The sequence below is a fragment of the Salvelinus fontinalis genome, chromosome 5 (assembly GCF_029448725.1).
Source record: "Salvelinus fontinalis isolate EN_2023a chromosome 5, ASM2944872v1, whole genome shotgun sequence".
In the NCBI taxonomy this organism is placed as follows: Eukaryota; Metazoa; Chordata; class Actinopteri; order Salmoniformes; family Salmonidae; genus Salvelinus; species Salvelinus fontinalis.
Genome location: NC_074669.1, coordinates 55,711,386 through 55,779,211, shown reverse-complemented (window position 1 = coordinate 55,779,211; position 67,826 = coordinate 55,711,386). Strand labels below are relative to the sequence as shown.

The following is a 67,826-nucleotide window of genomic DNA, read 5'->3' as shown; positions in this document are numbered from 1 at the left end:
ACTCCATCTGTATCTTAGAGGTTGTAAAGCTCTAAGTTTTGTCCCATCATACATAGGTTCAATACTTTATTCAGAGAGCGCTCTGCCCCCAAAAGCAGAGCCAGTCTTTTATACACACATAAATCCTTATCTTAGGCTACTCCCTGTTCAAACAAACAGTATTTTCCCACTGACCACAGAATAGAGAAAAAACGATTTATCTTGTCACGTTCTTCAAGTCTTTCACTTCTCCTCCCCCGTTGGTTGAAAAACCTCTAATGGTTTTCTGTTTTACAACTGCACCCTGCCTGCATATCTATAAAATAATATAATGCCCTAGTTCTAGAATTCTAACAGAGCTACACACATTCTCAGATTATATTCTTATGATTCTAACACATTTCACACAGTTATACATTTTTGGGTGGAATCCTTTAGTCATTACCATTAAACATTCAAATGATTATATCAGTCCCATGCCTCAGATGGAAGAGGCGTTCACCCGCAGCTCTACCCTCAGGGCGGGTGGTCGAAGACTGCCCGGAAGCAGCGGGTGAACACCTCAAACTGGTCCAACGCCGCATCTCCCTCTCTCCAAACAGAGTTGGCCCATTCCAGGGCTTTCCCGGTGAGGCACGAGATGAGGGCGGACACCCTTTCACGGCCCGAAGGAGCCGGGTGGACGGTGGAAAGGTATAGGTCCAGCTGCAAAAGAAACCCCTGGCAGTTCGCAGCCTACCCATCGTATTCCTGGGGCAGGGAGAGACGAATCCCTCTGGAACCAGGAGAAGGGGGGGCGCTTAGTCGAGACCCCGGTTGTGCTGGTGGAGGCGATGGGAGAACTCCCTATCTCTCCCAGCAGTCCATTGTCTGGACAATGCGGTCCATGGCGGTGCCAAGATGGTGGAGCATTGCTGCGTGCTCCCGGACACACTCCTCCACCCCTATACCCGGGACACCTGCTCCTGCTGACTCCATAGAGTGGTCCGGAATTCTGGAATGGGGTGCGTACTAGCGGTAGAGAAGTCAGGCGCATGAGAGCAAAAACTGACTTACAATGGTGTCTTTTAACCTGTTTGGGCTGCAGGGGCAGTATTGAGTAGCTGGATAAAAGGTGCCCATTTCAAATGGCCTCGTACTCAATTCTTGCTCGTACAATATGCATATTATTATTACTATTGGATAGAAAACACTCTCTAGTTTCTAAAACCGTTTGAATTATATCTGTGAGTAAAACAGAACTCCTTTTGCAGCAAACTTCCTGACAGGAAGTGGAAAATCTGAAATCGATGCTCTCTTCTAGGGGCTGCCTATTAAAGTCCTTGATATTTATTCGTTTAGATGCACTTCATACGTCTTCCACTAGATGTCGACAAGGAGTGAGAGAAGAAATTGAGTGTGTAACTTGATCTGAACTCGTATAATAGCTCTTTGTATGACGTGTCACCAGTTTCCTGTTTTCTGGAGAGCGCGTCAAGGGACCTGGATTTGCCTTCTGATAAGCTGTCGTTATGGACGACTAATATCTCCGGCTTTGATTTTATTTGATACATGTGACAATATCATCGTAAAGTATGTTTTTTCAATATAGTTTAATCAGATTATTGAAATTTTGTTCGGGAGTTTTGCCGTGTTCCGTTCTCTTCCGTTTGTTGACATGGAGAGATTCGCGCCACTTGGCAAGTGTGCTTGCTAAATCGAGAGGGAAAAAGGCCGTTCTAAATCCAAACAACGATTGTTCCCGACAAAGGACCCCTTGTAAAACATTCTGATGAAAGATCAGCAAAAGTAGGACCCATTTTATGATGCTATTTCATATATCTGTCGAACATGTTGTGCTAGTCTTTTGCGCCCAGCTTTTGGGTACTCTCTCGCTATACCTAAGCTGGATGTCGTAATGAAGTTATTTTTAGAATTCTAACACGGCGATTGCATTAAGAACTAGTGTATCTATCATTTCCTATACAACATGTATTTTTTAGTTATGTTTATGAATAGCTATTTGGTTAGAATATGTGTGTCAGAAAAAGTGTCAGAAAAATATCCGAACGTTGTGGGAAAAAGATGCTACGTTAGCACAATGTATAACCACTGATTTCAGCTCTAAATATGCACATTTTCGAACAAAACATAAGTGTATGTATAACCTGATGTTATAGGACTGTCATCTGATGAAGCTTATCAAGGTTAGTCAAAAATTATATATCTTTTGCTGGTTTGTTACGATCGCTAACTTTTGCTACTGGGGAAGGGCTTGTGTTTCTGGCTATTGTGGTAAGCTAATATAATGCTATATTGTGTTTTCGCTGTAAAACACTTAAAAAAATCGGAAATATTGGCTGGATTCACAAGATGTTTATCTTTCATTTGCTGTATACCATGTATTTTTCATAAATGTTTTATCCTGTTGAGGATGGGGGCGCTGTTGTGACTATTTATGCTAATCGTGTAATTTTTGAAACGGCTTCCCACAAAATCCTTGATCGTACAATATGCATATTATTATTATTATTGGATAGAAAACAGTCTATAGTTTCTATAGGAGTTGAAATTTTGTCTCTAAGTGGAACAGAGCCCATTCTACAGCAATTTCCCTGACATGGAGTCAGATTTCAGAAATTTTGGCCACTGTTCTGGAGTCAGTTAAAAGGGCACTGTTATTGCTATGACTATACGGACACTGCTTACGTCTTCCACTGGATGCCTTTACGTGATGACGATTTCAATGGGGTCGATTGCGCGTTCACAGGCACTATAAATTAAAAAAACCTGTAGCTAGCAAGTCTTTTCTTGGTGCGTAACGCGCGTGGAGGACACCGACCCGCTCCTGTTCCAAGCGTTAGTTTAGCCTGTTATATTTCTCCGGTCATCTTTTTACTCGTTATAGGAGTTAAAAACATCATAAGGTAGTTAATTTAAAGCGTTTTATAGCAATTTATATCCGTTTAGTGCGATTTTGGGACATTTATTTCTGAAACGCTGTGAATCGCTGGGCACGCTTCCAGTTCATCCCGAATGCAGTTGGCATGTCCACATGGCAAGAGGACAGCTTTCCACCAAAAGACGATTAGACCCAAGAAAGGATCCTTTGCCCAAGATACTGATGGAAGAACAGCTCAAAGTAGGACATTTTTATTATGATAAATCGTGTTTCTGTCGAAAAATGTTAGTGGCTTAGGACGCCATGTTTTTTGACGTAGCTTCGCTTGGCGCAAACTGTATTGAAAAGTAAGGATAATTTAAAAAATGTAATTCCGCAATTGTATTAAGAATTAAATTGTCTATCAATCCCTGTCCACCCTATATTTTTTAGTCACGTTTATGAGTATTTATGTATAAGAGTAGATCACTGTCTAATATGGCGCACGGACATTTTCTCACCAGCTGGGCTACATTTCACATTGTCTAACCATGATTTTGGTGGCTAAATATGCACATTTTCGATCAAACTCTATATGGATTGTGTAATATGATGTTACAGGAGTGTCATCTGAAGAATTCTGAGAAGGTTAGTGAAAAAATTAATATATTTTGGCGATGTTGACGTTATCGCTCACTTTGGCTAGAATCAATGCTGGGCTGCTATGTGCTATGTGCTATGCTAATATAACGATTTATTGTGTTTTCGCTGTAAGACACTTAGAAAATCTGAAATATTGTCTGTATTCACAGGATCTGTGTCTTTCGATTAGTGTATGCTGTGTATTTTTACGAAATGTTTGATGATTAGTAAGTAGGTAAACACGTTGCTCTATGTAGTTATTCTAGTCCATTTGTGACGGTGGGTGCAATTGTAACCTATGTCATCTACCTGAAATATGCACATTTTTCTAACAAAACCTATCCCATACCATAAATATGTTATCAGACTGTCATCTGATGAGTTTTTTTCTTGGTTAGGGGCTATAAATATCTTAGTTTAGCCGAATTGGTGATAGCTACTGGTGTTGGTGGACAAATAAAAGATGGTGGATTATGCTAATGTGTTTTTAGCTAATAGATTTACATCTTTACATATTGTGTCTTCCCTGTAAAACATTTTAAAAATCGGACATGTTGGCTGGATTCACAAGATCTGTGTCTTTCATTAGCTGTATTGGACTTTAATGTGTGAAAGTTAAATATTTAAAAAAAAAAATTTTTTTGAATTTCGCGGCTCTGCCTTTTCAGTGGGGGTGGGGGGGGAGTGCCGCTAGCGGCACCCTCAGCCTAGACAGGTTAAACCTGGATTGTTTCCTTATTGTAGGTTACTACCACTTTTAGTCTCAATCTTTACTACACTACTCACTGTTTAGCACATGATCTCATGTGAATCCTTCAAGAGATGGGTGGGGCTGGCTTAAGAGTGATACCCATCCCGGATCCGGGATCCTCCTCATCAAAAGAGCTGACTAGCATAGCCTAGCCTAACGGGACAGGGATATCATATAATATAATTTTCATGAAATACAAGTCCAATACAGCAAATGAAAGATGAACATCTTGTGAATCCAGCCATCATTTCCGATTTTTTAAATGTTTTACAGCGAAAACACAATATGTATTTCTATTAGCTAACCACAATAGCCAAACACACAACCGCATATTTTCACCATGTTTCTACCGCATATGTAGCTTTCACAAAACCGACAAAATAGAGATAAAATTAGTCACTAACCAAAGAAACAACTTCATCAGATGACAGTCTTATAACATTTTATTCAATAAATCTATGTTTTGTTAGAAAATGTGCATATTTGAGGAATAAATCATAGTTTTACATTGCAGCTACCATCAGAAATTGCACCGGAAGCAGCCAGAATAAATACAGACACCAATGTCAAATACCTAAATACTCATCTTAACAGAAAGTGTCCAGATAAAAAATATTTTATAAATTTTAGATGACACTTACCCAGACACACTTGTCTAAATTGATGGGTCATGTGAAAGAAATGCTAAAACCCCCAGCCACATCTTGCCAAGTGGATGGGTCTCTACAGAAGGTGGAAACGGTATAGCCAAATGGTTACTTGCATAGTAGCAATATCAGAAAAAGATAGTGTCAATATACGTAAAAGAATATACAGTATGTACAAGAACAATATCAATGATGATATAAATCAGGGGTAAAGTGGCTGAGCAGCAGGATAAAAAAATTTGTAGCAGCAACGTGTGTTAAGAGAGAGTCATTTGAATAGAGGCACTGCAGATAGTGCTGATGCCTGGTCCATCCGAAACACGCATGAACAAGGGAATCTGTATTTGGAGAGCCTGTTTCTGTCTTGCCCTTGACTTTGGTGCAGGGCAAGTGATGTCCATACCCTCTTCGTCGTAAAACTCCCTGATCTTCTCAAAAATATATGTTTGTCTAGCTGTGTCCAGTCAAGGTGGTGCTCGTACAGGCAGACCATCTATGGGAGGAAGGATGTCAGCGTTGCGCAGCAAAAACCTGGTCCCGACAGTCCGAATGCTCCTTGGCGACAACAACACCAGGCTCCAGAGCATCGAAGCTGTAAAACAGGGAACAACAACAAAAAAATAATCAGAAGACATTACAACCCTGCACAACATCACCTCCCAAATTTAGATAAGAATAACCTTATACAATGAAAATTATTTTCACCTGAAGTGCTGGTACTGCATGATCGGTCAGGTGTTGTTGCCAGCCATAGCTTTCCACCAGCACCGTACCATCCTCCAGTCCAACCAGCTGTGGGATGTTGACCCCTGTCACAGTGCTGTCCTTCACAACACCAGCAATCTCAGACAAAGTGTTCACTCTGGTCTTTCTGAAGCGCTGCTTGATGAGGCCCAAGCACCAGTCGGGGGTGTGGCCTGTGATCAGGAAGTGAAGGTCCATACTGTGGTGGAGCTTGTGCATGGTCCGCCAGGCACAATACCTGAGCACAAACTTGTTCTTGTTTTGGCCACTGCAGTTATCACAATTCAGGTCCACAGGTGTTTCCCCAACTCTGTAGTTGTTGAAGAAATGGTGCATTTAGTTGATGACTGCGCTGCTGCCTTTGCTTGCTTGGACCAGCTCTCTTTTTGATGGGAGTCATTAGACCATTGTCCTCGTATGACTGATGGAGGAGTGTCAGGCGTGTTCTACTGATGCTGAATCGCAAATTCCAGATACAAATATGTTAGCGTTATTATACAATAGATGCGAAATGGCATTCTGAGATAACATCACTACACACATTTCATACACGTAATGTTAGCTAGCTATCTAACAGCAAGCTTGAATAATATGCAGCATGTAACCTAATGCACACCTGATCTACTTTGATTGGCGTCTGTGCTATTGATTAACACTAGAAAAGTCTGGCCTTGTTGGACCTCCCTTCGGACCAATGACGTGTCTGTTGAAATTCAACATTCTAGCAGTCTAATAAATACATTTAATTTATGCTATCGTAAAAATTATAATTTGGTTGTGTTTATTAAGGTCTTAGGTAACCGTCATGCCCTGACCATAGTAAGCTGTTTATTCTCTATGTTGGTTGGGGCGTGATAGTGACTAGGGTGGGTCATCTAGGTTTTTTGTATGTCTATGTTGGACTGATATGTTTCCCAATTAGAGACAGCTGTTTATCGTTGTCTCTGATTGGGGATCATATTTAGGTAGCCATTTCCTCATTTATGTTTGTGGGATCTTGTCTACGGATAGTTGCCTGTGTGCACCAGTAGCTTCACGTTGTGTTTGTTTTGTTTTGCTGAGTTTCGATTTATTAAAAATATGTGGAACTCTACTCACGCTGCGCCTGTGTCTACTCATTATGACGAACGTGACTGTCACGATCGTCTTCTAGTGAAAGAGAGGACCAAGTCGCAGCGTGATATGAATACATCTTCCCTTTTATTTATAACGAAGATGAACACGAAACAAAACACTTTTACAAACTATACAAAACAACAAACGTGAAGCTACAAAACGAAAGTGCACACACAAGCTACTAACGTTTAGACATAGACAATTACCCACAATCACCTAAAGCCTATGGCTGCCTTAAATATGGCTCCCAATCAGAGACAACAATAAACAGCTGTCTCTGATTGAGAACCAAACCAGGCAACCATAGACTTTCCTAAACCTCTATACTGAACACAACCCCATACACTATACACAACCCCCTAAACAATACACACACCCTAAACTAGACAAAACACACAAACATCCCCCATGTCACACCCTGACCTAACTAAACTAATAAAGAAAATCAATATAACAGAGGCCAGGGTGTGACAGTGACAGTAACATTATAATACGAAAGAAAATGTATTTCAAAGAACACAATAGCATTCCCATTAGTTTATGTAACTGTAGGATGTACGTACAAAGTAAAAACCACTACAACACCACAACTCAAGTGCGAGAATCCATTAAATAAACACCATAACAAATATAATTAATTATTCATTTGTTAAGAGCAGGTCTTAAGAAAAGTATTTTCAAAACAACAGAATGGCATATTTTGAGTTTAAATGACTGTGCTTTGAGTGTTGCAAGTGCATGTGGCGAGCATGTGTAACACACTAATTCTGCCCAGAATGTTGAAATAGAGCTCAAGGGGTCAGATTCTGATCTGTCTGATACTATATAGACATCAAAACATCTTATCTGCTTGCAACTCTGTAGAGGAATGTAGAGGAAATTCACTTTTTGGCACTCCATTTAATTTCTCTGCCTTTGTGTCAATTCCAAGCTGCACTGTTAATCAGATTCTTCATATACATTTTAACAATTGATAATATTATCATCCATCAGACTATTGTCAATTTAATATTGTCTTTAGGCTGACTATTATTATATGTGAGAAATTAAATTAGTTTCAATGTAGTTTCGATGGGGCATCACCCCCCCCCCAAAAAAGAAATTTCCTCGTAAAACTGTTCGTAACATAAGTTCTGTTTGTGATATTAAGATTCTAACCATGATAGTGTGTTAGATAGACTAAATTTAGGAAAGGTCAAGAACGAGGTGGACAAAATGCTAAGTAATTAAAAAAGTTAATGTATTTATGACACTCTCAGCAAGTATAGCCTAGTCCGCTTTGCCCCCTTGCCTAGGCCGCTTAGCCTAGCCTGCCATCTCTTGGTTGCTGAGCCTAGTCTACTATATCTTGGTTGCTGAGTCTAGCCTAGCCTATTATCTCCTGGTCCCTGAGCCTAGCCTACTATCTCTGTTATACCTCTGAAAGGAGGGAAATATGAGAAATGATTCACACTGACACGTAGCATCAGCGGCGTATTACATAGAGCCCCGACCCCAAGTTTGGGAACCAATGTACTAACTTCTCTCTGCTAACTTCCTCTCTCTCTCTCTGTGTCCTCTGCTTCCTCCTGCATGCATTGTAGCCTGCCTCAGCCTCACCACTGAGCGCTACATCAATGTTTGTCTCAGTATTCTACTCTCTGTAAAGCAAAGTTATTAAAACTTAGTAGAGTATATTTTTGCTCCTGCTGAGGTAGCCTCAGTTTAATGTTAGCTTCTTACTTCATCCTCCTGGCTGGCAAAGTAATACTAGCCAGAGCCCTTCAACATTACTGCAATACAAGTATCTGGAAGCAGCTAGCCACCTGACTGACTGACATCTATATGCGACTATTTACCAGTTGTGCACTCCAAAGGAAGTTTTGGGAGGAGCTATAAGAGGACGGGCTCATTGTAAAGGCTGGAATGGAATTAGTGGAACAGAGTCAAACACGTTGTTTCCATGTGCTTGGTGTGTTTGGTACCATTCCATTTCATGGGCCCCTCCTCCTACAGCTCTTTCCACCAGCCTCCTCTGGAGCATTCATTTTCCGAGAGTCGTTTTTTTGATTATTTGGGGGATGTCTGTGGACACGGCAGGAGTTGCGGGACGGTTTTAAAATGGCCTTTGGTCCTTTGAAGAACACTGCAAAGATTCCTGGGTACACCACAAAGGCTGCTGGGATAAGAGTATAGTATTTTCTACCATGCCTCTCATCTTTGTTGTGCGGTGTTTTGTGGGTGAAAAACAAATACAATACATTACATACTTAGTGTACCTCACATAATACAACACAGAAGCATACAAGGTAATGTAAACTGCAAACAGTTGAAGAAGCAGCAGTTATTCTTCCTGGGGTCCACAAGTTCAAGTATATAATTGTATAAGTTCACAGTGAAATTCTAAATTTTCTCCAATAGAAGGTGCTCTTGACCAATCTAAGCTCAGGTTCATCACAATACAACAAGTCTACTAAGCCCTCGTCTCAAGAGAGATTTATACAATAGTGTATTGAGCTCAGAGCTGATGGCAATAAAGGATAATGATTTATCTTATCTTGCTCATCTCCCGGGTCTCCATCTTCACAGAGTGTAGTGATGTTGACTGTGATGGTCTGGTTACTAACAGGGTTGGCAGCTACACAGCTGTACATTGAGTTGTAATGTTCTCTCTCTACCTCCAGAGGGAGGGAGAGGTTAGGTTAGTGGTGAGATCAGGTCTGTTGAGATCTCACCTGCACCTGTAAGGTCCTAACCGTTAGGACATGGAGGGCTCAACTTAGGTTCAGGCTGTTATGTCTTGTTAGCATGTTGCCCTATTTTTACATTTATTTACTTAAATGATGTGCATTTGGTTTATTGATTGCAGCCTAACATGGTGGGAATTATGTTAGAGCAACTATTTGTACTGAACATACCAGCAGCCTATTTTACAGCTACACCTAAACCTTAAGTGTAATCCTGTATGTCCTAATAATATAATTTAAATGAAAGGACATTGCATAGGCCTACGGTATGGATGATTTATAGGTTGGGTTGTTGTATTGAAACAATGTGTTTTATTTATCTCACTGCAAACCATTCCACTCTTTACTTCTGTTGGAGAGAGAGAGAGAGAGGTAAATAGGGTAGTAAATTGAGCTTTTTCATGGGAGAAGGAAGCTCTTACAGGTTGTGGTCTGCACAATATCTCTAACATGGTCTCAGGGGAATTCGTAAGACTACTATATAAATATGTTCCCCACCATTTAGCATGATACATTACTTTAGGTTAGGTTACATTATGAATGGAATAGCGGTCGTACAATATCACACAAATTAGAGGACGGCATCACAGTCCTTACGAATTGGATGACGTAACCACATCTTGGAGGATGTGTCGTATTACACGTGTTTCTCTGCGACCAGGATGCTTGTTGTGTTGTAACAACAATTAGAATTATGGGGAGAATTTACGTTAGTGGTTCGGAGAACTAACGACAAAGGTTAGGATAATTTACATAAAAAGTTAGGTGAATTGGGTTAAGGTTAGAATAATGGTTAGGGGAAGGGGAAGCTAAAATGCTACAGTTGACCCTGATGATACTTAAACACATAACATTTGGATTGCTAGACGGTCGTGATATATGTCCTACCCATCCTCACTGACCAACCTCCCTCCTATAATTTCTGTCTTAATTAAGTAAACTTCTGTCTTTATAATCAATACTACTTATTGGAGGGGCAAAGATTTACGTAAAATACCAAACGTCTGTCCACTGAGTCCAATCTGGCTCAATAACTGCAGAGTAGGTGAAAGAGATCGTGGGAAAGTCTTTATTTTTTCCAGAGCAGGTGTTGGAAGTGGGCAGTATAATGTATCAATGGCAATATTGCACAGGTGTAGCCTGCTAAACAAAGCATTATCAACCTTGATAAGAGATTAGAAAACCACCTACACTGGGACAATGTTACAGGATACTTAACTATGTCAGACTTTCAGATAGAAGATTCTGGGGTTTATACTGTGGAGAATACAGATGGAGAGAGGAGAAGCCGTAAATTTGAGCGTGTGTGTTTTGACCACTTTATCGAAAAGGTTTTTTTACATACAAATTACAAATTATTTACACTGTACCTTCATTCAATTAATCAATATTAAGATGAAATATTTACATTTTAGTACTGGACAATCATTCTGCCAACTATCCTATATTAGGCCTATAGAATGTCTCCCAATCTGAATCTTGTCTAGTCTGTGATGATGATGATTATAAGTTCTTCACAACATATAGGCTCTACTTCATTTGGTTTTCAAGTTGTTCACTACATATTTTTTGTACCGATAGTTATACATATAGGCTGGTTTCTAGTGAAAAAGTTAAACACAGAGACCACTGCACCAGAAAATCTGAAAGAGGGTATGGCTCTTTCAGGGTATATACTCATTTCCTGTAACAAAGCACTGCCGTCACCATATTGCGCAATCTGAACTTTGTGGAAAAATACACAGAATGATAAATGAGGCACTCATATTTTCTGACCAAATGTGATTAAAAATATAATTGGCATGGCATAATTTACAAGACATGTTTTTAAATAAAATATAAATTGGCACAATAATGCATGGCCACAGTCCAAACGTAAAAGCAAAGAAAGGTTTAATAACTGTATTTTTCATCATTTTACCCATAATGCAGTGCAATCTACAGCATTAATGCTGTAAAACACATGCATGTTATTATACTGTGCATCCTACAGTGTTTTACTATTGAAATTACAGAAAAGTCTTACAGTGTAACTAAATAGTTAGTTTACAAATAAATGTTAAAAACTTTACCTCATAGCAGTTTGTCGGACAGAGAACTCTCGCGAGAGGTCATCACCAGCTGTCTGCTTCCTTAGATACTGATAATGTGATTGGCAGACATGATCAGCAGCGATAGTACCATGGACAGTACACAATCTTTGATTGATTTACAGTTTAGTACTCGACGGCGTTTGCCTGTCCAGCTAGCGAATATAAAATTAAGTATTTGGAAAAAAAAGCAAGAATTGACATTGCCAACAAAAGTAAATGCCAACAAAAGTAAATATACACCGCATGTAAAAACCAGCCCCTCACTCCTTGTGATGCATGCTGACTACATGCATGCTGTCTTTGGTTGCCAGCTGTTCAGTGTTTCCTCCGAACACATTGGTGCGGCTGGCTTACGGGTTAAGCAAGCATTGTGTCAAGAAGCAATGCGGCTTGGCGGGGTCGTGTTTCGGTGGACCCACGGCTCTTGTTCTTCTCTTCTCCCGAGTCCGTACGGGAGTTGCAGCGATGAGACAAGACTGTAACTACCAATTGGATATCTCGAAATTGGGCAGGAAAAGGGTAAAACAATATATATATTGTATATTGCAAAAAAAAAACAGCTCCTCCCTCGATAGAGATCGATCATCTCAAAAACTAAAGCAGGTACTGCATCTTGGTTTGTTCCACCACCTATGCCGGTTAGTGTGCGTCAGACACGGATCTACTATAACAGTGATTTTGGCAGACAGCATAGGCAGAAGCTCTATAGAGATGAGATGAAATCATAACGTCATCAAATCAAATAAATGTAATATACGCAACTAAAATATAAAACAGAAACCACAATAAGAATTTCCAAATAAAATGTTTAGAGGTGGAGAAATTTATGTTTTCTCTAATGCAAGTCCTATGGGGTGAAAACTCTTGAAGTTTTAGTGAAGTATAATTCATTTAAAATCAACTATATTCTAGTGGAAAATGCTAGTGGGTAAATCAAGTGAATAGGATCCTAAACCATTTTAGATGAACATGAGTTTTGGTATGTGAGTTTGTGTGGGTGAGACATAAACACAGAAAGATATTAGGCTTATACTATTCTCAAGTGCCTGGAGTTGTAACGGTCCTGACCTGTTTTATGTTTGTTTTTATGTGTTTATGGTCAGGGCATGTGTTTTGGGTGGGCAGTCTATGTTATCTGTTTCTATGTTGGTTTTGGGTTGCCTGGTATGGCTCTTGATTAGAGGCAGGTGGTTTGCGTTTTCCTCTAATTAAGAGTCATATTTAGGTAGGGCGTTCTCACTGTTTGTTTGTGGGTGATTGTCTCCTGTGTCTGTATGGATGTTCGTACCACACTGGACTGTAGCGTTTGTTTGTTTCGTTTCGATGTCGTCTGTTTCCTGTACGTAAGTTTATGTTTAGTTATGTAAGTTTATGTTCAGGTTTCGTCAACGTCGTTTTCTTGTTTTGTAGTTTGGAAAGTGTTTTGTTTCGTTTCGTGTGGTCATCGTATTCATAATAAAGATGGCTTATTTCCCTGAACCCGCATTTTGGTCTGAAGATCCTTCTCTCCTCACCTCATCTGAGGATGAGGAGAGCACCAGCCGTTACAGAATCACCCACCACGCTAAGACCAAGCGGCAAGGGAAAAATAAACGGAGTAAGGGACAGGAGAAAAACAAGGATTTCTGGACATGGGAGCAGATAAAGAATGGAGAAGGTCCCTGGGCTAAGGCAGGAGAAAATCGCCGTTCTCAGGAAGAGAGGGAGGCAGCTAAAGCCCAGGAGCGGTGGTTTGAGGAGGCAGCTAGGAGACGTGGCTGGAAGCCCGAAAAGCCGTGGGAGCAGCTGGAGGCACTGGGGAGTGCAGAGGCTACCGGAGAGAGGAACCGGAGCTATGAGGGAACGCGTCTGGCACGGAAGCCCGAAAAGCCCGTAAGTAATTCCCAAAAATTTCTTGGGGGGAGGCTAGGAGGTAGTGGGCCAAGGGCAGGTAGGAGACCTGCGCCCACTTCCCAGGCTAACCGTGGAGAGCGGGAGTACGGGCAGGCGCCGTGTTACGCAGTAGAGCGCACGGTGTCTCCTGTACGAGTGCATAGCCCAGTGCGGGTTATTCCACCTCCCCGCACTGGGAGGGCTAGATTGGGTATTGAGCCAGGTGTCATAAGGCCGGCTCAACGCGTCTGGTCTCCAGTGCGTCTCCTCGGGCCGGCATACATGGCACCTGCCTTACGCATGGTTTCCCCGGTTCGCCTACATAGGCCGGTGCGGGTTATTCCACCTCCCCGCACTGGTCGGGCAACCGGGAGCATTCAACCAGGTAAGGTTGGGCAGGCTCAATGCTCAAGAGTGCCAGTACGTCTCCACGGTCCGGTATTTCCGGCGCCACCTCCCCGCCCCAGCCTAGTACCTACAGTGCCTACACTACGCACTAGGCTACCAGTGCGTATCCTGAGCCCTGTTCCTCCTCCACGCACTCTCCCTGTAGTGCGTGTATCTAGCCCGGTGCCTCCAGTTCCGGCCCCACGCACTAAGCTACCAGTGCGTCTCCAGAGCCCTGTACACATTGTATCTTCTCCCCCTACTAATCCTGATGTGCTTGTCCTCAGCCCGGCGTCACCAGTGCCGGTACCACGCATCAGTTATAGAGTGGGCTTTGAGAATACAGTGTGCCCTGTCCCTGCTCCCCGCACTAGTAGGAAGGTGCTTATCCTTAGCCCGGTGCCTCCAGTTCCGGCACCACGCACCAGGTCTACAGTGCGCCGTGTCCGGCCAGAGCCATCCGTCTCACCAGCGCCATCTGAGCCATCCGTCTCCCCAGCGCCATCTGAGCCATCCGTCTCCCCAGCGCCATCTGAGCCATCCGTCTCCCCAGCGCCATCTGAGCCACCCGTCTGCCAGGAGCCTGCAAAGCCGCCCGTCTGCCATGAGCCTGCAAAGCCGCCCGTCTGCCATGAGCCTACAGAGCCATCCGCCAGACAGGAGCCGCTAGAGCCGTCAGCCAGACAGGAGCCGCTAGAGCCGTCAGCCAGACAGGAGCCGCTAGAGCCGCCCGCCAGACAGGATCTGCCAGAGCCGCCCGCCAGACAGGATCTGCCAGAGCCGCCAATCAGACAGGATCTGCCAGAGCCGCCAACCAGACAGGATCTGCCAGAGCCGCCAGCGAGCCATGAGCGTCGAGAGCCGTCAGCCTGCCATGAGCGTCGAGAGCCGTCAGCCTGCCATGAGCGTCGAGAGCCGTCAGCCTGCCATGAGCGTCGAGAGCCGTCAGCCTGCCATGAGCGTCGAGAGCCGTCAGCCTGCATAGACCTGCCAGAGTCCCTCAGCCAGGATCTGCCAGAGTATATCAGCCGGGACCTGCCCCTTGTCCCGGTGTTGCCCCTTGTCCCGGTGTTGCCCCTTGTCCCGGTGCTGCCCCTTATCCCGGTGCTGCCCCTTGTCCCGGTGCTGCCCCTTATCCTGGTGCTGCCCCTTGTCCCGGTGCTGCCCCTTGTCCCGGTGCTGCCCCTTGTCCCGGTGCTGCCCCTTGTCCCGGTGCTGCCCCTTGTCCCGGTGCTGCCCCTTGTCCCGGTGCTGCCCCTTGTCCCGGTGCTGCCCCTTGTCTCGGTGCTGCCCCTTCTCCTGGTGCTGGCCGTTTATTTAGGGGATGCGAGTTTTAGGGTGGTCATTGGGAGGGGAAGACAGAAGCGGGGAGTGACTATGGTAGTGTGGGGACAGCGTCCTGAGCCGGAGCCACCACCGTGGTCAACTGCCCACCCAGACCCTCCCCTGGACTTTGTGCTGGTGCGCCCGGCGTTCGCACCTTGAGGGGGGGGTTCTGTAACGGTCCTGACCTGTTTTATGTTTGTTTTTATGTGTTTATGGTCAGGGCATGTGTTTTGGGTGGGCAGTCTATGTTATCTGTTTCTATGTTGGTTTTGGGTTGCCTGGTATGGCTCTTGATTAGAGGCAGGTGGTTTGCGTTTTCCTCTAATTAAGAGTCATATTTAGGTAGGGCGTTCTCACTGTTTGTTTGTGGGTGATTGTCTCCTGTGTCTGTATGGATGTTCGTACCACACTGGACTGTAGCGTTTGTTTGTTTCGTTTCGATGTCGTCTGTTTCCTGTACGTAAGTTTATGTTTAGTTATGTAAGTTTATGTTCAGGTTTCGTCAACGTCGTTTTCTTGTTTTGTAGTTTGGAAAGTGTTTTGTTTCGTTTCGTGTGGTCATCGTATTCATAATAAAGATGGCTTATTTCCCTGAACCCGCATTTTGGTCTGAAGATCCTTCTCTCCTCACCTCATCTGAGGATGAGGAGAGCACCAGCCGTTACAGGAGTATGTATGCTGGAATCATCACCGATTTGCATACCTCGTTCACTTAGATAATGTCAAAACAATGCTGTAGAGAAGCACTGTAAAGTTACACTCCCAGACCTACCTACCCATGCAGAATATCCCCCCTGTTTCCAGTGTAACACTTTCACTTTTAGAAATCCTAAGGCCTACATGGATCCAACAAAAACTGGTGAGTAGACCTTTAGTATTATTGAGAACTATTTTGTTCGCTGCAGTGGAATGTATTCAGAGCAGTGGTATTTTACCACATAGGCCTGCGTGTCAGACGGGACTCCTGTACGCAGAGAAGACTGTGTGGGGCTGCTTCTCAGTGGGGTCAAACCACTAGTAACATGGGACAGAAAAGCGCTGACCACACAATGTGACAGACTGATGGGAAAGGAGTCTGTGGTCACAAGCAGAGACACAGTCGCATTTGTACAAAGTGGGGTCCGCGATTATTGGATGCCTTGATAAAGGTTAGCAAAAAATATGAATAATTCACACCATTGGTGTGCGTGGTCAAAGACCTCTATTTTCATGACATCTGACCATATCCCTGCCTGGAGTTTGATAAATGGCATTGGCACATGGATTGGAACCAGTACAATGGTCATATGACCTGAAGTTAGAGCTTGTTGGCCACACCCGCCAGCGGTGGGTTCTGCCTATGACAGAACAATGCATATGCAGAAAATACCTCTTCCCTACTGTAAAATATGTTCGTGGATCTTTGATGTTATGGGGCTATTTTGCTTCAACTGGTCCTGGGGCCCTTATTAAGGTCAACGGCATTGTGAACTTTACAGTACCAGGACATTTTAGCCAAAAAAACTCAGACACGTTCGGACACAGGATGCAGGTAAAATATAGTGGCACTTCCTCTGCTTGGTCAGGCAGTTGCATTTTTTTTAACCTGTCTGATTCACTTCTCTAATTGTTGAAAAAGCAGAAGTAACACACAAACACACACACACACACACTCTCTAACAATGATTACTTGAATAGCTGGACTGCAAGCATAGACACAGTTAGTACGCATAGTAACAAATTACTCCTCAGTGTTGCAGAACCTTTCCTGGAGGTGAGCATCTGTGTATCTCTGTCAGTTAGTCACACCCTCCCTAGCCATATATTTACTTTCCTTTATTTGTACTTCATCTAAAGAGTGCAAGTTGACATTTACTACATGGCCCTCATGGCTACAACTGTAGCAACACAATGAGAAGCCACACAGCTCATGTAGTATATAGTAATGCTTTGTTATTTTCATATAGTTGTTTACAGTATTTGCAAAGTCTGTAGACATTTGAAGCTTGGCTTCGTGGTTCCTCCCACTACCTTTAGGAATGGTTCTAGATGTGTGTTGTGTTAACTGTTGAGGTACCTACTGCAGAACAATGAAAGTAGACAAGAGAGAGTGTCTTGTTTCTTTCCTCTGGCACAAAGTATCTAATAATGAAACATATTACTATTTTATTATTTAAACTTTTCGTTGCTTTTCTACCCCTTTTCTCTCCCCTCTCTCTGCCCCTCTTTCCCTGTCCTTTTAACCTGTCCCTCTCCCTCTCCTCCATGTCGAGGAGGAGCAAAAAGGTATTCCAGAACTAGTCGCGTAGAGACAACATAAATCAATTGTCACGAATCCTGCCGAAGATGGTGCCTCTTCCCGTTTGGGCGGCGCTCGGCGGTCGTCGTCTCCGGTCTACCAGCTGCCACCGATCCCCTTTTCTGTTTTCATTTAGTTGTGTCTGATTTGTTGCACCTGTTTTGTGTTTAGGTTCATTGTGGGCTATTTAAACCCAGTTGGCCCGCCGACTTTTGTGCGGGCTTGTTTTCCTGTTTGTGGTGTTCGTTATTTCGTGTGGTGTTTGTTCCAAGTAGATTTTGTCCTGTTTGTTTTGGACTGTTTTTGACGCGCCCTTGTAATTATGGCGTAGCCATCTCGCTGTATCTTTTTGGAATATTTAATCCACTTGCCTTTGAACTGCCCTGCTCTCTGCGCCTGACTCCTTCATCACCACTTTTGGAACTGTGACATCAATTTATGATTACACTCCACTTACATCGCATGGCTGCCTGCAGGGATGTTGATACAGCATGAAGGAGCAAAACTAGGCGTCAATTGAGGCCAACGTGATAATTCACATCCTGGAGAGGACAGTCCTTTAAAATAAGACGTTGAAACAATATGAACACATGTTAAGGGTATTATGGGAGAAATACATGTTGGGCTGATGTCATCATTTCAGGCTTCCTGTGTTGGTCATTTCCACAGTCTTTCTCATGGGGTGGCAGGTAGCCTAGTGGTTAGAGCATTGGACTAATAACTGAAAAGTTGCCAGATCAAATCCCTGAGCTGACATGGTAAACATCTACAGTTCTGCCCCTGAACAAGGCAGTCAGTTACGAACAAATTCTTCTTTTCAATGACATTGTCATCTACTGATACGGACCAGTTCAATAGCTATGCATTGAGTTAGTATCAGGATAATCTTTCTTTTTAGATGCCTTTTGTCCCAAATCCCAATGTATAGGTTAAAACAAATGGAACGTATCTTTTAAACCAATTCACTAGTGTGTTTGCTATGCTACTGCTGGGCCAAAGCCTCTTTAGTATTGACTGTTTCTGTTGTTTAAATGTCCGTTTTAGGTGCCTCCCCTGCCTGTAGTTGTTATAGCTGTTAATTGTTAAGCTTGTCAGTGGATAGCAGCTGTGTATAATAAAAATAGCAGGTGTTTGAGATAAACCCACCTACTCCTTCGAAGCAGTGGTTTTTAGGCTACGTTAGAAACAAACGGTCCATAGGTTTAGTTTTCCTTTCACCATGTAGATTCTGTTGAAACATTTCTGAGGGGTAGATATTGATTTCCATTTCGACTTAGAAAGTGATCTCGGGTGACATTTTACTCTTCGCAAAATGCACACGTGATAAAGCATAGTTCAGGTCTGGCTCCAAACCCATATTCATTATCCCCAGCACCATGACACCAGTGACTACATATGTGAAATGGCACGTTTCACCTGTGTTCTCTGTTTGTCTGTGTTCTCTGTTTGTCTCTATATTATCATTAATTGTATCAATAATTGAATTGAGAATGAGAACAGCTGTAAATATTTTTGATTGTCCCTTCACTGTACAATGCATTCCGAAAGTATTCAGACCCCTTCCTATTTTCCACATTTTGTTACGTTACAGCCTTATTCTAAAATGGATTAAATGCATTTTTCCCTCATGCATCTACATCAATCCACACCCCATAATGACGGAGCAAAAACTGTTTGTTAGAAATGTTTGCAAAAAACGGAAATATCACATTTACATAAGTATTCTAACCCTTTCTTACGAGACTCGAAATTGAGCTCAGGTGTATCCTGCTTCCATTGATCGTCCTTGAGATGTTTCTACAATTTGATTGTAAATTCAATTGATTGGACATGATTTGGAAAGACACATACTGTACCTGTCTGTTTAAGGTCCCACAGTTGACAGTTCATGTCAGAGCAAAAACCAAGCCATGATATCAAAAGAATTGTCCGTAAAGGTTCCGAGACAGAACTGTGTTGAGGCACAGATCTGGGAAAGGGTACCACAACATTTCTGCAGCATTGAAGGTCCCCAAGAATACAGGGGCCTCCATCATTCTTAAATGGAAGAAGTTGGGAACCACCAACCAAACTGACCAATCAAGGTAGAAGGGCCTTGGTCAGGGAGGTGACCAAGAACCCAATGGCCACTCTGACAGAGCTCCAGAGTTCCTCTGTGGAGATGGGAGAACCTTCCAGAAGGACAACCATCTCTGCAGCACTCCACCAATCAGGCCTTTATGGTAGAGTGGCCAGACGGAAGCCACTCCTCAGTAAAATGCATTTGACAGCCCACTTGGAGTTTGGCAAAGGCACCTAAAGGACTCTCAGACCATGAAAAACAAGGTTCTCTGGTCTGATGAAACCAAGATTGAACTCTTTGGCCTGGCTGCAAAGCGTCACAACTGGAGGAAACCTGGCACCATCCTTACGGTGAAGCATGGTTGTGGCTGTGGGGATGTTTTCCAGCAGCAGGGAGACTAGTCTGGATCGAAGAAAGAAAATGAACGGAGCAAAGTACAGAGAGATCCTTGATGAAAATCTGCTCTAGAGCGCTCAGGAACTGGGGTGAAGGATCACCTTCCAACAGAACAATGACCCAAATCAAATCAAATCAAATTTTATTTGTCACATACACATGGTTAGCAGATGTTAATGCGAGTGTAGCGAAATGCTTGTGCTTCTAGTTCTGACAATGCAATAATAACCAACGAGTAATCTAACCTAACAATTCCACAACTACTACCTTATACACACAAGTGTAAAGGGATAAAGAATATGTACATAAAGATATATGAATGAGTGATGGTACAGAACGGCATAGGCAAGATGGTATCGAGTAAGGTTTTTACATATGAGATGAGTAATGTAGGGTATGTAAAAATAAAAGTGCATAGTTTAAAGTGGCTAGTGATACATGTATTACATAAAGATGGCAAGATGCAGTAGATGATATAGAGTACAGTATATACATTATATTAAGTGGCATTGTATAAAGTGGCTAGTGATACATTTTTTATCAATTCCCATTATTAAAGTGGCTGGAGTTGAGTCAGTATGTTGGCAGCAGCCACTCTATGTTAGTGGTGGCTGTTAAACAGTCTGATGGCCTTGAGATAGAAGCTGTTTTTCAGTCTCTCGGTCCCTGCTTTGATGCACCTGTACTGACCTCGCCTTCTGGATGATAGCGGGGTGAACAGGCAGTGGCTCGGGTGGTTGTTGTCCTTGATGATCTTTATGGCCTTCCTGTGACATCGGGTGGTGTAGGTGTCCTGGAGGTGTCCACACAGCCAAGACAACGCAGGAGTGGCTTCGGGACTGAATGTCCTTGAGTTGCCCAACCATTGCCAGGACTTGAACCCAACTGAACATCTCTAGAGATACCTGAACATCGCTGTGCAGTGATGCTCCCCAGCCAACCTGACAGAGCTTGAGAGGATCTGCAGAGAAGAATAGGAGAAAATCCCCCAAATTAAGAATGCAAGCCTGTAGCATCATACCAAAGAAGAAGGCTGTAATCGCTGGCCAAGGAACTTCAACAAAGTACTGAGTAAAGGGTCAGAATACTTATGTAAATGTGATATTTCATTTTTTACTTTGTCATTATGTGGTATTGTGTGTAGATTGATGAGGGGAAAAAAACGGTTTAATCAATTTTAGAATAAGGCTGTTGCAGGTAATGTTTCAATTAGGGGACAGAGTGGGGCAGCGGTCTAATGCACTGCATCGCAGTGTTAGTGGTGTCACTACAGACCCGGGTTCGAACTGGCTTGTCTAGTTAATTTTTTTAATTTTTTTAATTTATTAAGATGCTGTTGTTCAGCTTGTTGTTGTCTATTTCTCAGCAAATGAAAGACTTAACACATTTGAAAACTTAACACATCTCTCTGCCCCGTTAGTGCATGCCAACCACCCCTAATTCACACTTTCAAATTGCGGTCAAGCCCTGCCCATCATTACCACATGGTGCCAGGCAACACATAAAGCACTTTGAAGGCTAATGCTTTTTTATTGATCCAATATGGTGTGTCCCCTTATAACCCAAGACAGCAAGATAATAAATTCCATATAAGACACTATTAGTAAAATATCAACCATATTGTGCATACAGTATTCCTGTAGTGACACAGTCTTATTTGACTTTGCATACATGTTTTATTATATTCTCCTTTGACAGAGAACAGAGGGATGTTTTATCAGGTGAGGTTAGCTACAGGTAAACCTAGTGTGACACAGGCACAGCAAAGCCAAGATGGAGGTGAAAATACACTGTGACCAATTACTCTTAGTCTGAGAAAGTCACATCCAGACCTGAAATAGAAATGAGGAGTTGAGGGTAAAGGAGATTGAGAGCATGGTTTGTGGTGTGAGCTGTACTGTAAACCTAGTGTGACACAGGCACAGCAAAGCCAAGACGGTGAAAATACACTGTGACCAATTACTCTTAGTCTGAGAAAGTCACATCCAGACCTGAAATAGAAATGAGGAGTTGAGGGTAAAGGAGATTGAGAGCATGGTTTGTGGTGTGAGCTGTATTGCGTAAGAAGCTGTACAGTGCTGGAGGAAGGTACCACATAGCTCCTATAAGCAAGTGAGAATGAGAGTGACTGACCCATATAGGCTACTGACTACAGTGAGAACAGACAGAAAAGCGATAACCACACGCTATGGTGAGAAAGAAGCTCATTTCTACATAGCATGCAATGCAATCGCACAAGTACACATGTATATTCACGCAACCACCATACTCTGGGGATGATGAAGGGGTTGATGGAATCCATGTGGGTTGACATGTTCATTTTGATACATGTGTATTTGTAGTCTTAATTGAGCAACCAGAAGCATCTACCACACTCCATTTGTGGGTTTTGTTATTAGACTAACGTCAGGGGCTTATTCAAAGAACCTTGCAAATAGAACAGTGATGTACAGAAGATCAGAAGTCGTCTGTGTAGGCCTATATTCTGTAGAACACATTCATTTCAGCTATGCTTCTGATCATATGTAAATAAAATAACTACACCAAAGTCATAGAAAGAGACATGCAACTCTGATGGTAGCTGCAGAATCCTGGATAACTTTCAAATATAGTATTTTTAAATCGTGCATAGCTTTGAAAATATATAGCATCTGACAACTCAAACATTCTACAAATGCAATTTGTTTTTCAGTTATTTTCAAAATGCAGTTCTGGACGTATTTATTCCATTTTCTTTTGTACTGCGCTGTTTTCTCTTGACACATTTACGACCATTTTCCATTCTCTCACAATGGACATTAACATTCAGTAACCTTCATTGTAAATGTACACAATACCACAATACATCTGTTGTGGTTGAAGGATCGAAACCATGCGTCTTCTTCAGTCCGGCCAGAGTCCGTCATAGAACAGGAAGTTACCAAAACACAGAAGTAGATAAAAATCTGTGGTTTTCGACAATGGGTTTATGGGATAGCTAGCAACTTGTAAATAATTACCCATTCCTATAAGTGGGTACTATTTTTATGACTGTTACCTCCCATTTTACTTTATTGTAAATGTACTGATGTTTGTTTTTGATGATAATTAAAAGCAGGTCGCAAGCTAGAATTTAGCGTAGCTTTTAGCTAGCTAGTTAGATGCTCTGTACGCTAGCATGACTTGCTAGAAAGTTACAGAAATAAGTTGATGAAAAAGTAACAAAACAAACATGTTTATTATCAACTGAAACAATATTTTTCTACTGCATTGAATGAAAAGGTCGTATTTTGCAATCGCCCAATATAAATGAAATCCCTGACGAGAGACTATGCTATATTTTGTCTTGCGTGTTGTGAAACCCTCCCAGAGCTGTATTGCAGTATTGCAGTAGGTTTGTAATAACTGCAATATATACATTCCTACTGCACTGCAATATATTTGTAGCTAAGGGATGGCTTATTCGAAGATGGCTCAGCCTACTCTCTGAATAGCCATCAATATTTCAAGATCAATGCATGTGTTGTCAATTTAAGACTTCAAAATGTATGTCTTTTCAGATAGGCCTAACAAGATTCAGGTGTTACAATTATACAGCAGTCCCGACGACGCTCCGTGTAAACTTTAATAATCCTCAGTTGCAATACGGTTTTGGAAACCTTTGAAACGTTACTTTCAAATCATCGAGAAATCATTTTTAAAAACAAAAAGGATCCCACGGCCATATTTCCATATTACACCAACTCTGTGTGTGCTTGTTCATGGAACAGAAAGAGCTATCCAGCATCTCAGAACACCTGTGTGTAACAGAAGAGGGAAGCCAGAAAAGTATTGAACTGAAAATATAAATGTATTAATCAAGACTCGCTGACTGTATTGGCTGCAAGAGCCAGTTCAATTCTGGACATAAAATATAAAGATCTTGGACGGTAATGGAGTAGGCTACCGGTTGCTTGCCTATCAGCAGATTAATTTCTCTTTCCACTGCTGTTATAGAGACATCCTCTTGTTTATCCTATCTGAGCATAGGCCTGTCTATGGCATTTTATTACACAAATATTTACAGAGGAGGGAGAGACGGCAGGTGAGAGAGAGCATGGATGGTGGTGTGTGAGTGCAAGTGTGTGTGTGTGGTTATTTAGAGGCCCCAGCCAGAGGCCATGTCTGAGGCACCCGCCCATGTCTATTTAACACAATCATGGTTGCTGAATGAAGGGAAGTTCGGAGCCGGCTCTTTTAGGTGAATGAATCAGAATGAAAACGCTAGCTGATAATACTTTTCCTGACAGATTTGTTCTTCAAAAGCTGTTTGCAGTCCAGAAAAAGGACAGTTATTTTAAAATATATAGGTCCATTATCATTTCTACATATTTTCTATCTGTTCTCTTTCAGTCGGTCACTCGGTATAACATACTATGCGGAGTTAACGACCAATCATATTTACCTGAAGAAATCAGGCCCAACAGGTCAATGGATGCCTAGCCCGCACTCGAAAGCCCGTCTTCCTGGTGCTAATACCGGGGCACACGTTCATTTCTTCAATTCTTTGCTCTTCAGATCACCTGAAGGAAGAATATGCCAAGGAATTTACAAAATGTTCAATCACACAAAGACTACAAAATTCAGCTGTGACTTAGGTCTATGATAGTGGGTTGAGAGTACTCGTGCCCCTAGATTTTGTCAGTTTTGGGTCTTGGTATCGGTCTTTGTATTTGCTAAAAGCCAACTATTTTCTGCTCTGCCTGTGTAGCTAATTCTTCCTTGCTTGAGTAAGATGGCCAGTGGTAAGATTAAGTTCACAAAGGCTAACCAGCCGAGTTTAAACTTCCGGCCATACCCTAGGGCATGTAGTTTCTGCTTGGGTAGGATTTGTGTCTGCTAAAAACCCACTACTTTCTGCTCTGCTTGTGTAGCCAGTGCTTCCTTGCTTGAGTAAGATGGCCAGTGGTAAGATTAAGTTCACAAAGGCTAACCAGCCGAGTTTTAACTTCCGGCCATACCCTAGGGCATGTAGTTTCACAATGCAAATGAAAGATACTCAGGAGTGCTGTCCTGTTTGTCTGGGGTAGAAACACACTCAGGAGGCTTTGGATCGTACCAGTTTGTGTGACCATTGTCTCTGGCTGTGTTCAACTTCCATTGAGTGTTGGGCTGACTTTGTGAGAGAAATTGGGGCCCCAAAGGGTCTTCCGGTGAAGCGACCTCAGGAATGGGGAAGTCTGAAGCCTGAAGAGAGCAGAGCCGATTTCTCTGGCAGTGTTTAGAGTACAGATTCTGGGATGATATACTATCCCTGGTTGGCTCTGGAGGATTTTCAGAGTTTGAATAGGATTAACTCAGTCTGGTGGAGCCTAAAGCCCCGGCTTTGGATTTCGGCGGGGGAGAGTGAACTATTGGTCTTCTCCACTGCAGTGGAGTTCCACCAGCTTTGGGGGAATGTATTTATCTCCTGTCCCTGCAGTGGTAAAGCGTCGCTTACCCCTCTTTAAAGATTTTGCCGATGAGCTAAAGGCGAGCTGTGATACCCCTCTTTCGACCAAGCTGGTGAAGTGATGTGCCCTTTGGGACTCCCAATCACGGCCAGATATGATACAGTCTGGATTCAAACCAGGGACTGAGATGCAGTGCCTTAGACTGCTGTGGCACTCAGGAGCCCAGTAGAGGGTATGGGAGGAGGCTGGGCGATCTGCACACTGCTGATGGATGGAAAGCTGGCGAGTTACTTTGCTCCAGATGCTAAAAAGGGGGATAATCCTAGCTCGGTGCTTCCGAATAAACAGTGCCGATTCTCAGAGCATCAGCTGGACAGAGAGTACCAAGCTGCGGGTGTCGCGGACCGGTTGTTGAAAGTGGTTGCAATGCTATAGAAGTATCATATCGATTTGCTGCAAGAGTTTAAAACCTCTACCGCTTCTCTCGCCCGGATCCGGGATCCTCCTCATCAAAAAAGCTGACTAGCATAGCCTAGCCTAACGCGACAGGGATATCATATAATATAATTTTCATGAAATCATAAGTCCAATACAGCAAATGAAAGATAAACATCTTGTGAATCCAGCCATCATTTCAGATTTTTAAAATGTTTTACAGCGAAAACACAATATGTATTTCTATTAGCTAACCACAATAGCAAAAGACTCAACCGCATATTTTCACAATTTTTCTACCGCATAGGTAGCTATCACAAAACCGACCAAATAGAGATATAATTAGTCACTAACCAAGAAACAACTTCATCAGATGACAGTCTTATAACATGTTATACAATAAATGTATGTTTTGTTCGAAAATGTGCATATTTGAGGTATAAATCATAGTTTTACATTGCAGCCACCATAAAAAATAGCACCAAAACAGCCAGAATAATTACAGAGAGCAACGTGAAATACATAAATACTCATCATAAAACATTTATGAAAAATACATGGTGTACAGCAAATGAAAGATAAACATCTTGTGAATCCAGCCAATATTTCCGATTTTTTAAGTGTTTTACAGCGAAAACACAATATAGCATTATATTAGCTTACCACAATAGCCAAACACACAAATGCATTTATTAGCAGCAAAAGGTAGCGATCGCAAAAACCAGCAAAAGATATAAAATTAATCACTAACCTTGACCAACTACATCAGATGACAGTCTTATAACATCATGTTATACAATACACTTATGTTTTGTTCGAAAATGTGCATATTTAGAGCTGCAAACCGTGGTTATACATTGTGAATATGTAGCATCGATTCACCAAATTGTCCGGAGCTATTTTGGACACTCACCTAATCTGACCAAAGAACTCATCATAAACTTCACTAAAAATACATGTTGGACAGCAAATGAAAGATACACTAGTTCTTAACCTGTTTGGCGTACAAGCCCGACGTCGGTACACTTATGACAACAGCCAGCTCAAAGTGCAGGGCGCGAAATTCAAAAGATATATTTTTTAAATATTTAACTTTCACACATTAACAAGTCCAATACAGCATATGAAAGGTACACATCTTGTGAATCCAGCCAACATGTCCGATTTTTTAAATGTTTTACAGGGAAGACAAAATATGTAAATCTATTAGCTAACCACGTTAGCAAAAGACACCACTTTTTTTACTACAACAGTTTTTTACTCCATCAGTAGCTATCACAAATTCGACCAAATAAAGATATAAATAGCCACTAACCAAGAAACAACCTCATCAGATGACAGTCTGATAACATATTTATTGTATAGCATATGTTTTGTTTGAAAAATTTGCATATTTCAGGTATAAATCATAGTTTACATTTCAGCTACAATCAGAAATTGCACCGAAAGCAGCCATAATATTTACAGACACCAACGTCAAATACCTAATAACTCATCATAAAACATTTCTGAAAAATACATAGTGTACAGCAATTGAAAGACAGGCATCTTGTGATTCCAGACAATATTTCCGATTTATTAAATGTTTTACAGCGAAAACAAAATGTAGCGTTATATTAGCGTAGCCACAATAGCCAGAAACACTTGGACGCCGACGACCAGTTCACATGCATGACAGATATTAGAAATAGCATCATAAAATGTTTCTTACTTTTGGTGATCTTCCGTCAGAATGTTGGACAAGGTGTCCTTTGTCCAGAACAGTCGTTGTTTAGATCTGGAACGGCAAATTTCCCTCTTCATTTAGCATGGGCACTTGCCAGGTGGCACGGATCTCTCCAACGTCAACAAAGTCAGAGAACAGAACACGGCAAAACTCCCGAAAAAATTTCAATAATCTGATTAAACTATATTGAAAAAACATACTTTACGATGATATGGTCACATGTATCAAATAAAATCCGAGCCGGAGATAGTTGTCGTCCATTACGGCAGCTAAACAGAAGGCAATCCCACTGTCCAACTGGCGCTCCCAAGAGTACCGGAAATGAGGGACACGTCATACAAAGAGCTTGTATTCCAATTCAGATGAAGATAAACACAAAATTTCTTCTTTCACAGCCTCTTGACATCCAGAGGAAGGTCTATGAAGTGTACGTAGACTCTTACGTATCATGCCCATGTATAGGCAGGAAGTTGAACAGAGCATCGATTTCAGACATTCCACTTCCTGGTCAGGAAATGTGCTGCAGAATGAGTTCTGTTTCACTCAGAGAAATAATTCAAACGGTTTTAGAAACTAGAGAGTTTTTTCTATCCAATAGTAATAATAATATGCATATTGTACGAGCAAGAATTGAGTACGAGGCCGTTTGAAATGGGCATCTTTTAGCTGGCTACTCAATACTGCCCCTTGCAGCCATAAGAAGTTAATGCAACCGCCGTGTTAGATTTAAAAAAATAACTTTACCATAACAAACAGCTTACGTTTTAGCGAGACAGCGCCCGCAAAAAGGGCGGATAATAGGACTAAACATTTTCCACAGAAATACGAAATAACATCATAAATTCTTACTTTTGCTAAGCTTCCATCAGAATCTTGTACAAGGAGTCCTAGGTCCAGAATAAATCGTTGTTTGGTTTTAGAATGTCCTTCTCTCCTGTCGAATTCGCTCCACAAGGCTAGCCATGTGGCGCGAACATGCCCATCTTCTCTTGACGCATAGAACGGAAAACTCCAAAAGTCCCATTAAACGTTGAATAAACTGATGAAACTCGGTTGAAAAAACCTACTTTATGATGTTTTTCTAATATGTATCAAATAAAAACAAAGCTGGAGATATTAGCCGTGTATACCGAACGCTTATCATAAGACAATAGGGAGGTGCTTCCCGCGCCTAGGTAGAGAAAGGAAATTGTGGACACGTCATTCCAAGAGCTCTTGTTCGACCTCAGATCAAGCTAGACACCCCATTCCACCTTCCACTGCCTGTTGACATCTAGTGGAAGGCGTATGCAGTGCATGCATATCCATAAATATAAGGCAATTCAATAGGCAGGCCCTAGAACAGAGCATCGTTTTCAGATTTTTCACTTCCTGTCTGGAAGTTTGCTGCAAAATGAGTTCTGTTTTACTCACAGATATAATTCAAACAGTTTTAGAAACTTGAGAGTGTTTTCTATCCAATAGTAATAATAATATGCATATTGTACGATCTACGAGGCAGTTTAATTTGGGCACGATTTTTTCCAAAGTGGAAACAGCGCCCCCATATTGACAAGAAGTTCAAGAACATGGAGGTGGGGTTCTCATGTGCCGGGTAGTGACTGCAGGGTCATCATGACCGAAGCATCCTTACTGGGATATGGAGCGCTACTCAGAAAGAGGGATTTGGTAAACAGCGCAAAGGATGCTGCATATTAATTCCCTAGAGCTACAGACAGTTTTGCTATAGCTGAGGTTTTTTGTTCAGATGTTGGAGGGCCAGTATGTGCTGGTAAGGTCTATCAACAGGCGGGGGGGGGGGATGTGGTCTCTCTCTCTCCTAAACCTGGCACGTTATCTGTTCTTAAGGAGCAGTGCGAATTTCCTGTCGCTCAGGGCAATGTATCTTCCCAGATATCTCCACGGAGTGGAGACTGCACCGCTCGGTGGTTGAGTTTCTCCTTTTCAGAACTCTTTGGTGGACATTTTGACGTTCTTGCAATAACTTTTTGTGTAGGGCCTTTCTTTTTCCACATTGAAGGTTTAAATGGCAGCCATTTTGGCGTGTCATGTAGGGATTGAAGGCTCTACCATCAAACACACAGCGTACGTGTGTGTTTCACCAAGTCACGACAGGTGTTCTAATGTTGTGGACTTGAGGTTCTGTCATTTTAGACTCGCAAGGTGAGTATTGTTTTTGAAATCATGGAGTCTATGGAATTGGTCTACATGTGCCTCTGACAGTGCAGACTTCTTGGGTAAGTATTAGAGAAAAAGGTGGCTTCTGTAACTAGGGCTGCACGATATAGGCAAAAAATCATATAGCGTTTTTTTTTTAACCAAATATTTCAATTGCAATTTGACTTGCAATATACATCAAAACACTTGCGTGAACTGTTGGAATAATAGAAGTAGGATGATGTATATTTAGAAGCAAAGTGGAAAGCAGCATCATTCTTGTTTGCAACCATCTGTTGACTGCATTTGACCTAACAGAACAGCATGCAAACTTATAGTAAATACTACAGTGAGGAGGAGGAATTGTGCTGGTTGAGTGGCGGGGCCGGACTTGTTGTGTGTGAAAAGCAGCCGCAAGAGGGGAAAAAACGGAGTAAAAGAAAGAAAGGACGCGATACACGGCTGGATGTAATTTCAAGATATTGCATGCCATATGGATCTCTTGTGGTATGGATATCTGAATTCAATTAGTTGTGCAGCTTTATGGAGCCGGTGGAACCTGTGTGTGCTTGGACTGCCGTGGGCCTCCTAGTTTGGTACCCTCTAAACCGGCTTGGGGTGTGACCATTATCCCAGAAACCCTTGACCCAATCCAATTTGCATACCTTCCCAACAGATACAGAGGATGCAATCTCTATTGCACCCCACACTTCCCTTTCCCATCTGGACAAAAGGAACACCTACTTGAGAATGCTATTCATTTACTACAGCTCAGCGTTCAACACCATAGTGCCCTCAAAGCTCATCACTCATCATGTGCTTGGCCCTCCTATGTTGAACATAATAAACGGCTCTCTATCCACCGGATGTGTACCAAACTCACTAAAAGTGGCAGTAATAAAGCCTCTCTGGAAAAAGCCAAACCTTGACCCAGAAAATATAAAAAACTATCGGCCTATATCGAATCTTCCATTCCTCTCAAAAAATTTTGAAAAAGCTGTTGCGCAGCAACTCACTGCCTCCCTGAAGACAAACAATGTATACGAAATGCTTCAGTCTGGTTTTAGACCCCATCATAGCACTGAGACTGCACTTGTGAAGGTGGTAAATGACCTTTTAATGGCGTCAGACCGAGGCTCTGCATCTGTCCTCGTGCTACTAGACCTTAGTGCTGCCTTTGATACCATCGATCACCACATTCTTTTGGAGAGATTGGAAACCCAAATTGGTCTACACGGACAAGTTCTGGCCTGGTTTAGATCTTATCTGTTGGAAAGATATCAGTTTGTCTCTGTGAATGGTTTATCCTCTGACAAATCAACTGTACATTTCGGTGTTCCTCAAGGTTCCATTTTAGGACCACTATTGTTTTCACTATATATTTTACCTCTTGGGGATGTCATTCGAAAACCTAATGTTAACTTTCACTGCTATGCGGATGACACACAGCTGACATTTCAATGAAACATGGTGAAGCCCCAAAATTGCCCTCCCTAGAAGCCTGTGTTTCAGACATAAGGAAGTGGATGGATGAAAACTTTCTACTTTTAAACTCGGACAAAACAGAGATGCTTGTTCTAGGTCCCAAGAAACAAAGGGATCTTCTGTTGAATCTGACAATTAATCTTGATGGTTGTAAAGTCGTCTCAAATAAAACTGTGAAGGACCCCTGGCGTTACTCTGGACCCTGATCTCTCTTTTGACGAACATATCAAGACTGTTTCAAGGACAGCTTTTTTCCATCTACGTAACATTGCAAAAATCTAAAATTTTCTGTCCAAAAATGATGCAGAAAAATTAATCCATGCTTTTGTTACTTCTAGGTTAGCCTGTCTAGGACGGGGGTGCCGCTAGCGGCACTCCTCCCACATTCCACTGAAAAGGCAGAGCGCGAAATTCAAAAAAAATATTTTTTTAAAATATTTAACTTTCACACATTAACAAGTCCAATACAGCTAATGAAAGACACAAATCGTGTGAATCCAGCCAACATGTCCGATTTTTAAAATGTTTTACAGGGAAGACACAATATGTAAATCTATTAGCTAAACACCTTAGCAAAAGACACCATCTTTTCTTTGTCCACCAACACCACTAGCTATCACCAATTCGGCTAAACTAAGATATTGATAGCCACTAACCAAGAAAAAACCTCATCAGATGACAGTCTGATAACATATTTATGGTATAGGATAGGTTTTGTTAGAAAAATGTGCATATTTCAGGTAGAAATCATAGTTTACAATTGCACCCACCGTCACAACTAGACTAGAATAAATACATAGAGCAACGTGTATTACCTAATTACTAATCATCAAACATTTCGTAAAAATACACAGCATACACTAATCGAACGACACAGATCCTGTGAATACAGACAATATTTCAGATTTTCTAAGTGTCTTACAGCGAAAACACAATAAATCGTTATATTAGCATACCACATGTGCAAACATTACCAGAGCATTGATTCTAGCCAAAGAGAGCGATAACGTCAACATCGCCAAAATATATTAATTTTTTCACTAACCTTCTCAGAATTCTTCAGATGACACTCCTGTAACATCATATTACAACATACATATAGAGTTTGTTCGAAAATGTGCATATTTAGCCACCAAAATCATGGTTAGACAATGACAAAAGTTGCCCAGCTGGTCAGAAAATGTCGTGCGCCATATTAGACAGTGATCTAGTCGTATACATAAATACTCATAAACGTGACTAAAAAATATAGGGTGGACAGCGATTGATAGACAATTTAATTCTTAATACAATCGCTGATTTACATTATTTAAATTATCCTTACTTTTCAATACAGTTTGCGCCAAGCGAAGCTACGTCTAACAAAATGGCGTCATAAGCGATTAACATTTTTCGACAGAAACACGATTTATCATAATAAATTGTTCTTACTTTGAGCTGTTCTTCCATCAGAATCTTGGGCAAAGAATCCTTTCTTGGGTCTAATCATCTTTTGGTCGAAAGCTGTCCTCTTGCCATATGGAAATGCCCACTGCGTTCGGCATGAACTGGAAACGTGCCCAGAGATTCAAAGTGTCTCAGAAATAAATGTCCCAAAATCGCACTAAACGGATATAAATTGCTATAAAACGGTTTAAATTAACTACCTTATGATGTCTTTAACACCTATTACAAGTAAAAACATGACCGGAGAAATATTACTGGCTACACTAATGCTTGGAAAAAGAGCAGGTCGGTGTCCACCGCGCGTCCGGCGCAGCTGGAAAAGAGTTACTACCTACACGTTGATCTGTTTTATAGAGGCTGTGATTGCGCAATCGACACCATTCAAAGCGTCATCACGTAAAGACATCCAGGGGAAGACGTAAGCAGTGTCTGTATCCTCATAGCATTCACGGGGACCTTTAAACTGACTCCAGATCAGGGGCCAAGATGTGTGAAATCTGACTCCATGTCAGGGAAATTGCTGTAGAATGAGTTCTGTTCCACTCAGAGACAAAATTTCAACGGCTATAGAAACTAGAGACTGTTTTCTATCCAATAATAATAATAATATGCATATTGTACGAGCAAGAATTGAGTAGGAGGCCTTTTTGAAATGGGCACCTTTTTCTCTGGCTACTCAATACTGCCCCTTGAGCCCAAAGAGGTTAAACTACTGCAATGCTCTACTTTCCGGCTACCCGGATAAAGCACTAAATAAACTTCAGTTAGTGCTAAATACGGCTGCTAGATTCCTGACTTGAACCCCAAAATTTGATCATATTACTCCAGTGCTAGCTTCCCTACACTGGCTTCCTGCTAAGGCAAGGGCTGATTTTAAGGTTTTACTGTTAACCTACAAAGCGTTACATGGGCTTGCTCCTACCTATCTTTCCGAGTTGGTCCTGCCGTACATACCTACACGTACGCTACGGTCACAAGATGCAGGCCTCCTAATTGTCCCTAGAATTTGGAGGCAGGGCTTTCTCCTATAGATCTCAATTTTTATGGAATGGTCTGCCTACCCATGTGAGAGACGCAGACTCGGTCTCAACCTTTAAGTCTTTACTGAAGACTTATCTCTTCAGTAGGTCATATGATTGAGTGTAGTCTGGCCCAGGAGTGTGAAGGTGAACGGAAAGGCTCTGGAGCAACGAACCACCCTTGCTGTCTCTGCCTGGCCGGTTCCCCTCTCTCCACTGGGATTCTCTACCTCTAACCCTATTACAGGGGCTGAGTCACTGGCTTACTGGTGCTCTTTCATGCCGTCCCTAGGAGGGGTGCGTAACTTGAGTGGGTTGAGTCACTAACGTGATCTTCCTGCCCCCCCCTTGGTTTGTGCCGTGGCGGAGATCTTTGTGGGCTATACTCGGCCTTGTCTCAGGATTGTAAGTTGAGGGTTGAAGATATCCCTCTAGTGGTGCGGGGGCTGTGCTTTGGCAAAGTGGGTGGGGTTATATCCTTCCTGTTTTGCCCTGTCCGGGGGTATCATCGGATGGGGCCACAGTGTCTCCTGACCCCTCCTGTCTCAGCCTCCAGTATTTATGCTGCAGTAGTTTATGTGTCGGGGGGCTAGGGTCAGTTTGTTATATCTGGAGTACTTCTCCTGTCTTATCCGGTGTCCTGTGTGAATTTAAGTATGCTCTCTCTAATTCTCTCTTTCTCTCTTTCTTTCTCTCTCTCGGAGGACCTGAGCCCTAGGACCATGCCTCAGGACGACCTGGCATGTTGACTCCTTGCTGTCCCCAGTCCACCTGGCCATGCTGCTGCTCCAGTTTCAACTGTTCTGCCTGCGGCTATGGAACACTGACCTGTTCACCGGACGTCCTACCTGTCCCAGACCTGCTGTTTTCAACTCTCTAGAGACTGCAGGAGCGTTAGAGATACTCTTAATGATCGGCTATGAAAAGCCAACTGACATTTACTCCTGAGGTGCTGACTTGCTACACCCTCGATAACTACTGTGATTATTATTATTTGACCATGCTGGTCATTTATGAACATTTGAACATCGTGGCCATGTTCTGTTATAATCTTCACCCGGCACAGCCAGAAGAGGACTGGCCACCCCTCATAGCCTGGTTCCTCTCTAGGTTTCTTCCTAGGTTTTGGCCTTTCTAGGGAGTTTTTCCTAGTCACCGTGCTTCTACACCTGCATTGCTTGCTGTTTGGGGTTTTAGGCTGGGTTTCTGTACAGCACTTCGAGATATTCGCTGATGTACGAAGGGCTATATAAATACATTGGATTTGATTTGATTTGATCACTAAGCTAAGGACCCTGGAACTAAACACCTCTCTCTGCAACTGAATCCTGGACTTCCTGATGGGCCGCCCCCAGGGGGTAAGGGTAGGTAACATAACATCTGCCACGCTGATCCTCAACACTGGGGCCCCTCAGGGGTGGGTGCTCAGTCCCCTCCTGTACTCCCTGTTCACCCATGACTGCATGGCCAAGCACGACACACCATCATTAAGTTTGCCGACGACACAATAGTGGTAGGCCTGATCACTGACAATGATGAGACAGCCAATAGGGAGGAGGTCAGAGACCTGGCCGTGTGGTGCCAGGATAACAACCTCTCCCTCAACTTGATCAAGACAAAGGAGATGATTGTGGACTACAGGAAAAGGAGGACCAAGCAAGCCCCCATTCTCATTGACGGGGCTGTAGTGGAGCAGGTTGAGAGCTTCAAGTTCCTTGGTGTCCACATCACCAACAAACTACATTGGTCCAACCACACCAAGACAGTTGTGAAGAGGGCACGACAAATCTCGCTCAGGAGATTTAAAGGATTTGGCATGTGTCTTCAGATCCTCAAAAGGTTCTAAAGCTTCACCATCACAATTTTTTATTTAACCTTTTTTTAACTAGGCAAGTCAGTTAAGAACAAACTCTCATTTACAATGACGGCCTGCTCCGGCCAAACCCGGACAACACAGGGACAATTGTGCACCAATCATGGCCAGATATGATACAGCCTGGATTTGAACCAGGTACTATCGTGACATCTCTGGCACTAAGATGCTTAGACTGCTGCACCACTTGGTAGCCAAAATTTGCCTCTGTTTTGAATATTGGCCAACTGACAGAGCTCGCACTTCCTCTTGAACTTTTTCTGACACTGTAACAGGAACATTGGGTTAGGAAACGCCCCCAATATGTATCATTGAAGGAGAATTATTATGATGTTTTATTTAGCCTTTGTTTATCCAGGTTAGTCTCATTGAGATAAAATACATTTTTCAAAAGAGACCTTGTCCAACAGAGATAGCAGCAGGGGGGAGCAATGTTTGATACAAATATCAGACATACTGTAACAACTTAAGAGACATAGACACACCATAAAAAATTAACATTTACATAGACAGACATACATTTCAATTACAGAAACATACAATCGTCTTAGATAAAAATATATCATATGTACCACAGCATCAAGTCCGAATGACAATCACATTCCTTAGTGACATGTGAGTCAACCAAACATTCAAACTCCAAGGAAACAATATCCTGGAGATTCATGCTGTTCTGGACAGAATTACATAAACATGGGAATTCGTTGCTAAAATACATTTTGCTATGATCAGTTCTGATTTTAGTAACCGTTAAAAGTAAGTAGTGAGACCGTAACTGGTGTTTATTTCCTGACCTTATCAAAGAAGAACAGCGATAAAGTCGCAGTTTTCCCAAAATGCCCTTCATATCATAGTATAACAATGTGTAAGCGTAGTAGAGTCAACGATGAACAGCCAACAGCACTATAGAGATCACAGTGATGTGTCAGATGCTTTTGGTTGCTAATAAACCTAAGAGCTGCATGATACACACAATCAATTACCTTCAGGGTTGTGCTTGAGGTCTGTTTATAAATTATATCACTATAGTCCAAGACATACAGGAATGTACTCCGTACCAGTACTCCGTACTCCGTACTATTTTCTGGCCTCCTAAGAAAAACAAGCCTTATGCCGGTAATAAAAAAAACTATTCTCAACTTGATCGTCTTTACCAGGTTCTCAACATGATTAAGGAAACTCAGCTTCACTTGCTGTTTGGAATGTCCTTCCAAAGAAGTAATGACACGGTTTTCAGAGTGTTTAGTATTGGAAATGTATTTTGTTTTAGAGGAATTCAGAAGAAGCTTCACATCATACTGATTCTGTTGAAGGATGTTAAAAGCTGTTTGAGCTTTTTCAAAAGCCAAAGTCAAACTGCTGCCACTTGAATAGAGAACAGTGTCATCCACATATAAATGTACTGTACAACAAATAAAATGTATTGGACACATACATATATTTACCAGATGTTATTGCAGGTATAGTGAAATGCTTGTGTTCCTAGCTCCAACAGTGCAGTAGTATCTAACAATTCAGAACAATACACACAAATCTAAAAGTAAAATAATGGAATTAAGAAATATATAAATATTGTGACAAGCATTGCCTGAGTGGCATTGACTAAAATACAGTAAAATACAGTATATACATATGAAATGAGTAAAACAGTATGTAAACATTATTAAAGTGACTAGTGTTCCATTTAAAGTCCACCAACAAAATGAAGAACCCTTTGGATCAATTTCAAAGTATGGCAAGTATTTAAGATGCATTTCATGGTATCAAACTGTTGTTCTTTAAAAGTAAATGTCTGTCACATAGAGAAGCTAGATAGCAGAGCGAGAGACAAGTGGTTGAGGAAACAGGCAGTGGGCTTCACGTAAAACGTCAATGTGGTCAGAGCAGTAAATGAGATGGGGAAGATGGTTGAGAATGCTGTGAATGTCTCAATAATGACGCTGTTAAAGCGTGAGAAGAAAAAACCTGTGGGTTATGAGGGTGTTGCAGTTATCATAGTGTCATAGTTGAGTGTCTGAACGTGGTGAACTGTTCTTGTTCTGGTTAAAAACACTCCCGTAGAACAAGAAAAGAGACTTCTTTAGTGCCATTAGCACATCTGAATGAACTGACAACTGCTAAATGGTTTAACTAGCTAACATAACCCTCTCAAAATAGGTTTCTAACCTCAAGGGTCTGTTTAAAGGATAAATAAATACAATATGTATCTCTAATTGGTAATATTTTTTTCATAAATGTGTTTTTCTAGAGATGTTGTAATGAGTTAATATAAAAACTGTTTACTGGCAACATATCCATGTTGCATTCAATGTAGCCTAGTATTTACCAACTATCCTGTATGTGAATGACTGCCTTGGATGTTAAAATGATGGTGGTATTAATTTCAAGATTCAAGATTTTAAAGGTTCAAGATTTACAATATTTCTTAGCGTTAAAAGTTGAACTCACTCAGTCCTATTATTCCCGTGTGGGACATTAAGCCGCAACAATCTTCTCCCACTGGAGTCTGTCTAACACCACAGCTTGTGCCGTCTGTCCCATGACCATTAAAGACCCATCTCATACAGCTCAGCAGCCACCACTGTCTGTCTCAAGACCATGAAAGACCCATCTCATCCAGCTCAACAGCCACCACTGTCTGTCCCATGACCATTAAAGACCCATCTCATCCAGATCAGCAGCCATCACTGTCTGTCCCATGACCATTAAAGACCCATCTCATACAGCTCAGCAGTCACCACTGTCTGTCCCATGACCATTAAAGACCCATCTCATCCAGCTCAGCAGCCACCACTGTCTGTCTCAAGACCATGAAAGACCCATCTCATCCAGCTCAACAGCCACCACTGTCTGTCCCATGACCATTAAAGACCCATCTCATCCAGCTCAGCAGCCACCACTGTCTGTCCCATGACCATTAAAGACCCATCTCATCCAGCTCAGCAGCCACCACTGTCTGTCCCATGACCATTAAAGACCCATCTCATCCAGCTCAGCAGCCACCGCTGTCTGTCCCATGACCATTAAAGACCCATCTCATCCAGCTCAGCAGCCACCGCTGTCTGTCCCATGACCATTAAAGACCCATCTCATCCAGCTCAGTAGCCACCGCTGTCTGTCCCATGACCATTAAAGACCCATCTCATCCAGCTCAGCAGCCACCGCTGTCTGTCCCATGACCATTAAAGACCCATCTCATACAGCTCAGCAGCCACCACTGTCTGTCTCATGACCATTAAAGACCCATCTCATCCAGCTCAACAGCCACCACTGTCTGTCCCATGACCATTAAAGACCCATCTCATACAGCTCAACAGTCACCACTGTCTGTCCCATGACCATTAAAGACCCATCTCATCCAGCTCAGCAGCCACCACTGTCTGTCTCAAGACCATGAAAGACCCATCTCATCCAGCTCAACAGCCACCACTGTCTGTCCCATGACCATTAAAGACCCATCTCATCCAGCTCAGCAGCCACCACTGTCTGTCCCATGACCATTAAAGACCCATCTCATCCAGCTCAGCAGCCACCACTGTCTGTCCCATGACCATTAAAGACCCATCTCATCCAGCTCAGCAGCCACCGCTGTCTGTCCCATGACCATTAAAGACCCATCTCATCCAGCTCAGCAGCCACCGCTGTCTGTCCCATGACCATTAAAGAGCCATCTCATCCAGCTCAGTAGCCACCGCTGTCTGTCCCATGACCATTAAAGACCCATCTCATCCAGCTCAGCAGCCACCGCTGTCTGTCCCATGACCATTAAAGACCCATCTCATACAGCTCAGCAGCCACCACTGTCTGTCTCATGACCATTAAAGACCCATCTCATCCAGCTCAACAGCCACCACTGTCTGTCCCATGACCATTAAAGACCCATCTCATACAGCTCAGCAGTCACCACTGTCTGTCCCATGACCATTAAAGACCCATCTCATCCAGCTCAGCAGCCACCACTGTCTGTCCCATGACCATTAAAGACCCATCTCATCCAGCTCAGCAGCCACCACTGTCTGTCCCATGACCATTAAAGACCCATCTCATACAGCTCAGCAGTCACCACTGTCTGTCCCATGACCATTAAAGACCCAGCTCAGCAGCCACCACTGTCTGTCCCATGACCATTAAAGACCCATCTCATCCAGCTCAGCAGCCACCACTGTCTGTCCCATGACCATTAAAGACCCATCTCATCCAGCTCAACAGCCACCACTGTCTGTCCCAAGACCATTAAAGACCCATCTCATCCAGCTCAGCAGCCACCACTGTCTGTCCCATGACCATTAAAGACCCATCTCATCCAGCTCAGCAGCCACCACTGTCTGTCCCATGACCATTAAAGACCCATCTCATCCAGCTCAACAGCCACCACTGTCTGTCCCATGACCATTAAAGACCCATCTCATCCAGCTCAACAGCCACCACTGTCTGTCCCATGACCATTAAAGACCCATCTCATACAGCTCAGCAGCCACCACTGTCCACCCTATTACAGAAATGTGTCCATTGTTGTCTTACCTCAGTCTTGTCCTGATTCCAAGGCATCTACTCCACAATCCCTCATAAATCACAAACTACAGGCTCTTCCCCAAAATGAATAGGGGAAAAAATATACTATACAATATCCCTATACTAACGTCACAAAAGTTGAGAAAACCAATCAGAATGCAGGTGAAACGTGTCTGTCCAGCTAACCTTCACAAATGTGTCAGTTCAGGTGCTATAAGAATGTATTTAACGAGCTGTGAGGAACTAAAGAATAAATGAACGTGTCTGTGACAAAGCTTATCTAGGTAGACAAATTTGCTTGACATGCATATTATTTAAGAGTAACAGTAATCAATAATAATACATTTCGTTTCTTTAACCTGCTTTCAATTAAAAACAATCTCAAAGTGCTAAAAAGTATGTATATTGTTACTATTGTGTGTACAGTGTACAGTAACTGATTTTAATTTGCTATTATTAGCTTTAGGTGTTGGGTTAGGTAGTTTTAGTTTTTACAGGCTCTGATTCAGACGGAGATAAATTGAAAAAAATTCACTTAAGTACATTTTGGGGGGCTTAAGTCCATGTTAAATCAACTTATCTCAAGTCTGAATAGGGTCCCCATTGCCTACTGAAATGTGTATTAGAATTTTTTTACGTTTATTTAACTATGCAAGCCAGTTAAGAACAAATTCTTATTGACAATGACGCCTAGGAACAGTGGGTTAACTGCCTTGTTCAGGGGCAGAACAACTGATTTTTAACCTTGTCAGCCCGGCGATTCGATCTAGAAACCTTTCGATCTAGCAACCTTTCGATCTAGCAACCCAACATACCCTTGCGCAGTTTTCACATTTTGCTGCCTTAAATAAAAATATTAAAAAGGATTTAATTGGCATTTTTTTTCACTGATCTACACAACCTACAACACATTTTCAAACTAAAAGAACAATTGTAGAAAAGTGACAATACTTTTGGTCCCCTAAATTGGGGGAACTATGTACAAGAAGTGCTGTAATTCCTAAACGGTTCACCCAATGTGGATCAAAATAGACAGCTGACTGTCTTCACTCACAGACACTAAACACATTACGCCCTATTCAAATCGATCATTATTGTGTCACCTGGTCAAATTGTTCACAAAGCAGGATGGTGAATCCTTCACAAACATACAATATCCTTTAAATAAATGCACGTCGCTACACCCACAAATATATCTGCTAAATATGTGCATGTGACCAATAAAATGTAATTTTATTTAATGTAAAAAATAAATAAATCATAATGTTTAATCAAGAATGATTAGAGTGTTCCTGGCTGTTTTCTCTCTCCCCTCCCCTCTCTCTCTCTCCTCCCTCTCTCGCTCCCCCCCCCCTCTCTCTCCCCCTCTCTCTCTCCCCCGTCTCTCACTCTCCCCCTTCTCTCTCTCTCTCTGTTCTCTGCCTCAAAATGGAATGCTCATCCACCATCACTCAACATTCAACAATTATCTGGGCTAGAAAGAATGCACACAGGATAAGTTAATCTATAACAGTCTTTTGAGGGACAAATTAACAGGTGTTACCTTTGATGCGGTTTCATCATATTGAAAAACAATGCAAAGACTCCTGGGTACACCACCAAGGCTGCTGCTCGGATAACAGGATAATATCTCCCTCCATGCCCCTCCTCTTTTCTGTGTTGTGTGTGAAAAGCAAATACAGCTGTAGATGGAGTTGTGGTTGTTTCAAACTCCGCCCACCCGGCCCCTGGGACAGCTTCAACTAACAAACTCAATGTCTGGGCGCTCTTGTCGAGTATCTCATACTATGTCATGTTATTTGTAGATGATTGAGTGGAACCAGTTGGATGATTGTATGGACTGTAGGCTACAATGCTGTTTTCTCAAAGAAAAAAACTGAAGGTGACGCTACTGTATCTCTTCGGTATGTGCCCCTTGATTATTGTGACTGTGGTTGTAGAGACTGGAGACTAGAGACAGCTGTGTTTAAACTCATTTGTGACACCTTTAGACATTTTTCCATGTAATACAGAAACGTCATATATATATATACAGTGTATATATATAGATAAGCTATACATGTAGGCTTATTAGTCTTATTAGTTATGTTCCCAAATGTAATTACTATATCTGCAGGCTAGGCTACCTGATGCTTTATACCATTTTATGGGACTTCCACTGTTGTTCCAGGCGTAGCGTACACCCTCAAGTTACACAACTGATATAAAAAGGAGGCATTGACCCATTTGCTAAGGTTGTAGGGAGATTTTATGTGCAAAAGCAATTCCACAAGTATAGCCGCAGAAAGCAGTATGATGGTGGGCGCTGTTTTTGTTAGTTTTTTTCTTCTTTTTCATTTTTCAGGGGGTGCTATAGCACACCTATTTCGCATGGCTATGTTCACAAGCGTTGATGGCTACACCTAACAACAGTTGTGTAAAGAAAATTGTGCAGACAAACTCTCTGTTGTATCTCATAGAGAAAGCAAAGTTGATCAACTTGAGTAACTCAAGGTGACTTTGTTATCTATTTCTCTGGGACTAATGATCTGACTGCAACCAATTTGCCTCTTATTTGAATGTTGGGCTTGAACGTGAGCTCACACACGTCATTCCCCTCTGTGTTCAGGATGGAGAAGAGAGAGCATTTTCTCTTGATAACAAGATTTTATCAACTCACTGCATTAGATGTTTGTCCAACTTGCCTAAAGCGCTGATCTTGAACAACTTCCCTTTTCTGAAACTGTAACATGAACAAATGTGTTAATGATTTGTATGATGTTTTAAAACATTATTGTCATGATAAGAACTAGAGTTGGGAATCTCCTCCATGGTGTTGTATCATTGAATGACAATGAGCCCAGGTCCATCAACAAAATGAAGAACCCCGTTTCTCAAATGTTCAGGGCCTGTTTCCTGGACGCAGATTAAGCCCTGGACTAAAAAGTATGCACAATGTAGAATCTCCATTAAAATAGGCTTTTAGTCCAGGACTAGGCCTAATATGTGCCTGGGAAACAAGCCCTCAAAGTATTTATGATGTAGTGTGAGAAGGAAAAGATGTGGGTTTTCAGGTTTTGGTTTTGTCTGTCAGATCTATCTTTAGTTTCTTAACTGAGGTGCTTGTGAACTGTTAAGGGACTGTAAGTTCATCGGACCTCTCTGTAAGAAAATCGGACCTCTCTGAAATGAAAATGGATGACCCTTCAGTAAAATATATTGAAAAAAGACAAGTGACCCTCCTCTGTACCCAAAATGAAACAAAGTGGATAGCAGAGAACCTGCCTACCGTTTACCCTCAATACCAGGACAGACCAGAGCCTTTAGATATGTTGTTTTAGAAACTGGTCTTCATTTTGTAAGCATTAGCCTACATGCCAAAGTTGTCAGAAGGTTGTAGATTCACATTCCACCGCGGACAAGGGCACTGCATGAATCTATCATCTTATTTGAATTCTGAGAAGAAGTGGCCTTTTTTAAATACATTTATGCAATTCTACTTCATATTACATGACTGGAGACAAGCAGAATCTTTTAATATCACACCAGAGCAAGACAATGAATGAGCGCCTGCTGCAGCACCAGAGAGGTTGTGGTTTCAATACAGGCTGTTAAAAAAGAGGATTAGGAACAGTGCTAACAGTGTAAAAAGGAACCAGTTACATCTGAAGTATCTAATCGTCGAATTTGAGGAAAATACATGTGTTTTAACACAGAGCCGCCTATCATCAGGTAGGCCTACAGTATATGCACTTGTAACTTTTTTTACACCTAGGAAACTATCTACTAATTTATTATATTTTATTCCATGATATTGTTGTTACAAAATAGATTTGTGTTGACTGTGGGCATAGGAATATAAGAGCATCTGCTATGCTAAATTAACAAATTAGGCATGCATAGCTCACCACATGATACTCAAACCAAAGACTGGACAAACTCGTGTTTCTTAAAGTTAATTCAAAGGCACTGTAGAATGACTGTATAGCTTAATAAAGCATTTTTTTGTATTGTTGTTTAATTCTAAGTAATTGTTATTGGAAATGTATATTTATTATGTCTAAATGCAAAATACAAAGGCATGTTGCTAAGGATCGATTTTCTCCTCCAAGGGCATACCCAAATCTAACTGCCTATAGCTCAGGACCTAAAGCAAGGATATGCATATTCTTGTTACCATTTGAAAAGAAACACTTTGAAGTTTGTGGAAATGTGAAATTAATGTAGGAGAATGTAACACATTAGATCTGGTAAAAGATAATACAATCAAAAAAACATGCAAGGCCATACATTGAGATATGACTCTATTTGTAATTTCAATGTTGTCTTCAACATGGCAGCAGTGTGTGTACAAAGGTTCAGACTGATCCAGTGAAGAATTACATCACTACACAAAATGTTGCATCAAGTCTGCAAGGAGTTGCCTTGATAAATGTTTGCCGTGATAGCTACTGTAAATTGGACACTGCAGTTAGGTTAACAAGAATGTAAGCTTCCTGCCCATATAAGACATGTCTATGTCCCAGAAAGTTGGCTGTTGTTTACAACTTCATTCTAATCACATTATCGCAAATTGAACAACAACTGTCCCGGTTTAGGCACACCGATCCCGTAGAGGTTTTAAAGTGCTGTTGTTGATGTGTTATTGAAATGCTGAGCACTCCTGCCTTCCTGTAGTGTCACAAATGCTCCACAATTAGTTTCTCAAATGGCAGGCTATAGCCTTGAAATAATATGAATATAGCCTCAATAATTCATTTATTTAGGACTTCTTTGATGTTTACAGTGTCACGCAAAGGCCTTTCCCGGAAGGAAGATCAGCTCCGTTTTGTCAAGGTTAAGCTTGAGCCTAGATGTCTGACAGGCACGCAGAGATGCATGTTGCCACTTGGGTGTCACAAGTTGGAAGGAAAAGAGCAGTTGTGTGTCATCCGCATAGCAATGATAGGAGAGACCATGTGAGGATATGACAGAGCCGAGTGACGATGTGTAAAGAGAAAAGAGGAGAGAAGCGAACCCTGTGGGACACCAGTAGTGAGTGGACGTGGTTCAGACACAGATCCTCTCCACGCCACCTGGTAGGAGCGACCTGCCAGGTAGGATGCAATCCAGGAGTGTGCAGAGCCTGAGAGGGTGGAGAGGGTGGAAAGGAGGATCTGATGGTCCACGTTGGCGAAGGCAGAGGATAGATCTAGTGGGATGAGAGAGAGAGTCAGCTGGTTAGGGTCAAGAAGCTCGTTCTGAGAGAGATAACAAGAGAGTTTGTCAGAGACCGCACGCTGAAGTGTTTTGGAAAGAAAAGAAAGGGATACCGGTCTGTAGATTGTCATCAGAGGGGTCGAGTGTTGGTTTCTTGAGAAGGGTAGCGATTGGCCATCTTGAAGTCAGAGGGGCCAGTGGTTAGGAATGAGTTGATTAGGAATGGGAGAAGGTAACAAATGACCTTCCCCTTGAATGAAATTGAAAAAGCACCCCCTAATTGGAAAAACACACCTGGCTGTTGACCAAGAAAATGCATTGAAGGGAAGGTAGCATAAAACGAACCACATATAACATGGATTTGCATTAGTATACGCATCAAAGTTACACCAAACGTGTCATTTGTTTTAGTTATTACTTAAAACCGAGTCATGTCGGAAAATGTTTTTCTGGGTTGTAATGTAATATGGAGGACCCAGCAAACCAGCTTATTCCCTAGAATGTGTCACAGAAATAACTTCAAATTAAATAAAATTGTTTGCACTCATTAAATGTTTTGCTTCCAAAGAACAGCAAGGGAGCGAAGTGGTTCAGAGCGAGTAACCGTTTATTCACAGCAAAACAAATTTTGTCTCGTAGAGATTTCTTTGTCAGATTTTCCGCTATTTGTTTTACGTACAATAAAATGCACTGCGACAGGAAACAAATTCATGACAGACAGAGAGACATAAAACATACAAATTCATGACCAATAAAAACATACGTTTTCATATCAAATACTTTTTTGAGGGGTGTGAGGGGGGCTTTCTTCTTCTGGAAGTGTTCCGAGAGGTCCACTTTCTTCTCATCTGTCCAACATCTGTCCAACAGCAATCCAGGGTCTTCACATGGATTTTTTTTTAAAGCCAGAAAGAATCATATCTACACAGGACAACAATTGTCATTGAAAGCACATTTCTTCCCTTCTGAATAATTCTACTACCATCAAATATCCCCATCTCTTCATAATGTATCACATGACATAGACTAAGTCATAATTTAAATACTATCTTTGATGAGACTCTGTGGCAGAGCATAGCATCTGCTAATTTGGGTTAGACTATTCATTTGTTATCTTAACACTATAACACGTAGCCTAACCATTCTGTTGGAAAATTCTATGTTTCACTGTTAGCCACATCTTATTTTAGATAAAAGTGCATTGCACAAGCCACAACATTTCGCTCATAGTACATACTATGTATTTGAAAAGTACATTACCTGAATAATGGAATATGGGTTTACCGTTCTTAGGGTACTCAATCCATACCATGAAGGCCAATGGGATGCTGCCTTCTGCCCTATCCCGGCTTCACACACCTTCCCGGCTTCACACACCTAATCTAGCAAGAGAAGGATGTGTTAGCAACAATTACAAAAAATACAAAATGAGGATGCTACTACCACCACCACCACTACTGCTTTAATAATAATAAGTGCATCATTTGTATTTGTGAAATTATTTTGGAGTGATATGAAGGTAGAGTTACAGTAGTTGCCAAAATCTTATTGCTTGCGATGATTATTAGCCGTTTAGACAGAGCGTCTGCCGTCGGGACAGCTGTACACAGTGACTCCGCTGGGATCAGTGGTTAGAATGAAAACCCAATAGCTGTATGGCCTTGGTTTCTCATAAGCAGGTTAGACATAGCTCTGATTCACCCAAGATGTGTTTGGTTTTCGCCAGGCATAATGGGAACCAAGTCATTCAAAAAGTTATACTTTTGACTCATCTGTCCATAGAACATTCATCCAAGAGTTGATGATCATCCAGGTGCTTCCAGTTTTTGGGGGATGAGATGGGTCCCATTATGTCTGGCGAAAACCAAACATTGCATTCCACAGTAAGAACCTCATACCAACAGTCAAGCAGGTGGTAGTGTGATATTTTGTGGATGCTTTGCTGCCTCAGGACTTGGATGACTTGCCATAGAAGGAAACATGAATTCTGCTATGTATCCGAGAATTGTCTGGCCATCCTTCTGTGAGCTGAAGCACAGCTAGATCATGTAGCAAGACAATTATCAATAACTGACAATCAAGTCTACATGAAAATGGTTCAAAATCAACACATTTTTAGTTTTGGAAAGGCTGGGTCAAAGTCCAGAACCAATCCCAATTTAGATGTTGTGGCAGAACTTGAAACAAGCAGTTCACGTCACTGAGTTATTTTCTCTGGGATAGGTGGGACGGTAGCGTCCCACTTGGCCAAAATCCAGAAAAAATGAGGCGCGCCAAAATCAAATATATTACTATAAAAATTTATCTTTCATGAAATCACACATAAAAGACACCAAATTAAAGCTACACATGTTGTGAATCCAGCCAACATGTCTGATTTCAAAAAGGATTTACTGGGAAAGCACACCAAACAATTATGTTAGCTCAGTACATAGCCACAGAAAAACACAGCCATTTTCCCAGCAAAAGATAGTAGTCACAAAAACAGAAATAGAGATCAAATTAATCACTAACCTTTGATGATCTTCATCAGATGACACTCATAGGCCATCATGTTACACAATACATTTATGTTTTGTTCGATAATGTGCATATTTATATCCACAAATCTCGGTTTACATTGGAGCCATGTTCAGAAATGCCTCTAAAATATCCGGAGTAATTGCAGAGAGCCACGTCAAATAACAGAAATACTCATCATAAACTTTGATGAAAGATACATGTTTTACACAGAATTAAAGATACACTTGTTCTTAATGCAACCGCTGTGTCAGATTTAAAAAAAACTTTACGTAAAAAGCACACCATGCAATAATCTGAGACGGCGCTCAGATATAACAACATTTCTCCGCCATGTTGGATTCAACAGAAATATGAAATTACATCATAAATATTCCCTTACCTTTGATTATGTTCATCAGAATGCACTGCCAGGAGTCCTAGTTCTTTAATGTCCATTACTTATGTCCAATTAGCTACTTTTGCTTGCATGTGTAGTACACGTGTCCAAACGCTCGCGCGGATGCAGGCAAACGTCGGACGAAAACTTAAAAAAGTTATATTACAAGTCGAATAAACTGGTCAAACTTAGTAGAGAATCAATCTTCAGGATGTTGTTATCATATATTTTCAATAACGTTCCAACCGGAGCATTCCTTCATGTCTGTATAAGTAATGGAACGCAAGGCGTTTTCATGAGGAAAGCGCGTGAGCAAGAACTGGCAATCTGCCAGACCAATGACTGAAACACCTCCCATCCGGCCCCACATCACACTACAGGCTTCATTCAGCGTACTACAGACTGTTGACATCTAGTGGAAGGCGTAGGAAGTGCAAACATATCCATATATTACTGGGAATTGAATAGTGAAATCATCGTAAAGTCAAAAACATACTTTACGATGATATTGTCACATGTATCAAATAAAATCAAAGCCGGAGATATTAGTCGTCCATAACGACAGCTTATCAGAAGGCAAATCCAGGTCCCTTCACGCGCTCTCCAGAAAACAGGAAACTGGTGACACGTCATGCCGAAAGCTATTATGCGACCCCAGATCAAGTTACACACTCCATTTCTTCTCTCACTGCCTGTCGACATCTAGTGGAAGACGTATGAAGTGCATCTAAACTAATAAATATCAAGGACTTTAATAGGCAGGCCCTAGAACAGTGCATCGATTTCAGATTATCCACTTCCTGTCAGGAAGTTTGCTGCAAAAGGAGTTCTGTTTTACTCACAGATATAATTCAAACGGTTTTAGAAACTAGAGAGTGTTTTCTATCCAATAGTATTAATAATATGCATATTGTACGAGCAAGAATTGAGTACGAGGCCGTTTGAAATGGGCACCTTTTATCCGGCTACTCAATACTGCCCCTGCAGCCCAAACAGGTTAACATCGACCAGATTCAGAATTCTCACTTCCTGTTTGGATTTTTTCTCAGATTTTTGCCTGCCATATGAGTTCTGTTATACTCACAGATATCATTCAAACAGTTTTAGAAACGTCAGAGTGTTTTCTATCCAATATTAATAATAATATGCATATATTAGCTTTTGAGCCTGAGTACTAGGCAGTTTACTCTGGGCACCTTATTATCCAAGCTACTCAATACTGCCCCCCAGTCCCAAAGAAGTTAACACAGTGTCCAAAGAAGAGCCAGAAGTATACAGAATGGTGTCGTCTGCGTAGAGGTGGATCAGAGACTCACCAGCAGCAAGAGCGACATCATTGATATATACAGAGAAGAGAGTCGGCCCAAGAATTGAACCCTGTCCCCATAGAGACTGCCAGAGGTCCGGACAACAGGCCCTCAGATTTGACACACTGAACTCTGTCGGAGAAGTAGTTGGTGAACCAGGCGAGGCAATCATTTGAGAAACCAAGGCTGTTGAGTCTGCCGATGAGGATGTGGTGATTGATAGAGTCAAAAGCCTTGGCCAGGTCAATGAATACGGCTGCACAGTATTGTTTTTTATCGATGGCGGTTAAGATATCGTTTAGGACCTTGAGCGTAGCTGAGGTGCACCCATGACCAGCTCTGAAACCAGATTGCATAGCGGAGAAGGTACGGTGGGATTCGAAATGGTCGGTGATCTGTTTGTTAACTTGGCTTTCGAAGACCTTAGAAAGGCAGGGTAGGATAGATATAGGTCTGTAGCAGTTTGGGTCAAGAGTGTCCCCCCCTTTGAAGAGGGGGATGACCGCAGCTGCTTTCCAATCTTTGGGAATCTCAGACAACACGAAAGAGACGTTGAACAGGCTAGTAATAGGGGTTGCAACAATTTCGGCAGATAATTTAAAAAAGGGTCCAGATTATCTAGCCCGGCTGATTTGTGGTGGTCCAGATTTTGCAGCTCTTTCAGAACATCAGCTGACCGGATTTGGGAGAAGGAGAAATGGGGAAGGCTTGGGCGAGTTGATGTGGGGGGTGCAGTGCTGTTGACCGGAGTAGGGGTGGCCAGGTGGAAAGCATGGCCAGCCGTAGAAAAATGCTTATTGAAATTCTCAATTATAGTGGATTTATCGGTGGTGACAGAGTTTCCTATCCTCAGTGCAATATATAAACAATATAAAATCATGCCGCTGGCTTTAGCCAGTACAAAAGATATTGCGGCCAGTTCTGAAGTTACAGTTTGGTTTGACAAGTCATGCATGCAAAGATCTTTTGTCCTCTTTTGTCCTGGTCAATTTTGACTAAGATGAATGTGTTTCTCTATTTTGTTATAGGCCTACTGTATGTTCTGACCGTTATAATACACGCACACGTATTTTTGTGATTATGTTGATTGTTAAATAGTTCTATAGCCTAACATAACAGTTTGAGGTGTTTTCCGACACTAACAAAATTGTGGCAGCTAGATGCAATAGTTTTTTTTACAAAATACATGTGTTTTAACACTTTTTTGAACAGTTGAACCTTTGTTTTTGTATGTCAGTGTTTGCTTATCCTGGATGAGCAGGAAAACAAATAGACATAGAAAAACACAGAGCACCACGTCATTGTAGACATTTAGGGCTGGTTTCCCAGATACAAATTAAGAATGAAAGGGGTGGAAAAGGTACCGAATTGTCATCACTTGAGTAAAAGTACAGATACCTTAATAGAAAATTAATCAAGTAAAATTGAAAGTCACCCAGTAAAATATTACTTGAGTAAAAGTCTAAAAGTATTTGGCTTGAAATATACTTAAGTATCAAAAGTAAATGTAATTTCCAAAATATACTTAAGTATCAAAAGTAAAAGTAAAAATAATTTCTAATTCCTTATATTTAGCAAACCAGACAGCATAATATTCTTGTTTATTTAAATTTATGGATAGCCAGGGGCACGCACCAACACTCAGACATAATTTACAAAGGAAGCATGTGTTTAGTGAGTCATCAGATCAGAGGCAGTATGGATGACCAGGGATGTTCTCTTGGTAAGTGTTAGGTATGCGTAACTGGCTGTAAGGGAGTCAGGCGCAGGAGAGCAGAGTTGGGTAGCCAAAGGAGACTTTTATTTTGGCTAACAAAACACACGGCACTAAGAACACTAAACACAAAATGGGTTGACATAACCCAGCGCAAACCAGTCTAGCGTGCACATACACAAAACAACAAACAATTCCACACACAGACATGGGGGGGAACAGAGGGTTATATACACATCTAATACTGAGGGAATTGAAACCAGGTGTGTAGGAAAACAAGACAAGACAAATGGAAAAATAAAAGGTGGATCGGCGATGGCTAGAAAGCCGGTGACGTCGGCCGCCGAACGCCGCCCGAACAAGGAGAGGAACCGACTTCGACTTAAGTCATGACCGTCACCGGCCTCAGGGACGACCAGGAGGGCGATGTACAGGGCGGTCCGGACGGAGACGGTGGATCTCCCGCAGCATTGAAGGGTCCAACATGTCCTCCACCGGAACCCAGCATCTCTCCTCCGGACCGTACCCCTCCCACTCCACGAGGTACTGAAGGCCCCTCGCCCGACGCCTCGAATCCAGTATGGAGCGAACGGTGTACGCCGGAGCCCCCTCGATGTCCAGAGTGGGCGGAGGAACCTCCCGCACCTCAGACTCCTGGAGCGGAACAGCCACCACCGGCCTGAGGAGAGACACATGGAACGAGGGGTTAATACGGTAATCGGGGGGAGCTGTAACCTGTAACACATCTCGTTCAGTCTACTCAGGACTTTGAACGGCCCCACAAACCATGGACCCAGCAGCCGGCAGGGCAGGCGGAGGGGCAGGTTTCGGGTCGAGAGCCAGACCCGGTGCCTCACTGCGGTGACGGTCTGCGCTGGCTTTCTGACACAGCACGGCGCGCTGAAGGTGAACATGGGCGGCGTCTGCCGGGACAGTGCGTCTGCCTTCACGTTCTGGGAGCCTGGTCTGTACGAAAGAGTGAAACAAAACGGGTGAAAAACATGGCCCACTTGGCCTGGCGAGGGTTCAGTCTCCTCGCTGCCCGGATGTACTCTAGATTGCGGTGATCAGTCCAGTTGAGAAAAGGGTGTTTAGCCCCCTCAAGCCAATGTCTCCATGCCGTTAGAGCCTTGACGACAGCCAACAGCTCCCGGTCCCCCACATCATAGTTTCGCTCCGCCGGGCTGAGCTTCCTCGAGAAGAAGGCACAGGGGCGGAGCTTCGGTGGCGTACCCGAGCGCTGAGAGAGCACGGCTCCAATCCCAGCCTCGGACGCGTCCACCTCCACTATGAACGCCAAAGAGGGATACGGTTGTGCCAGCACGGGAGCGGAGGTAAACAGAGCCCTCAGGTGACCAAAAGTCCTGTCCGCCTCAGCCGACCACTGCAAACGTACCGGTCCCCCCTTCGTCAGTGAGGTAATGGGAGCCGCTACCTGACCAAAACCCCGGATAAACCTCCGGTAGTAATTGGCAAACCCTAGAAACCGCTACACCTCCTTTACCGTGGTGGAAGTCGGGCCAAATACGCACGGCTGAAATGCGGTCACTCTCCATCTCCACCCCCGAGCTGGAAATGTGGCACCCTAGGAAGGAGAAGGACTGTTGGAAGAACAGACATTTCTCAGCCTTGACGTACAGGTCATGCTCCAACAGTCGACCAAGCACCCTGCGCAACAGGGACACATGCTCGGCGCGTGTAGCGGAGTATATCAGAATGTCATCAATATACACCACTACACCCTGCCCGTGCAGGACCCTGAAAATCTCATCTACAAAGGCTTGGAAGACTGATGGAGCATTCATCAACCCGTACGTTATGACGAGGTACTCATAGTGCCCTGAGGTCGTACTGAACGCCGTCTTCCACTCGTCTCCCTCCCGGATACGCACCAGGTTGTAAGCGTTCCTGAGATCTAATTTGGTGAAGAAGCGCGCCCCGTGCATTGACTCAATCGCAGTGGCGATAAGAGGTAGCGGGTAACTGTACCTCATAGTCATCTGATTTAGGCCTCGGTAGGCATTACACGGGCGCAGACCTCCCTCCATCTTCTTCACAGAAAAGAAACTTGAGGAGGCGGTTGAAGTGGAGGACCGAATCTACCCCTGACGCAGGGATTTGGAGACATATGTTTCCATAGCCGCCGTCTCCGCCTGTGACAGGGGATACACGTGACTCCTGGGAAGTGCGACGTCTACCAGGAGATTTATTGCACAATCCCCCCGTCGATGGGGTGGTAATTGAGTCGCCTCTTTTTGGAGAAGGCGAGAGCAAATCGGCATATTCGGGGGGAATGCTCAGGGTGGAGACCCGGTCTGGAATTTCCACCATAGTAGCACCAACGGAAACCCCTAAACACCTCCCTGAGCACTCTCGTGACCACCCCGTGAGAGCCCTTTGTTGCCATGAAATGGTGGGTTGATGACGAACTAACCAGGGAAGGGCTAGTACCACGGGAAACGCAGGAGAGTCAATGTTGTATGTTTAGTTGTCTTTTATGGTGCATAATATAATTATAGTATCAACAAATGGCACAGAAATATAAAAGAGGGTTAACCATGTTTGGGTATATTGATAGTTGTAGTTAGTATTTATTGGGCCATTTGAAATAACTTTCAAAAAACTTTTCATTAGATAACAAGTTGCATGTTTTGATGGAGGTAGTTGATTTTATGTCATGTGTTTAATGTTTTGAGACATACTGCATTTGAAATGTGTCATTTTGGCTGACGTGTTTCAGTTTGGGACTACATGTTAATTGTTTAAAAAAAGTTAATTTAGTTTTGACACATTTTCTCAAGAAATCTGGAAACTGTAATTTGCTACATTGCTATGTTTTTAGAGAAGAACTATGATATTTAAGTCAATGCGTTGATATTGAGTCTCTCTTTCTCTCCACAGTACTCTGCTCAGCCCAGCATTCAGCCCAACCTGAGACTCGGCAGGTGAAAGGCATCGTGGGAAAGTCTCTCTCTTTTCCAGAAAAGGTGTTGAAGTCTGGCACTTTACGTTATGGAGACCTTGGCAATATTGCATACGTGTACCCTGGTAAACAAAGTAATACCAACCTTGAGAAGAGATTTGAAAACCGCCTTCACTGGAACAATGTTACTGGATTCTTCAATTTGACAGACCTACAAATAGACGATTCTGGGGTTTATACTGTGGAGAATGCAGATGAAGAGAAGAAGACACATATATTTCAGCTGACTGTGTACTGTAAGTGTGTGTGTGTGTGTGTGTGTGTGTGTGTGTGTGTGTGTGTGTGTGTGTGTGTGTGTGTGTGTGTGTGTGTGTGTGTGTGTGTGTGTGTGTGTGTGTGTGTGTGTGTGTGTGTGTGTGTGTGTGTGTGTCAGCAGTAGAAATCAGCAGTAGAAACAATACTAAAGTGGTCACTTTATTGGTTCGAGATAAAGCTGAGTGATGGGGCTGGAGAAATGTAACCACTTAAATTCATAGACAGAGCTATGCATGCAAGGACTGATCAACCATTGTATAACAATTATAGTTGTAACCATGTTTTTAGACTATATAGTGTGTGTTAACAATTTCTTTGTTTACAAGCACTGGAGTAAAACAAGCTGATGGGTTTTCTGACGGGGACTAAGCTCATGAGGCATTTACAGTTGAAGTCGGAAGTTTACATACACTTAGGTTGGAGTCATTAAAACTCGTTTTTCAACCACTCCACAAATTACTTGTTAACAAACTATAGTTTTTGGCAAGTCGGTAAGGATATCTACTTTTTGCAAGATTATTTCACTTATAATTCACTCTATCACAATTCCAGTGGGTCAGAAGTTTACATACACTAAGTTGACTGTGCATTTAAACAGCTTGGAACATTCCAGAAAATTATGTCATGGCTTTAGAAGCCTCTGATAGGCTAATTGACAACATTTGAGTCAATTGGAGGTGTACCTGTGGATGTATTTCAAAGCCCACCTTCAAACGCAGTGCCTCTTTGCTTGACATCATGGGAAAATCATAAGAAATCAGCCAAGACTTCAGAAAAATTATTGTAGACCTCCACAAGTCTGGTTCATCCTTGGGAGCAATTTCCAAATGCCTGAAGGTTCCACATTCATCTCTACAAACAATAGTACGCAACTTAAACACAATGGGTACTTTGGTGCAAAACGTGCAAATCAATCCCAGAACAACAGCAAAGGACCTTGTGACGATGCTAGAGGAAGCAGGTACAAAAGTATCTATATCCACAGTAAAACAAGTCCTGTATCGACATAACCTGAAAGGCAGCTCAGCAAGGAAAAAGCTACTGCTCCAAAACCGCCATAAAAAAAAACAGAAAATGGTTTGCAACTGCTCATGGGGACAAAGATCATACTTTTTGGAGAAATGCCCTCTGATTTGATGAAACAAAAATAGAATTGTTTGGCCATACTGACCATTGTTATGTTTGGAGGAAAAAGGGGGAGGCTTGCAAGCCAAATAACACCATCCCAACCGTGAAGCACGGGGGTGACAGCATCATGTTTTGGGGGTGCTTTGCTGCAGGAGGGACTGGTGCACTTCACAAAATAGATGGCATCATGAAGCATATATTGAAGCAACATCTCAAGACATCAGTCAGGAACTTGAAGCGTGGTCGCAAATGGGTCTTCCAAATGGACAATGACCCCAAGCATACTTCCAAAGTTGTGGCAAAATGGCTTAAGGACAACAAAGTCAATGTATTGGAGTGGCCATCACAAAGCCCTGACCTCAATCCTATAGAAAATTTGTGGGCAGAACTGAAAAAGCGTGTGCGAGCAAGGAGGCCTACAAACCTGACTCACTGACAGGGAATTTTTATTAGGATTAAATCTCAGGAATTGTGAAAGACTGAGTTTAAATATATTTGGCTAAGCTTTATGTAATCTTCTGACTTCAACTGTTTTAGTTATATTCTTCAAGAATCAATGGCTGCAAATCATTAATGTATAAGTCCAAAAATGAACGTAGCAACTGCTCTTTCCAAAGATAAGTACCATTTCACCAATTCCCATGTATTCATTATTTGTCTTCCAGTTCTGTCCAAACCTCAAGTGACAGTCCATGACAGCAGCTCCTGTAGTGTGGTGTGTTCTGTGGAGAACGGGAGAGATGTGACCTTGTCCTGGTACCGAGGAGAGGAGAAACTCAACCAGACGAGCAGCCCTGACCTCAACATCACCCTCTCTCTACCTCTCAAGGTGGATGTACAGAACAGAGACTCTTACAGATGTGAGGCTGCCAACCCAGTCAGCAAGGAGATTGCTGTTGTTCCAAATCCCTGTATAGAGAGTGATCCCTCCAAGGTGGCAGGTAAAAACATGTACAGTAGCAATGTTACATTGCTGATATCCAGACAATACCAACTTGTATATGAAGCAATAAGTATGGTAGAGCTCATTTTATGAATCCCAATGTTTAAATAAAAATATTTTTTTCTCTCTTTTTACTTCAGATGGTGATGAGAGGACTCGAGGTTCTCTTATTATTGCTGTAATCTGCATTTTGGTTGCTTCAGGACTTGTTGGACTTGCAATATATCTTAAGAGGAGGAGAAACGGACACTCACATACAGGTATTAATCTTATAGGTGTGTGAGGTCATTCTCCTTGTGCACAACCTTTTTTAATTATCAAGGATGGTGTTTTGGAAAACGTAGGAAATGTTTGCCTGAACAACGGATGCAGGTCAAATGAAGTGGCGTATCTTCCACACTTCCTCTGCTTGTTCAGACAGTTGCATTGTCTCAGACCACTTCTCTAAATGTTGAAAATGCAGAAGGCACATACACACAAGCAGACTCTGATAATATTTACCTTATAGCTTCTCTGGTGCCAAAAAGAGTCCTTAGTGTTTGTAGAACCTGTCTTGGGGATGAGCATTTGTACATATCTGTCAGTTACTCCCACCCACACTGTATATTTCATTTACTTTATTTGCCTTTATAGATTCACCTGAAAGAGAGCAAGATGTCATTCAGTATGCAGAGATAACTCACATTAAAACAACAAAAAAACAGGTTAGTAATAATACTACTGGCTGATAAACATAGGAGATGTAATACAGCAGCTTTAGCAGCCCTCATGGCTACAACTGTAGCGTTTATCTTTGTGCCAGTAGGAAAGCAAAGAAGAAGAAAAAGGATCACATTTCATTATTAGATACTTTGTACCAGGGGAAGGAAATAAGACACGTCTGACGCTCTGTTGTCTATTCTCATTGTTCTGCATTAAGTAACTCAAGTCATCACATCTAGGACCATTTCTAAATCTAGTGGGAGGAACCATGAAGCCAAGGTTTAAAAGTCCACAGACTTGGCAAATACTGTAAAAGACACAGGAAGATCAAAGGCATTACTATACTGAACAAAAATATAAATGCAACTTACAACAACTTCTAAGATTTTACTGAGTTACAGTTCATATAAGGATATCAGTCAATTGAAATTAATTAATTAGGCTTTAATCTATGGATTTCACATGACTGGGCAAGGGTGCAGCAATGGGTGGACCTTTGCCCTGAGTAGTATATATGTCTGTAATAAAGCCCTTTTGTGTGGAAACTCATTCTGATTGTCTGGGCCTGGCTCCCGCGTTGGTGGGCCTAGCTTCCAAGTGGGTGGACCTATGCCCTCCCAGGCCCACCCATTGCTGCGCCCTTGCCCAGTCAAGTGAAATCCATTGATTAGAGCCTAATGAATTTATTTCAATTGACTGGTTTCCTTATATAAACTGTAACTCAGTAAAATCTTTGAAATTGTTGCAAGTTGCATTCATATTTTTGTTCAGTATAGTCATGACTTTGATCTTCCCATGTTTTTAACAGTATTTTCCAAGTCTGTGGACTTTATAAAACTTGGCTTCGTGGTTCCTCCCACTAGACTTAGGAATGGTCCAAGATGTGTTGACTGAGTTCCCTAGTTCAGAACAATGAAAATGGACAAGAGCATCAGACTTGTGTTGTTTCCTTCCTCTGGTGCAAAGTATCTAATAACAAAACAGGATCCTTTTACTTTTATTTATTTTTGTGCTTTCCTACACCTCTTCTCACCCCCCCTCTCTGCCTCTCTTTCCCTGTTCCTCTCAATCCTTCCCTCTCTACCTCTTTCCCTCTCCCTGTCTAGGAGGAGCGAAGAGGTATACCAGAGCTGGATGTCCTTAGAGACAACACAAACCTGACATTAGTTTATGATACACTCCAGTTACATCGCATGGCTGCCAGAGAGGATGTTGACACAGCATGAAGGAGAGAGAGAACAGCAAGTTACTGAGAGGGTGACATGATAATTCACATCCAAGAGAAGGCGTTACATCCTATAGTGAAAGTGGAGACAAAATTATAGTAAATATTCATCTCGAAAAGTTCCCATTCAACCATTGTGCTGTTGTTATCATTTCAGACTTCCTTTGTTGGTCGTTATCACAGACTGTTGTTGAATTGGGGCCTCAATGAGATTCACTGATACAGACAAATTCAATAACTATGCCTAGGGTTATTAGTAGGATGATCCCTCTTTTCAAGTGCCCATTGTCCCAATGTAGAGGTTAAAGCAAATGGAACCTATTTTAATACAATTCACTAGTGTGTTTGCTATGTTACTGCTGGGCCAAAGCTTCTTTTCAGTTCTGTCTGTTCTGTTTGCATGTAGGTGCCTCCCCTGTATCTTTTTATAGCTGGTCATTGTTTAGTTTGTTTAGTGCCAGTGGATAGCAGCTGTGTACATAAAAAAGCAGATGTTTGGTGAGATAAATCCACCTACACCTTAGAAGCGATGGCTATTAGGTTACGTTGGAAACAAAGTCCACATGGACATTTTTCCTTTCACCATGTAGAGGGATAGATCTTTTTGCCTTTTGACTCAGAAAATTATCTTTGGTGACATTTTACTCATATTGCTTTTCGCAAAATGCAGACATGATTAGATGAAGTTCAAATCAAATCTTATTTTATTTGTTACATGCGCCGAATACAAAAGTGAAATGCTTATTTACAAGCCCTAACCAACAATGCAGTTAAGAAAAAAATTATAACAACAAAAAAATACATAAGAAAAAATATGAATAAGAAGTAACAAATAATTAAAGAGCAGCAGTAAAATAACATTAGCGAGGCTATATACAGGGGGCACCGGTACAGAGTCAATGTTGGTCTAGGTAATTGAGGTTTTAGGTACATGTAGGTAGAGTTATTAAAGTGACAATACATAGATAATAACAGAGTAGCAGCAGTGTAAAAGTGGGCAGGGGGGGCAATGCAAATAGTCTGTGTAGCCATTTGATTAGATGTTCAGGAGTCTTATGGCTTGGGTGTAGAAGCTGTTTAGAAGCCTCTTGGACCTAGACCTGGTGCTTCGGTACCGCTTACCATGTGGTAGCAGAGATAACAGTCTATGACTAGGGTGGCGGGAGTCTTGGACCATCTTTAGGGCCTTCCTCTGACAGCGCCTGGTATAGAGGTCCTGGATGGCAGGAAGCTTGGCCCCAGTGATGTACAGAGCCGTTCGCACTACCCTCTGTTGTGCCTTGTTGTCGGAGGCTGAGCAGTTGGCCATACCAGACAGGATGCTCTTGATGGTGCAGCTGTTGAACCTTTTGAGGATCTGAGGACCCATGCCAAATCTTTTCAGTGTCCTGAGGTAGAATAGGTTTTGTCGTGACCTCTTCACGACTGTCTTGGTGTCCTTGGACAATGTCAGTTTGTTGGTGATGTGGACACCAAGGAACTTGAAGCGCCCATCCTGCTCCACTACAGCCCCGTCAGTGAGAATGGGGGCTTGCTCGGTCCTCCTTTACCTGTAGTCCACAATAATCTCCTTTGTCTTGATCATGTTGAGGGAGAGGTTGTTGTCCTAGCACCACACGGCCAGGTCTCTGACCTCCTCCCTATAGGCTGTCTCATCATTGTCGGTGATCAGGCCTACCACTGTTGTGTCATCGGCAAACTTAATGATGGTATTGGAGTCGTCCCTGGCCGGGCAGTCATGAATGAACAGGGAGTACTGGAGGGGACTTAGCACTCAGCGTGTCAGATGTGTTGTTACCTACCCTTACCACCTGGGGGTGGCCCGTCAGGAAGTCCAGGATCCAGTTGCAGAGGGAGGTGTTTAGTCCCAGGGTCCTTAGCTTAGTGATGAGCTTTGAGGGCACTATGGTGTTGAACGCTGAGCTGTAGTCAATGAATAGCATTCTTACATAATGTTCCTTTTGTCCAAGTGGGAAAGGGCAGTGTGGAGTGCAATAGAGATTGTATCATCTGTGGATCTGTTGGGGCGGTATGGAAATTGGAGTCGGTCCAGGGTTTCTGGAAATATGGTGTTGATTTGAGCCATGACGGGCCTTTCAAAGCACTTCATGGCTACAGACGTGAGTGCTACGGGTCGGTAGTCATTTAGGCAGGTTACCTTAGTGTCCTTGGGCACAGGGACTATGGTGGTCTGCTTAAAACATGTTGGTACTACAGACACAGACAGGGAGAAGTTGAACATGTCTGTGTAGACATTTGCCAGTTGGTCAGCGCATGCTCAGAGTACTCATCCTGGTAATCCATCTGGCCCTGCTGCCTTGTGAATGTTGACCTGTTTAAAGGTCTTACTCACATTGGCTACGGAGAGCGTGGTCACACAGTCGTCCGGAACAGCTGACACTCTCATTCATGCTTCAGTGTTACTTGCCTTGAAGCGAGCATAGGAGTAATTTAGCTCATCTGGTAGGCTCTTGTCACTGGGCAGCTCACGGGTGTGCTTCCCTTAGTAGTCTGTAATAGTTTGCAAGCCCTGCCATATCCGACGAGCGTCGGAGTCGGTTTAGTACGATTCAATCTTTGTCCTGTATTGACACTTTGCCTGTTTGATGGTTTGTCTAAGGGCATTGCGGGATTTCTTATAAGATATTCTACTTCAGGTGAGCAAAACTTTGAATCTTCCTTAGATTTTGTGCACCAGCTGCTGTTTACAAATATACATAGATCGCCAGCCCTTGTCTTACCAGAGGCCTGTTCTACCCTGCCGAAAAAGCTTAAAACCCGCCATTTGTATGTTATTCATGTCGTCATTCAACCACGACTCGGTGAAACATAAGATATTAGTTTTTAATGTCCCGTTGGTAGGATATACATGATCGTAGTTCGTCTATTTTATTATCGATTGATTGTACGTTGGCTAAAAGGACCGTTTTGTAAAGGTAGATTACCCTCTCGACGACATATCCTAACAAGGCACCCATATCTTCGTCCACGATACCTCCATCTCTTTCTCCTGCGAATGACTTGGATAGGTGCCCTGTCGAGCGTCTGATGTAAATCCCCCCAGTCCGACTCGTTGAAGAAAAAGTATTCCTCCAGTATGGGGTGAGTAATCGTTGTCCTGATATCTAGAAGCTCTTTTCGGTCATAAGACGGTGGAGGAAAAATAAGTACAAAATAACTTACAAATAACACAAAATAACATAAAATAGCACAATTGGTAACTGGATCAGAAAACGGAAGCAATCTCCTTCGGAGCCATTCTTCAGTAAGGTATACAATCTGGGATATTTCCTAATATTAAGTGGTCGTTATTCACCCATTCATGCTTAAAAAATACACTTACCTTATCACATCCCAAAATATTATTTAAGTTTACTCCATTGTTTATATTTTTGTTGTCATTTTTACTTTTGTAAATTTAGAATGTACTGCTACAACATACCTCTGAAAACTGTCAGTCGTTGCAGCCATAGCTGCATTCAATAGTTTAAGATTGGCAACATTTCTCCAGAGACATTTCTCCAGAAACACACAACCTCCAGATTCTGGTTTTAATGTTTGATCTAGATAGTTTGTGTGTATGTATTAATATGTAAGCTACATGTGCCTTTTTTGATATACATTGATGTAGTTCAGCTTGAGATATTGTCTATTAATGTTTTTTTTTAAGTGATAATCCCCGAAAAGCCGGTGTTTAGAGGATATATTTGCACGGGTGTTAGGCTTGAGGGCATTATTACTTTTTTACAACGGGTTACCAACATATTCAAATATTGATTGACATATTTTCATATGTTATTTTGATGAATTTATTCATACTATTTCATCCTTCCACAAGGTATAGTCCCGAAACAAATTTAGGGTTGCTGGTCGTTCATTCTATTGGTTCAGTTGCCACAGATGCGACCCAGTTGTTCAGTCTTTTCATTCTGTATCTATTGACACGATCCAGTCGTTCGTTCTTAATGTTCCATTGCCATACTGGCTGGCAACGTTCTTTTCCCTTGCTTGCTAGCTAGCCAACTACGGCTAACTTACAGTGACGTGAAACAGTGCAGACAGAATAACAACAGTAGCTGCATTTGTTTAAGCTGTTTTCTAGTGACATTTATTTTTCAGTATTGTCTGTTCTGTAGATACTTTTTGTAGTAGAAATCAAATGTAGAACTTCCCTGCATGGGCTGATGAGACAGTGGATTGCGCAGTCAGATGGAACAGAGTAAATAGACATTTTAACATCATAGATTTAGCTGGAGGGAACCTGTGGAATAGACACCGTCTGGAATGTTAATTTAACCAATCAGCATTCAGGATTATATCCACCCGTTGTATAATATGTTATGTTTTGTGTTGACCCGAGGAAGAGTAGCTGCTGCTTTTGCAACAGCTAATGGGGATCCTAATAAAATACCAAATACCAAATGTAGCCTACTTCTAGGGTCAAATTTGGAGGGACAACTGTAATTGTTGGGTGGTTTTCAACTGTGTTTCTTGATTTAGTGAGTTTAAGTGTATTTGAGACCTTCTGACCTGTTACCTTTAATGCCAGGCAGCTGTACATTTCTAATATTAAAATAATGATGACTAATCCTATTACATTTCAAGCATTGCTTTCAAGGAAACAATTAGTTTTTCTTCTAATGTATTTTACACATCTAGTGGTTGAATGTTTTTATATTTCAGTATACTGTACTGTACATACACACTATTTTGTACTCTGAGCCTGTGTACTGTATATTGTAAGTGTAACTTAAATCATGTGTCAGCAAATTGTTGTTAATTTAAGGATCCTCCCCTTTTTTTAAATTTTCGCCTAGTGACAAACTCAAGTCTAACTGCCTATAGTTTAGGACCTGAAGCAAGGATATGCATATTCTTGATAGGATTTGAAAGGAAACACTTTGAAGTTTGTGGAAATGTGAAATGGATGTAGGAGAATTTAACACATTAGATCTGGTGAAAGATAATACAAAAAAAAAACATGTGTTTTGTATTTTTTTGTACCATCATCATTGAAATGCAAGAGAAAGGCCATAATGTATTATTCCAGCCCAGGCGCAATTTAGATTTTGGCCACTACATGGCAGCAGTGTATGTGCAAAGTTTTAGACTGATCCAATGGACCATTGTATTTCTGTTCAAAACGTTGTATCAAGACTGCCCAAATGTGCCTAATTGGTTTATTAATAACTTTTCAAATTCATAACTGTGCACTCTCCTCAAACAATAGCATGGTATTCTATCACAGCATTAGCTACTGTAAATTGGACAGTGCAGTTAGATTAACCTCTTAGCGCCAAGGGTCAGTTTCTTTTCTTTTTTTAAATGTTCCCAACGTAAACGGACATTTTCTCTGGCCCAGATCGTAGAATATGCATATCATTTTCAGATTAGGATAGAAAACACTCCAAAGTTTCCAAAACTGTCAAAATATTGTCTGTGAGTATAACAATACTTATTCTGCAGTTAAAAACCTGAGAAAATATAACCCGGAAGTGATATTTTTTTTCCAAAATCTGTGTTTCATGGACCGTCTATCCTCTATTTAAAGGGGAATCAACCAGATTCCTTTCCCAATGGCTTCCTCAGGCTGTGACCAGGCTTTATACATAGTTTCAGGCTTTTATTTTGAAAAATGAATGAGATGTTTCATAAGTACTCAGGTGTCCTCTGAATGTTTCCTGCGCGCGAGCCCGGGGCTCCCCATTTTCCCTTTCTCTCTTAAAGAATAGGTTATGGTCCGGTTGAAATATTATCGATTATATTTGTTAAAAACAACCTGAGGATTGATTATAAAAAACTTTTGACATGTTTCTACGACCATTACGGATACTTTTTGGAATTTGTCGAACGGAACAAGGCTTTTGTTTTCTCAACATAATGCGCAACCCAAATGGTGTTTTCTTGTGATAAAAGTAATATTTATCGAACAAAAATAACATTTGTTGTGTAACTGGGAGTCTCGTGAGTGGAAACATCCGAAGATTATCAAAGGTAAGCGATTAATTTTATTGCTTTTCTGACTTTCGTGACCAAGCTAACCAAGCTAATATAAGGCTAACTGTTCTAGCATTGAATGCTACACTCACAAAAGCTTGGATTTCTTTTGCTGTAAAGTATATTTTCAAAATATGACACGATAGGTGGATTAACAACAAGCTAAGCTGTGTTTTGATATATTTCACTTGTGATTGCATGATTATACATATTTTTTAACCTGATGAGGACAGAGGGCGCTGTTTTCACTTTGGGGGAAAATCGTGCCCAATTTAAACGGCCTCGTACTCAATTCTTGCTCGTACAATCTGTATATTATTATTACTATTGGATAGAAAACACTCTCTAGTTTCTAAAACCGTTTGAATTTTGTCTGTGGGTAAAACAGAACTCATTTGGCAGCACACTTTCTGACCAGGAAGTGGAAAGTCTGAAATCGATGTTCTGTTCAAGGACCTGCCTATAAATGGGCATGATACGTATGACTATACGTGCACGTCATACACCTTCCCCTAGATGTCAAGAGGAAGTGAGAGAAGAAATGAGTTGATTATCTCGGTCTGAGATGGAATGAATCGTCTTGGAACGACGTGTCCGCCATTTCCTGTTTTCTGCAAGGCGCGTGGAGGGACCTGTTATTGCCTTCTGGAAAGCTGTCGTTATAGGCGAATACTATCTCCGGCTTCAATTTTATTTGATACATGTCACAATATCATCGTAAAGTATGTTTTTTCAATATAGTTTTATTGGATTATTGAAATTTATTCGGGACGTTAGGCGTGTTGCGTTGTTTGACTTTGTTCACGAAGGAGAGCTTAGCACCACTTGGCCAGTGTGCTTGCTAATTCAAGAGGGAAAGAGGTCGTTCTGAATCCAAACAACGACGGTTCTGGACAAAGGACCCCTTGTACAACATTCTGATGGAAGATCACCAAAAGTAGGAACCATTTTGGGATGCTATTTCATATATCTGTCGACCTTTGTACTATTAGTTTTGCGCTCAGGTTTTGGTTATTCCCTTACCATAACTAAGTCTTATGTCGTAATGAAGATATGTTTAGAATTCTAACACTGCGATTGCATTAAGAACTAATAGATCTATCGTTTCCTATACAACATGTATTTTTTTGTAATGTTTATGAATAGCTATTTGGTCAGAATAGGTGAGAGTCTAATAGAAATATCCGCACATTCTGGGAAAAAGATGCTACGTTAGCACATTGTATAACCACGGATTTCAGCTCTAAATATGCACATTTTCGAACAAAACATAAGTGTATGTATAACCTGATGTTATAGGACTGTCATCTGAGGAAGGTTTATGAAGGTTAGGGAAATTTAATATCTTTTGCTGGTTTATTCGCTAACGCTAACGTGCCCATTACTATCGCTAACGTGCCTTGATGAATGAATGCGGTAGTGTGGTAGACTATTGTAGTAAGCTAATATAATGCTATATTGTGTTTTCGCTGTAAAACACTTAATAAATCGGAAATATTGGCTGGATTCACAAGATGTTTGTCTTTAATTTGCTGTACACCATCGATTTTTCAGAAAAGTTTTATGATGAGTATTTAGGTAATTCACGTTGGTCTCTATAATTACTCTGGCTGCTTCAGTGCTATTTTTGACGGTAGCTGTGATGGTAGCTGCAATGTAAAACTGATTTATACCTCAAATATGCACATTTTTCGAACAAAACATATATTTATTGTGTAACATGTTATAGGACTGTCATCTGATGAAGTTGTTTCTAGGTTAGTTCGGTTGGATCTTGGTTAGTTATGTTGGTTTTGTGCATGCTACCTGTGCTGTGAAAAATGTCTGTCTTTTTTTGTATTTGGTGTTGAGCTAACATAAATATACATGGTGTTTTCGCTGTAAAACATTTAAAAAATCAGACATGTTGGCTGGATTCACAAGATGTGTATCTTTCATTTGCTGTATTGGACTTGTTAATGTGTGAAAGTTAAATATTTCTAAAAAATATTTTTTGAATTTCGCGCTCTGCCTTTTCAGTGGAATGTGGGCGGAGTTCCGCTAGCGGAACCCCTGGGCCAGACAGGTTAATCTGATACGTTTGGGAATTTTGGCGTTTTTTTGTGATAAAAGTAATATTTATCGAACAAAAAGAACATTTGTTGTGTAACTGGGAGTCTCGTGAGTGGAAACATCCGAAGATTATCAAAGGTAAGCGATTAATTGTATTGCTTTTCTGACTTTCGTGATCATGCTAATTTGGGGCTAGTTGTTGTAGCATTTATTGCTACACTCACAAAAGCTTGGATTTCTTTTGCTGTAAAGTATATTTTCTAAATCCGACACGATAGGTGGATTAACAACAAGCTAAACTGTGTTTTGGTATATTTCACTTGTGATTGCATGATTATAAATATTTTTAGTAATATTTATGCATTTGGCACCCTGCAATTCTAGCGGTTGTTGAGGAAAGTGATCCCGTAAAAGGCATCCGTAGCGCAGAGAAGTTAATATTTATAATACTATTTCTGACTTCTGTTGACTACACAACATCACGGATATCTGTTTGGCTTGTTTTAAAAAAAATCTGTCACAGCGGTTGCATTAAGGAGAAGTTTATCTTAAGTTCCATGTATAACACTTGCATTTTCATCAACATTTATGAGTATTTCTGTAAAATACAACATAATGCGCAACCGAAATGGCGTTTTTTTGTGATAAAAGTAATATTTATCACAGATGAACCGCAACATGTCGGCCAAAGTAATTTAATTCATGAATGCATTAGATATTCTGTGTTTTTATTTACAGTAGTGATGGACAGCTGGAGGCATTTTGTTTTTCACAAGCGTGGTTTTAGAGTTCTGAAGCATCTAGTCAGATATAGAGCCCTATCAGTAAGGCAATACAGAGTGCAGTAAGAAAAATTGCTATGTGGAGACAATCATGATAATAAAAAATGCATTAGCCATTGGGAAAAAAAAGTTAAGTACTTGAATCGTGTGGTGATAATGACTTGCCAGGCTTAGTCGGAACTGGAAAGTATGGTTGCCATGCACAGACAGCAGGGCAAGAGGGTCTTAGTGTTTGAGATTTGTTCAGGATTTAAACTCTTCCTCTTGCTGTGAAATACACAACCACAAACTCATCAATAGCATCTTAGTTGGATTAAATGCTAATAAGATCATTTTAAGTGTTCTGTAGCACTTTGTGACATCTTCTGATGTAAAAAGGCCTTTCTAAATCAATTTGATTGATTGAAGATACAAGGAGTATGATAAATGATGTTTATTTCTCTTTATGGAGACGTGTAGTGAGGGTCTCTGTCTCTAAGCTAGACAGGAAGTGGTGGGGCTGCAGAGAAACAGAGATTATAGAATACGGGGGCTTGGAGAAATACACCATCTCTGACTGATATCATCAACCACATGGCCAAGGTGACAAGCACCAAAAACCTGTTCAAACTAAATTAATTGAAAGTGTTAAAGTGTGGGATTCAGAGTATGGCTAATGCCAAATATAGTAGTGTTAATTGTATATAATTTGACCTTTTGAGGACATGGTAAACTCTTT

General features: G+C 41.8%; 1 protein-coding gene across 1 annotated transcript; it reads left to right on the top strand.

Moving 5' to 3' along the window:
• Positions 1-41,682: 41,682 nt before the first annotated feature.
• Positions 41,683-63,428, top strand: LOC129855888 (leucine-rich repeats and immunoglobulin-like domains protein 1). The gene is made up of 6 exons (XM_055923986.1): positions 41,683-41,847; positions 53,943-54,260; positions 56,073-56,348; positions 56,491-56,610; positions 56,984-57,054; positions 58,159-63,428. Exons 1-6 carry the CDS (start codon positions 41,796-41,798, stop codon positions 58,276-58,278), a joined length of 957 nt encoding a protein of 318 aa, XP_055779961.1. The 5' UTR covers positions 41,683-41,795; the 3' UTR covers positions 58,279-63,428.
• The last annotated feature ends 4,398 nt before the right edge of the window (positions 63,429-67,826 follow it).

Bases quoted from the DNA above. Each gene is read 5' to 3' on its own strand.
- LOC129855888 (XM_055923986.1), top strand. From the start codon at position 41,796: ATGCTGTTTTCTCAAAGAAAAAAACTGAAGGTGACGCTACTGTATCTC. The intron at 41,848-53,942 runs GTATGTGCCCCT...TTCTCTCCACAG, and splicing joins GACGCTACTGTATCTCTTCG to TACTCTGCTCAGCCCAGCAT. The intron at 56,349-56,490 runs GTAAAAACATGT...TTTTTACTTCAG, and splicing joins TGATCCCTCCAAGGTGGCAG to ATGGTGATGAGAGGACTCGA.